Source organism: Thermobia domestica, chromosome 7 (genome assembly GCF_964235325.1).
Source record: "Thermobia domestica chromosome 7, izTheDome1.hap1.1, whole genome shotgun sequence".
Taxonomy (NCBI): domain Eukaryota; kingdom Metazoa; phylum Arthropoda; class Insecta; order Zygentoma; family Lepismatidae; genus Thermobia; species Thermobia domestica.
In genome coordinates, this window is record NC_137460.1 from 49,556,102 (window position 1) to 49,609,063 (window position 52,962).

At 36.2% G+C, this 52,962-nt stretch overlaps 2 protein-coding genes and 1 long non-coding RNA gene across 3 annotated transcripts; 2 read left to right on the plus strand and 1 right to left on the minus strand.

Annotated features, from left to right (window-relative positions):
* The first annotated feature begins 1,217 nt into the window (after window positions 1-1,217).
* Window positions 1,218-5,525, plus strand: LOC145690070 (uncharacterized). Its single transcript, XR_014132167.1, has 2 exons — window positions 1,218-4,622; window positions 4,701-5,525. It is a non-coding gene; the product is annotated as an uncharacterized LOC145690070 (long non-coding RNA).
* An 11,574-nt stretch (window positions 5,526-17,099) lies between these two features.
* Window positions 17,100-17,579, minus strand: LOC145689182 (hydroxyacyl-thioester dehydratase type 2, mitochondrial-like). The gene has a single exon (XM_081763314.1). It carries the CDS (start codon window positions 17,577-17,579, stop codon window positions 17,100-17,102), a length of 480 nt encoding a protein of 159 aa, XP_081619440.1.
* Window positions 17,580-18,113: 534 nt separating this feature from the next.
* On the plus strand, window positions 18,114-49,176 carry LOC145690071 (uncharacterized). Its single transcript, XM_081764588.1, has 7 exons — window positions 18,114-18,360; window positions 27,903-28,559; window positions 34,660-34,748; window positions 39,658-39,814; window positions 43,258-43,322; window positions 46,154-46,223; window positions 48,650-49,176. The coding sequence occupies exons 1-7, from the start codon at window positions 18,223-18,225 to the stop codon at window positions 48,839-48,841; spliced, it is 1,368 nt and encodes a 455-aa protein (XP_081620714.1). The 5' UTR covers window positions 18,114-18,222; the 3' UTR covers window positions 48,842-49,176.
* The last annotated feature ends 3,786 nt before the right edge of the window (window positions 49,177-52,962 follow it).

A 52,962-nucleotide genomic window follows, 5' to 3' on the forward strand; every position in this document is an offset into this window, starting at 1 on the left:
TATCATAATTCTCTACACAGCAAAAAAAAAAAAAAAAGTCCTAGTACAGGGTGTCTACTGGTCATGAAAAAGTCATATATTTTGCTTAGTGGTCATGAAAGTCATGAAAAAGTCCTTTATTTACCCAACTGGTCATGAAAATCTGAAATCTCAGAGTATATTTTTATACCTCATACTGCATGTACTGAAACAGTTGTATCAGGTCAGTAATTGTGAGAATTTCCCCCACCAGTTAGTGCTGGCTAACTGGTACTTTACTGTCTTCCTAGCTGCTCCCCATTTCATCTTCTAGTCTCTGTAATATAGTAACAACTTTTTACTGTCCAACTTTGTGATCTGCTATTTCTTTACTTCTAAGAAATGTAAATTGTGTAGTTTTGGGCCTTTAGACTTATGCAAATAATATTATTCGTTTGAGTTTGCAGATTTTAAATTTGATGATCTATTTTTTTAAAACGAATTTCTTTTATAATTTGTTTTGTCCTTGGGCAGTTCTCTGAGTGCTTAATTTTAGACAGATTTCTGCTAGATGGATAATTATACTCAGAATTAAAACTTCAAATACAGTATAGAGTGATTAACTGGTAAGAGCAGGCACGTATTTAGGTAAGTGCTATTCTGTGCTCGAGCACAAGACGGCAGAATTTTAGATTCTTTCTTTAAGATTCACAATAAGTGATATTTAAGACTAGCAACCCGCATAGTTCCGATGCACCACTGATGGTAGGGGTTTATTATTACTAATGGTAAATTTTTATCGCCGTGGTCATGAAAATTTGAACAAAAAGGTCATGAAAAGTCATGAAAAAGTCATGAATTTACTTTCTGGTATTCCAGTAGACACCCTGTAGTACACACAAAATCTATTGCTTGTAGTACTATAATATATATATATATATATACTCATTCAATAATATCAAGAACGATGTAATGCAGCAAATTTTCACTCCGTCATTGTGGTCGTATATGTAGGTACTTCTGAGAATAATAATTTGCGTTTTAAGCTATCTAGTAGGATCCAGTAAAGCAGTAAGTCTATTCTATTTATTACGAATATTTTTTTTTTTCTAGTTTATAAGTTTTTACGTAAGATTTTCTCATAGAAGATACACACTTCTAAGCATGTTCAGCGAATATATATATATATATATATATATATATATATATATATATATATATATATATATATATATATATATATAAATGAAAGTGACTATGATTGTGATTTAATAACTCTTGAACCACCCGACCGATCTCGATCAAATTTTCAATATAGATTAAGTTTGAGCCTGAGGTGGATATTATACTTTCACTTTGATGGTGCAACTTATGGGAGTGGGGAAAGGGATATATATATATATATATAGATAGATAGATAATATATAGATAGATAGATAGATAGATGAATGATGGAAAATGACCGATATTAGTGTGGAATCCGTAGTTTTCAGATTCGCTGAGATGAACAGTGACACTTCCGATGCCGTTTAAATCCAGATTCAGCCCCGCAACTTGGAGAAGGGGAAGATAACCTCGTGCTTCTCACACGGCCAGGCTTTGTGGCAGTGCCTTGAGTTGGAAATCCCGAAAATGTATATGTTCTGTTTGAAGAATCAAGACAAAAAACATTGTCTATCAGAAAACGCTGCAGTAATAAAAAGTGATTGAATAACGGAACATATTACTATTTTTTCTTATTTTAACCCAGCGAAGCGGGTAATTGACGCTTGGATAAATATATAATACAAATAGAAACACGTAAAATTCGTAATTTGTTGCTCTTAGAAGAACAAGATTGATTTGTCGTAGAAATATGCAGATGATTATATACAAATATATGTCTTCAGTGAACATGGAAGTGAGTTTTTAAAGTTTAAAAAATAAAAATAAATAAAATCTGACCGAAGCACACACTTATTATTACTATCAGCAATATATAGTTTGCACACAAACAAAGCCAACTTTTTTTTGCTTGAAGGTCAAGATCAATCTGAAGAACTGGATCAGTCTTCTTATACCTCCTGAGGACAATGGATTGATCATTTGAAGTGCCTGCAAAATTTGACAGTCTGCGCGTGGCTCTGATCATTTGACAGTTTCACCTATGATAAGAAAAGCTGGTTTAGTTTGTAATCGTACTATATCATCATCTTCAGTATGCACACCAGGGTGCGAATTGGCGGGGGGGATGCCAGGGATTTCTCCCCCTGACAAAAATCTTTCCCACTCTGGAGAAGAAAAATTTTATCACTGGCAGGGATAACTTTTTCCCCCTCTGGAGTATTTTTAAGTGGACATAAAGATAAGTAGGTCTATTTTGCGTAGCTAACCTAAATATTACTTGAGTGAAAATTTATGAAAGATCTCACATCTCAACTGTTTTGTACTTGTTAGTATATATATATATATATATATATATATATATATATATATATATATATATATATATATATATATATATATATGGGGGAAGGACTGGGTGCGCATATGGGTGAAATTCATCCCCCCCTGGGAAAATTTTTCAATTCGCACACTGATGCACACTATTGGATAATGTGTGGTAAAGGAAATAATATATTGTTGACAGATTAGTAGTAATGCAATAAGTGGGTGCTTTAGCCCGATTTTATTTTTATTTAAATTATGCCCAGTTCCAAACGTAAAATAAGCAACATGCAGAGCTTTAAAAATATAAGGAAGTGTTTCTTACGATCTTTAAGTACGTTTGTGCATATTTTCTGTGTTACTGTTTGACAAACTTTTCTCTCGCTTGGAAGAGCTGTTTTATCAAAGTATAAAACAGCTTTCCCAAGTGAGAAGAAAGTTTTAAAATTTCAATGTTGTCACCAACTTAGGTGAACAAGAAGAAGAATGTTTGAAGGAACATATTTGCAGAAATAGTAGTAAAGAATTACTTATGAAAGAAATAAAACAACGTGATGGCTATCGTATAAGAAAATAACCAGAAAAGGGTAACCAACTGATTTTCTTTACATAATATTCTCCCTAGGTGTGAATTCAATAAACAGCTTTGCATTTATATGTGATTGATAGTTGAAAGCTAAAGACGTGATTATCTAATCATCAATATAACTACTTGTAATTTTGGGTCTGTTTTTTGTAGCGATAATTTCGTCCACACCTATTAAAACTTGGCCTTTCACAACGATCTCAAGCCAAGTTTCTTAGGAAAAGGAATTAGATTAGTTTATAGATAATTATTTAAATGAAGTGGCTCCATACTGTACCCTAAGTATATTAGTAAAACCAAGTTTCGCGATCATGTATCGAAAAGTCCAGAAATCAATAGTTAGAAGATACACCCCAAAAAATCAGGTAAATAATACTTGGAATATGTGATAGATACTACATAAATATATGTTTGAATGCATAGATTCTTATGATTAGCTGGACATGTTGTATAGTTTCCAGTTAGTTTAGACAAGTATTGTTGACATTTTAAATTACTTGTTCTAGCCGAAATTTCAAGTGTAGTGTACCCAACCAACTGCGCCATTGTTAAGTCTCAGGTCATAGTCATCAATCATGAAAATAGAACTACATTAATAAACTGTGTACTGGATTTTAATTACAGAGATAAAATCAAATTAACGTCCCTTGGTTGTGTAGGTTCAAGAAGAATTATACAGCATGTTCCAAAACAACACCAAAAACGTTTGGGAGGTAATTCGTGACATCAACTTAAGACAAAAAGTATAGGCCAACCTGGGTGCAGAAATCCGTTATTTCGGAGTTATAGACTGTTGAAAACATGAAACAATGAAATTTAAAGGTCCATAGCTCCAATACTATGGGACCTACCGCTGTCAGGTCAAGACTTTACATAGGAACTTATACGTGTGCTATCCAAAAATATATGTTTCAGAATCATGCGGTGCTCACGCAACAATTTTTGTAGAGGGAGTTTGGGCACGGGTATATGAAGTGCTCACAAACTACCTCTATAAGAATTGTTGAAACATGGATATTTGGATAGGGCACATACTACTTCCTAAGTAAAGTCTTGACCCAACTATGGGAAGTCCCATAGTATTGGAGCTATGAACCTTCCAAGTTCATTTTTTCATGTTTTTAGCAGCCTATAACTCCGAATTGATGGATTTTTGCACCTAGCTTGGTCTATACTTTTTATCTTATGTTGGTATCAGGAATCACCTCTCAAACTTTGTCGGTCTTGTTTTGAAACACCCTTTATATGTAAATGAGTCGAATAATTAGCATAATGAGAAAGTGGAAAAACGGATTAGTGTTATCCGTTCACAAGGCAACATGACATGTGATCAAACCAGAGAGACCTTACGGACCAAAAGCAAATGCTGTACTAGTAAGCCATCATGTTCCTGATTTTACCTAATTGTTTATGAATTCTTTTAAATTATTTGTTTTATTTATACATTTAAGTTAGATTGCGAAGGTTTAGACATAGTTACTTAAGAAAAGTTCAAAGGAAATTGTGGAATGGTTAGCGACATGGACTATCAACACAACAAAGTGCGTACTAATACGTAACATATGTTATGTTTACAAAACAACCACGTTTTCTTGTACATTATTCATTCCAGCTATATATATTAATAGTATATATCTGTTTTACAGCTTCGGCTATGTAACATAGCCTTCCTCAGACACATTATCAATGATTATGATATGACACAATTATGATAATGTGTCTGAGGAAGGCTATGTTACATAGACGGCTTTGGTCAGTTGGAGTTTTATTAGCACTTTTTCTTCAAGAATTCAGATTAGACAAAAATTTACTGGAAAGCAAAAATGTAAGCTTAGCAAAATATTGAACTTATATATATAACAATTCAAATATATTAGTATATTAAAGGCAACGATTTTGTAAATCAATTAGTGGAAGTAATTATATTCTGTAAATAAGTGCGAAGGAAACTGAATGTACATTTGGTGTGCCAAACATGTAGCGGTAAAAAAAGAAAAGAAAGAGCGTTCAAAATCTTGTTTGTTTTATTCTGTACAATACGTTTTGATTTTACTTTGCATAAATTTAAGAAAAAGAAAAAAAAGATTAGACATAATCGATGTGTATGTATGTATGTATATATATACGTAACTTTTATTTAAGCAAGAATCTCAAATCTCAGATATTTTACATGTTGATTCAGTTGTGTTAATGTAATCTTTTGTCATCTTATTTGTGACTTATAAGTGATCTAATTTCAACTGGGATATAAAATACTTCGGACATTGCCGTATTCTATGTTCATTCAGATTTTCCAAATCAAGATGTGGTAAACAATACTCCAGAGTAATTTTTCTATAGTTTTTTTTTTTTCATTCTTTAATCTGTTCTAATGGTGCACGTTGATGAGTGGAACGTTACCGCGTTCTGAAACACTGTTGAATCAGAACTAAAGTTCAAAGTGCATCTTGTATTATTATTATTATTATTATTGTTATTGATGTGTGTACTTAAGGGTCTATTATACTATTTTTCTTGTACTAAAAATTAAATAAACTGTACAGTCCTATGCTTACGTTGTGAATTGATTCATCAAAATATCTAGTAAATCTTGAAACAAAACAAAACAAACAAACAAACAAAAAAAAAAAACTGTATAACGAAAGTGAAATTGGTAAGATATGCAGAAGTTAAAGGAATGAGGATGCTCGTAATTGTATGGCATTATAAATTTAACATTGGGCTGTCTAACTTAAGTTTGTGCAATAAAGATAAAAATCATTTAAACTTACATTCTTGCCAATTGAAGTCCTAGGGGTTTAATTATATATATAATTGTGTTGTAATACGAGGTGGTATCAAAAAGTTTCGAGACTAGTTCTGTAATACGCCAACAGAAGGCAGCGAAAGGCTGCTCGCACAGGCAAAGGAAGCAGCGACCTTGAGTCAGTGTGCCAAGACACAACGTCCTGTGTACATTGGGAACTGTGCAGCTAGTGCTATTCTGACCACTACGATTTCATCATGGACAGCAAGTTGGAACAATGAGCGAACGTACAGGAAACGACACACGGTTCCGATTCGCGCCCTAGTAGCTGCCTATTGTGGAACTTGATTAGCTAACACTCAATTACGTGTATATTTTCATTGCACTAAGGAAGAAGAGCCTTATATTTAGATCAATAGTCTTCAGGTCTGGTATATTTTGCCAAGATTAACAAGCATAGTTGTTAATTCGGGTGTAATTTTAATGGTAATAATAAAAATGTTTCAGTAGAATATCACCTTCGTACAATAAGGTTGCCGTCTTTCAAAAGCAAAATGTAGGGATATTTCATGCAGCTAATGGGGGCGAACGTACCACCAGTCCCACTTCCATTATAATATAATATAAATCTTTCTAGTGAAGAATGAGTTAATCTGTATATATGGGATAGACAAAAAAATCTAAAGCACTTCATACAGGATACGTAAGTTTGGCCCTCCACTGTACAACACGTGTTGCGGTTGCCGATCGTTTTTTGTTTTCAATGTGTCATGTGGACCTTCCTCTTCCGTCAGCAGTAACCAGTTCACCTGTGAGTGTTGTGGTGTGATAAAATGGGCGACCTGGCTGACTTCCAAAGAGGCATGATCGTTGGTACCCCTCTGGTTGGAGCTTCAGTGGCAACAGTGGCGACCATTGTGGGGGTATCGAAAGGCACTGTTTCCAATGTCACGAGGGCATACACACTTCATGGACAAACGACGTCTGCAAAGAACAACAGTGGTCGAAAGACAATCCTGTCAGATAGGGACCGGAGGGCATTAAAACGGATTGTAGCAACTAAAAAGACCACTGCAATGAAAATTACGTCTGAACTCAATTCCGGCCTACAGAACCCGGTTTCATCGAAAACAGTGCGACGGGAACTTCATAAAATGAAAATTCATGACAGAGCCGCTATCGCCAAACTCCTGGTCACAGCAGTAAATGCGAAGAGGCGTATCCAGTGGTGCAAGGACCACAAGGCGTGGACTCATAAGCAGTGGAAACACGTAATGTAGTCCGATGAATCGATCTTCACTTGTTTCCAACAACCGGTTGTGTTTACGTATGGAGAACACCGTCGCAGGCTTATGATACAGATTGTCTGCTCCCAACTGTAAAGCTTGGGCGTGGTTCTGTTACTGTATGGGCAGTGATATCGTGGTTTTCTACAGGTCCCATCATAGCCCTGCATGGAATGATGAATGCTAAGGCGTATGGGGCCATTTTGAGGACCAGGTTCTACCCATGACCCAAATATTGTTCCCTCATGTTGATGGTATCTACCAAGATGATTTGGCACCCTGTCACGCTGCAAAAATGGTGAAATCATGGTTTGAGGAGCATGGGTCCCACAACCACCAGATCTGAACATCATTGAGCCATTGTGGTCTGAGTTAGAAAGGCGTATTCGGTTTCACCCTCCACCAGCATCCCTTACAGAACTGGAGCATGTTTTGGAGGAACATTGGTACAAAATTCCACACACCACGGGGGGCGCGGTGGCTCAGTGGTAGAGCGTTCACCTCCGGTGCTTGGGGTCCCTGGTTCGATCCCAGCTCGCGCCGTGTGGACTTTGTGGTGGACAAACACCGTGCTCGTGGGTTTTCTCGGGGTTCTCCCGCTTTCTTCATTCCACCATTTCACTCATCTCTCATAATCACCGTCTCCTTTAGCCTAACCGGCATAGCCGTGGGACGTAAAACTTAAAGATTTCATTTAATTTTTTTCCACACACCACGATTCAAGAGCTGTATACGTCCATTCCACGTGGGATCCAAGCTGTTTTGGACGCAAAAGGAGGCCCCACACCATACTAGGTATGGTTTTTACACTTTTGCAAACGTTTTAATTTTTTTGCCCAACCCCTGTATATATATATATATATATATATATATATATATATATATATATATATATATATATATATATATATATATATATATATATATATATATATATATATACATGAAAGTGACTATGTGACTTCATAAATCTTCGACCACCCGATCGATCGCGATCAAATTTTCAACATAGATGATGTTCAGGCCTGGGATGGCTTTTATCTTTTCACTTTGACGATAAAACTTAGGGGAAGGGGAGGGGGAGATACTTAAAAATGATCGAAAATGACCGATATTAGTGTCGAATCCATAGTTTTCGGGGTTGTTGAGATGAACAGTGACACTTCCGATGCCGTTTAAATCTAAATTCAGCCCTGCAACTTGAAGCAAGGAGAGAACCCATTACTTTCACAAGGCTAACTTTATATGGCAATGTCTCGAGTTGAAATTCCGAATGTTCTAGTTGAAGAATGCAAGACAAAAATCATCGTCTATCACAGAGCACTTCAGTAATAGTAAAAAGTGACTAACGGAATATATTAGTATTTTATTTCTTTTAACCCAGCGAAGCGGCTAATTGACGCCAGTATTTATCTAATTGATAAAAGAAAAGTGAGCCAATTTAAATTATAAGCCATATATCATATCATCTAGACAGTATTTAACCTTTGGAGAGTCCAAATTGAGAATGCACTAATTGTAATTCGCAAAAAACATTATGAAACGACATGCATAATTTTGTTCAACCACCTGCCATTTTTCGGGCAACATTATCATCCCATTGTTACAGAACTGTGTTTTCTGGTCAGAAATGGTGACACACAGGTTTCTTTTGAAATTAACACCACTGGCGGAGTTCTGCAGAGACCGAAACAAATTATAGTCTGACGGTACCAAGTCCGGACTATATGATAATTACATTAAAATGTCCCAACCAAGTTTTCTCAATTTCTGTTGCCGTTAAAGATGTATGGTGTCTGGTGTTGTTAATGTGGTATATGATATCATTTTTGACCAGAAAGAAAACATATCCGGCTGTTTATTTTGAATTGCTAGGTGCACTTGCGCTCATTGTCAACAATACAAGTTTGGATCTATCGTTCTGCCCGTTGACAGCAGTTTGTGATGCATGATGCCCATCCAATCTTACCAAACGCACAGCATAACCTTCCTGGGCGTCAGTGTGGGCTTTGCCACACACACTGCGGAGCTTTCTTTTTTTAAAAAAAATAGAGATTCACATATAGAAATTCGACCGGGTGTATGTTGTAGTTTAGCTCATGTGGCACCCAAACGCCAAGCTTCTTTTTCTGGGCAAGTTTACGTCCAAATGGTTTAGCACTATTTGGTTATGGATGTTCAGATCGTTGATGTTATGACTGTTTTTATGCCGACCTTGCTTAACTTTTCTCAGAATACCATCCACTTTTGCTTTGGTCGCCCCTATGAAGAGCATCTTGAACATTGAATTTCCATAACTATCTTTTCGCTTTTGATAACGTATCTTTCTCACAGCGCAATACACTAATTTCTTCACGAGCCTGCGTAGCATTTGCGACTTTATCGAAATAAAATCATACAATGTAGCACAGTTCTGCGGAAAGTTCATTCATCTTCACGGCATAGCACCTCACGTCTGATGAGATTAAATTTAAACACCTTTTATACAGTCCGCAACTACTCCTAACAGCCCAGGGAATCAACGTAACGTCTAAGTGGCAAGAATCACGCCAGAGAAACCTCGACGTCCTCCCCTGCACACTTTTTTTTTTTTTTAGAACAAAAGACTTCGTCGTTTCACAATAAACTTACATGCATATGTTGCAGTTTTTTTCTGCGGACTGTACATCAGAGCCACGTCGGAACACTTACTCCGAAATCGGGACGGGTGTTAACCGTATCAATACAGGAACCACTAAAACTACACATCTCTCTACGCGTTGTCTTGCCAAGAACTTTAAAAGAACAACTCTCTAAATTCAACCGAAAATCTTATTCAAACTAGTTAATTCATGTCAAAGTTATTAATAAGTATTTATAGGTAGTATAGAGTATGTACGGTTCACATCATATAAAATAAAAACAACTATTCTATCAGGCCTTGTTTCCATTTTGTACTAATACACAATAACACACTGAGCAAGGCTATGTGATAATATGTAGAAAAACAGTATCACGTAACGGTTTCAACACAATAACTGTGTCTTCATCAGAGAAGGAGTGGAAGTCTGATGAAGACACAGTTATTGTGTTGAAACCGTTACGTGATACTGTTTTTTTTTTTTTTTTTTTTTTTTTTTTTTTTACATATTATCACATAGCTTTGCTCAGTGTGTTATTGTGTATTAGTACAAAATAAAAATGTGTTGATATTCCTCTTATATAACTTGTTTTTCTGTTCAAGAGCTTCAATAATAGAGTGCCCACTTCTGATGTATGGAGTCCCTAGACTATGTGAGTTTGTGGAGGACGTCGTCTATGTGCGGTTTTCGGGGTTCTCGCATTTTCATTCCACCAATAATCATGTAATCATTACTTTTCATTAATTATCAGTCTCCTTGAACCTTCACAGCACAACCGTGAAATGCTAAACTATTGGACGAGTAATTTGAAACCCAAGTTCTGTTTTATCTTCTTTTATTTTAATATTATTCATCAATTACAATTCTATTTGCTCATTTATTACAAGAAAAGTTCTTTTATCATTCATAAAACCAAATGCTTTGGAAAAGAAGTATCAGCTGGAGGGACGCAGGACTGCATGACGAAACACAGATCCATTTCGCTGATGGATGCCATAGGATACTTATCAAACGATTAAACAATATCGCAAAATCATGTGGGAAATATTTTGCACATTTTGAAAATTTTTATATCTCTTGAGATGGAATCAAGTTAACAACGCAGTTTCAAATGTAAGCAAGGTTGCCTTGGCTCACAACCAATCTAAATATATACTGATGGACCCATAGAATACATATCAAGTGAATAAAACCTCTGTATCCGGTGATGAATTTCCTGATTATACTGTTCAACAAATTTTGATCGAAAGAATGTAAATTCTTTGAAATTGCGATTTTTACATTAATTTAAGCATAATATGAAAGGAAATGATAATAATAAAAAAAATTCTTAGCTCAGGTTGTGAAAAAAACCGCCCTTGTACAACAGTAGCTGTATATATACAAATGTATTAATATTTATAGAACATTTAAGCAAAATCCTTGTAAAAACCTACATTTCACCTTTTTTTTATCTATTTCACTGTGATGTGATAAGCTGGGGAGTTAAGAAGTACCCTAACCTATAGCTTTCTATACCCTTGTACTTCCTTTTTCAAAATTGCACAAATACCAGCTTCACAGCGATACAGAAAATAAAGTAACCGTGGTCAAGTTAAACATTAACAATTCCGTAATAAAAATCAGTATTAACATCAAAACATGAAAAATATGTACAAATACCTTTTAGTGCAAGAACTACCCTGCAATGTAGACAAAAGTTTCTGTACAGGATTATGTTTATTTTATTTTAAGCGCCTTCGCTTGGCTTGCCTTTTGTAGGTTACATCTAGAACATCCCTTGCAATAGTCCAACAGTAGTCGGCCAATATGTTAGAACTCCACTTTCCCTCATATCTCTTCTCCATCGCTGCAATATGTTGATGGAAACGCTCACCATGTTCGTCACTCGAACGCTCCACAATCTTCGGGAAAGAAGTCTAGATGTGAATGAAGAAAGTGGAGTTTCAGAGACATATTGCAACCAAGATTTTCGTAGCACAATAACAACTTTGCTACCAGTTGTTTGTAATTTGTTGCTCGGTGTCTTCCCAAGAACTGTGAACAAACACTCTTCAAGCTTTCCCACACAGCTTTCTCCTCACCTTGGAGAATTTCGTCGAACTTGTGATCTTTGAATAGTTGCCTAATCTGTGGCCCTATGAAAACACCCTCTTTAACTTTGGGAATCACTTAATCGAGGGAATTATCCTCTTAGGTACTTATAGGCCTCATCCTCTTGGTTCATGCTCTTAACAAAACTTTTCATAAGACCTAATTTAATATGTAGAGGGGGAAGCAAAATTCGGTTACGATCTAGCAGTGGTTCATGCTGCACATTTTTCACTCCAGGCTGAAGAGTTTCTCTGGTACTCCAATCACTTTTGCGGTAATGAGATCCACGATCTCTACTGTCCCATTCACATATAAAGCAACAATACTTTGTATACCCTAACTGCATACCTACAAAAGTGCTATTACTTTAACTTCACCACAAATGAGCCACTGAAAATCGTAATATTTAATGGCTTGAAGTAAACGTTTCAAGTTTTCATAAGATTCCTTCATATGAACTGCACAACCTACAGGAATAGAAGGAAGTTCATTTCCAATATGTAAAAGCACTGCCTTTAAACTCACCTTGGACGAATCTATAAAGAGCCTCCACTCCGTAGGTTCGTAATTAATTTTAAGTGCCCTCATGAGACCATTTACATCTGTACATGCTACAAGTGTGTCTTCCATAGTAAAAAATGAAGTGAACATCTCCCTATTCCGATACACTGAAATATTTATTTTTCCTGTAATAAATTCCATTGCTTTAAGCGTGACGCTAAAATTTCGGCTTTGCTTTTCGAGAGGTCCAAGTCTCTGATTAGATCACTTAGTTCCTCTTGAGTAAGTCTATGTGGTTCACATGGAGGTTCTTCTACAACAAACGTAGGGTCCTTCGAAGTACTTGATTCAGGAGTTTCAACTTCTTGATCATCATCAGAAAAAAGACCATATTCTTTAGATGGGTCAGGAACAGGACGCATTGCAGAAGGAATGTTAGGATAGATCAAGGCCCGCTTCTTCTTCGTGGAAATTCCCTTAACGGAAGGAACCATACAAAAATAACAGTCTCTGATGTGGTCGCTTGGCTCCCTCCAAATCATGGGCACTGCAAAAGGCATTGAGCGCCCCTTCCCATTAATCCAATTAATCCAAATAGTTCCGACAAATATTTAAAAATATACATTCGAAATACCAGTATTTATGCGTACTTGTAGTTGTATGTCCTGCACTACACAAACGTCACACCCAAAACGCTGATAACTGCACTAAACCTGTCTTTTCTAACAATAGCAGAACACCACTGAGATAAGGAACACAATGAAACCAAGCGTTCATATAGTTTCTCCAGCGTTGCCAGATCAGTGTAACATTTTACCCCAAACGAAGCGAATATATTTATTTTTAAAGCGTTATTATTAGGCATGCCTTTAAAACGAAAAGTAGAGCTAATATTCGAAAATAACTTTCAAATTCGTGATCAGCACCACAAAATCAATATGAATTAGCTGATTTTGTTCAATTTACATTTTCGTTGTTGAACAGTGTTATTAGTGTTTATTTATTAATTTATTTTTCCAGAGGAACAACGTTTGACAATGATTATGTAAAAAATCAAGTTCCATAATCAGAATTAGTGTTGAAGGAAGATCTGTGTTGACCCATATTAGGCACAAATAATCAGGAAATTCGTAACCAGGTACAGAGGTAGTTATTGTTAATTCAAAACACAATACTCGTTTCCCTTACGAATTACATCGAGGTATGATACTAAACCATGATGGCGAGTAGTATTGAAAATAATAATAATAAAATTGAGTACTTCATTAAAATTTACAAAATTAATATTGTTAATTTTCATGTATAGGATGAATAGTCCCAAATCCATATTTCATCAGATCATTCATGTTGGACAGTCATTTTGCAATATCCTCTCTTCAGCTAAGTGAAGATCGCCCAGTGAGGTACGCTAGTTCTAAATCCAGAACAGGACTTTAGCAGGAATGAAGAGTATTTTCTAAACTTATGGAAGAGAGAAGAAATATGGAATGTAAATCTACGCAGCAGCATGTTTAGTAAGTTCTAAGTTAGTGTATACAGAAGACAGCATCAGGAATTAGTGATGCTGAAAATTATTGACCATATAGAATTACAAATAATACGCTGAGAAAGGTACAATAAACTTTATTTCTTATTAACTTAGTGCAAATACAGAATAGTTCGTCATATTAAAAAAAATTCATTTCTTGCTACCAAAGACTTCCTAAGTCGTTCTGGACTGTTATTACCGTGGCGCATGCTCAAATCATTGCGTACAGATATGCGTGTGAACTGATGTACTTCCCCTCACGGATACAAATACGGGTTCTGACGTCCGCCATAAAAACCACTGTGCAAAATGCACAAACCTACTTGGGCTAGGTGACCATCTAAAAGTGAGAATGGTATCCAACCAAGTCAGGGCAGAAGTGCAGCACGGGACCTCTGCGTGTACGCAAGGGTACATCCATGGGAAGCAGGCGCATCAGCGACAGAGGATGTGCGCATAAACAAGGATAGTGCAAACAATACTTAATACTGAATAAAATCCAATAGATTAGAGTGCTTGTAATAGTCTGACACTAAGTAACTCTAAACTCCTCTAAAATACAGGTTTCTTACACCGTATAGAAATACTCTGCTGGTGGAAATTCTTATGCTACATTACCGTCTTTTCACTATCATTTTATATTAGTTATAGCCCTTCTAATGGTTTGACATTAATACCATTACACTTATTAACAAAATAGCCTACCGGTTTCCCGGTACCTACAGAAATGCTCTGACAATGAAGTTAAATTATTCTAGACAATCCTCTTTCATTATGCACTCATTCATTTTAACTCTAAAAACACCATTTGGGTTAACTGCCGCAGATAAAGGCATTAAAATACAAAATTTACGGAGAAATGGAGAGAATCAGACGAACATCATCGTAGGGTAATTAATTAAGGAGAAAAACAGTTAAATTCTGGACTATATGAATTCGCGGATTGATATGATATTACGCAAACAAGCAATAGAGCACAATATGACAGTATTTCAAATCCGCTGTCTCATTAACTAACATAGGACGTATATGCTACTGTAATGGAGGAAAATACAGAAATGTACAGCGGAAACTAATAAGAGAGTAGTTCAATCTGAACTGAGTATATTAAAATGGGGCAACATTTTGGGTGCTGCTCCATTTAATGAGCGTGTGGAACTTGGAGAGGGGGGGGGGGGCGTAAATTAGTAAAATCCAAGGAAGAAGTACGGTACTTGATTTCACATTAGGATTGCACAAGTAATGAATGATTTCACAATAGGATTGCACAAGTAATGAATGATTTCACAATAGGATTGCACAAGTAATGAATGATTTCACATTAGGATTGCACAAGTAATGAATGATTTCACAATAGGATTGCACAAGTAATGAATGATTTCACAATAGGATTGCACAAGTAATGAATGATTTCACAATAAGATTGCACAAGTAATGAATGATTTCACAATAGGATTGCACAAGTAATGAATGATTTCACAATAGGATTGCACAAGTAATGAATGATTTCACAATAGGATTGCACAAGTAATGAATGATTTCACAATAGGATTGCACAAGTAATGAATGATTTCACAATAGGATTGCACAAGTAATGAATGATTTCACAATAGGATTGCACAAGTAATGAAAACACATCGGGATCTCATATGTAATATTGAGGCAGAAATACGAATGGAAAGCATGCTCTTCTCCATAGTACTCTTTAAGAAAGACATAAAGTGAAGTGCTAGGTCAAGATAGTGTATAGAGTGATCGTACAATTGTCGCGAAGCTGTGCAGCATATACTTTATACCATATAGTTGTTTCACTATCCTCGTTAATGTGCATAGCCACTATCGCTGACGCGCCTGCTCTCTATGAACGCACATCTTCGTTACCGTTCGTGCCCCCTTGCTGTGCAGTTGCGCTAATTCGGTTACATAGCATTCACGCTTTTTAGTGCCTACCTAGCACAAGTTGGTTCGTATTTTAAACATATTTTTATGCCATATTTCCATGCTGTATTTATACTCAATTTACAAAGTAGTAATGGAGCGCCTCATTTAGTTAGAGGAGAGAACTAGAAGAAATGCATTTTCATGAATATAACTATTACTTCACAGAACGGAACAGCACGCAGGAAAGAAATATTTTTGTATGAGTTTAATATGTCTTAATATCCTAGGACGTGTTTTATAGGGAGCACTATTCCGAAACTACCTCTAGAGGTTTATTTACGTAATACTGTAAAGTTGTTTTTAGTAATTTCTGAATAATACATAATTTGCAACACTTAACAGTTGGAGGGTACACATTTTGCGCTGTAATACTATATATAAATGCTCACGGACGTGGGAAAGAGCAAAGAAAGCATAGAAATAAGAAAGATTTATGATTAATAGTGAAAAATAAACACCGGAAACAAAACAAGCGTAATTGTAGGAGAGGTATGCTAAAATAACAACAGGAAAGTAGTAATACAACATTGAAAACAGGTTCATATGTGTCTTATCTGGGGCCGCCATCTGCTGAAGATTAACAATAATTTTTATCATAGTCTATTTTGCACCAGCATCGTTAATTTATATATATTATTTTAATGTGGACAAAAAAAAATTCTCAACAAATTTAGCATCATATCCATTTCGGATCAGTGCAAGGCGAAGTTGGAGCGCTTCATCGTCAGAGAGTTCGTACGTTAGGAAGAAGTATGTCAACCACAGTGGATAAGCGTGTAAAGGAAGAACAGTGTTTAGAAAATGCACCAACCTGTGCTCGGAGGTGAGTAGGGGCTAATTTAAAAATTCCATAATAATGAACTACACTTTGGTAAATGTTTTGCAAAAGGGATCCAGAAGTACGTAAAAAAAATGCAAAATTTACAAGAGAAACGGAAGATGCAAGTATTTAGACCTAACCTAACCTACGCAAATCAAACCTAATAATAATAGAAATAAGAGAAACTATTTTTTTTTTTTCGAAAATTATGCTGGACCTCTACACTAACATAAACAAACTATAACAAAACCTAAACTAACCTAATGTGAACAGAAACTACCGAAATTGTAGCTTTTGTAGAAAAAATTAGCTGGACCGCTCCTGCTAAACATTGTCCCATTACTCTTACTTTGTGAATTAACAGATTAGTCATTTAAGTTGAAAAAAAAAATCTTCCAAAACTGCACCGAGACCAATATTGAATGCCCTATGTAAGTGCTCACGGGAATGCCATTTTCTTCATTCACACGAAAAAAAAAAAAATAAAAATAAAAAAATAAAACTGTATTTTAGAATACAGAAGTTCTCTTCGTGCTTTAAATCGTATATTCTCTAACTTTTTATTTTGTCCCTCGATACACACGTTCTGTATCAAGTATCAGGTAGTAAGAGTTTCGCTGATCCCTCAAGAACTGTTTTATTTTCTGCCTCTACGCAACAACTAAAAGAACATGTAATAAACTTTCTGACAGATGTTATTTTAACTGTTGTCACAACCTCCTCTCCGACGAAACATGGTTTAGGAAATTTTAAATCTTGAGACACTACTATGGTTCCTGGGCCAGGCAGAATAGTTCCTATTACTCCGGATACAAGTCCATTAAGCAATGCACCATGAACGACAGCTTTTGCAAACATTGCTGATGACGAAGTAGTATTATTAAAGTGAATTGGATTGGTGTCACCTGTAATTTCAGCAAATAACTTAACGTCTCGCTCATGAATCACTTTCCGTGTTACTGTTTCCAAACCTGGTACAAGCGAAGTTCTTTTTGTACAGAAATTATACTCTTTCAGTTTTACAGAATGTTTCATTAGCAAATTACATTTCCTTATATTTCGTACTATCATAATGCACCTACTGAATATGTTGGTTTTTACGAACTTCTCTTCTAATAATCACACATGAATACACCACCCTTGCACTTACATAACACTAACAACTTGATTACAACTACAAATATTATGTTACTAGTTTGCAGCAATGAATACAATTTCGGTGATTTGTTTGCCTGTAAAGGTCAACTTACGAAAAGTAAAACAAAGTTAATGATTTTTGTTTCAAACACAGAACCACCGGTACCGTGTGACGCTAAGCGTTGTGTTTTTGTTTACAACGTGCGTAACCATCTCTTTTGGTTTGTCACTTTGAGCAAGAAAGAAATGAGCAATTTAATTAATTAAAGCCACTACAATTTTCTTTTTATTCGCTACAGGACGATATTATCTCCTAAACATTGAAAACATAAAATATAAAGTGCTAATAAATATGAGAGTGCACAAGATTCCTTGAATTGTTAGAATTAGTTTTCAATTGTCATACCTTTGAAGATGATTCTTCTAGTTCAAAAATGTGGTTTAATCTTTTTTGATTTATCGAACTTAGTTTCGACTTATTACATCGACTTTGATTCTGCAGTTGGGATATGGCGACGGGTGCAAGAAATTAGTGCGGTGTAGAAGAAAAATATTGAGTTGGTAGAAATAAAGTGGGATGGCGAGTTGTCTAAGGACAGTCTCCAGTAAGTTCAGCCCGAAAAATCCCTTTCTACCCTCTCGCCTGCATATAACACGTCATGAATGGAGAATATTGCTACAACTTAATATTGTTAAGTCTCGCTTTCTGGAAGAGGTAAGGCCCTTAGAAGTTATGCAAGTAATATACATTAAATTTTGATATAGTACTAATAGGTTGTTACATAATCATAGATGTTAAAAGTCATGATGTTGCTTTCCACTTATCTATATGTGCTAAAGTTCCTACTGTAGTTTCGATTAAAATTTTATACCTTGCGTATTATATAACTTCGTTTCAATGGAAATGCTTATATGCAGATGAAGAAAATTGTACTTTCTTTCAAAATGTAATTAGAGTAATAAAACGATTAGTAGCAATTCAACGTAAAAATAGTTCTTCCACACGTATAGGTCAAGTTTAGGCACACCACTCGAAATAATTATTGAAAAATTAGAATTATTTCGCTAATTTCCTTCCTGTCTAGGAGATCTACACTCGGTGACAACATTACCCCACAAACCACAGATAAAATTCAATGGGTCTGTCAGAAGTAATCGTCGAAAAATTACAATTATTTTACGATTTGCGTTCGTAGAAATACAAGGCATTAGTGCTGTATCGGCACACAACACGAAAAATCGGAAAAAAGTTCCAAAATGTACTAAATTAGATTCGGTTAGGCCTTCAAAACGAGGTGTGTGAACTTTTATCAGAAAATTGAAAGAAAGTATTAGTTTCTCCCCCAAATCACTTGGAAATGACTCTGGCTCAAGAATCAGTTCTGAAGCCTTCGGTAGGGTGTGGGCTTGCATTCCTTTGCATGCAAGTTTACTTTTGGCACACCAAAAGTAAACCAACACCAAACTATTTTCCACCGGTAGGTGTATTTCTGTACAGTGTTCTGATGCTTTAATTATTTTATTTTTACAAGTGGAGTGTTACTCGCATTAAACCGTGACTAGTGCTATTGAAACTCGTATCATCGTCAAAACATTAGTTTTTACTACACTCGCTTACGCGTACACGCACCATCCCTGACGTGCCTGCTGCCTTCGGACGCACGTTGCTTTGGTGATGTAGCATTCATTCTTTTTAGTGGCCACGTGGCCATATTGTTTTGTGTAGGTTTTATGCAAATCTCCAGATGACGTATGTATACGCAAATCGTGAAAGTATTGTGGTTTTTCAACAATTGCTTATGATGACTCCTTGAAGTTCATCTATTTAATGTGAGATATTTTCATGTCGCCCAGCACTAATCATTTAGGAAGCAATATGAAAGAATTGGTGAAAGAACTTTAATTTTTTAAATAATTATTTCGAGTGGTGAGCCAAAAGTAAATAGTTTCTAATACAGCCATCTTTCATATGTACTTACTTATTTTATTTGTCGTAAAGCACTTGTAATGATTTTATGCTAGTAACCCTACAATTGTAAACATAAAATACGGGTGTATTACTTTGTATTCTATCGCTTGCAGAAATTTGTTTTTTTTATAAGTACGGTACGTTTTTTTATGGAAAATGTTGAATTTAAGCTTTAAGTCTTCCAAAATGTGGTGCGCCAAAAGTAAACCAGAACCTTTCGTTTTGCACATCCACATTAGGAAAACTTAAGTGCACGTATGCGATAAGGAATATTGTGCAAAGACACTAACAAAATTGTGCTAGGTTCTCACTAAAAAGCACGAATGTTATGTAATCGAGTGAGGGAGGAGCACAGGAGGAAGCCCGAGCGGAAGCGACGGGGTGCGTTCATAGGGAGCAGGCGTGTCATTGACGATGGGTACACACAAACGAGGATAGCGCAATACATAGTATATGGCATAAAGTACGTTATGTGTGGATTTGAAGGAGATGCTAAATACCATTCAGAAAAGAACCAAATCAGGTTATATTAGCTTATGTTAGGACAGGGATGCAAATAAGCAACAAAATTACTACCCCACATTCCGCAATAGAAATCATTTACCTTTGAAAGAAATAATAGTGATATCAAAAACGGCCGCACCAATGAACCACTTGCCGCCCGCATCCCTGTGTTAGGCCTTCAAAACAGAGGTGTGTAAAATTTTCCGTTTTCGAGTAGAAAATTTGTACAATCCTGTAGAAATATACACACCGTTACTACACTCTCTTTTCCATCGACTAAATCATAACAAGTGTACCTCTCCACCAAATAATCCCTTCCGCCTCCACATACAGTGCAGCTTCCATCATCGAAAGCGACCAACAACAACTACCACTTTCTTAACTACAATTCCCCTCACCTGACTTTCACTGACTCTTCCTCACAAACCAAAATAAATTCTCCATTTGACCCATAAATTTCCTAAAATTGGTGACTAGAATAATGTTAGGTAAATAGTGACACAGTGATAAATTAATTATATTTCTAATATTAAATCACCAAAATTAAAAGCCGAAAATAAAGAAAGGTAAGTAAAAACTGACTAATTTCAAGTCGCGACGTATAAAAACCAATGTACAAAAATATTAAACGGTAGTGAGTGACGTAATTTTTCCTGGTTTAATTTTCATAGTTATTTTTCCAAAAGTATATAATTGAAACAGCACATTCTCAATATTCAAATATGCACGTTTAAACAATTCGTAAAAAATCAAAATAAAATATTCCACAACATCCGGAAAGCTTCCGTCTCCGACCCAGTCACAACAAAGACAGGTGTTCTGAACACTATTTGTGAGAACCGAGAACCTGATAATATTTGCGAACAGTGAAAACACACGAGCATCGTACACCAATATTACTTCACCAACCAATCACAATACAAAAAACTATGAATCATTAAGGAAGCATGGAAATATCTCAACGTATGAATTAACTGTGATCAAAACAATCTTCCCCTCGTCGGAATGTGGTTCTCTGATCGTCCAGTTCTTCGGAACTGCAGTCAGCCACTGGTCCTCTAGGTTGGAAGTTGTGCCGGGCCGATCACCCGGCATTTAAAACCTGCGGTCGAGCAAAGTACAAGGATAAGCTTCGGGTATGGACTGCTTTCTCTAGACGCCAACCTCGCTATATGATTTGGAAGACGGATGGGGGCCGTAGGGCGGAGGTGTGTAGCATATGCGCACCCAGCAGGACCGAATAGGGTGGTGCCCTAAATGGTTGGTGGGAATCTTGGGAAGTGGACGTGTCCCTCCATCTAGGTGGACGTGCACGCATCCCGCCCGGCTGTTATGTGCGCCCGATGTTCGTGTTGTCCGGTGTTCGTCTTTAAAAAAAAAAATTGAAGCACAAAATGTCATAAAAAAATATCTTTTTACTCGACAGGTTGTTGTTTCTTTTAGTTTTTTTTTTTTTTTTTTTTTCGTTCTTCGTTTTGCTTTTTCGAGTACATTCGATTCTGTCCATGGAGATGGTTTTCTTGCATCCCCGTTTTCCTTGACCGCGTCGGTTCGTCACTATGCTTATGGTATAGCTAGGGGAGAAGCGTAAGTTCTCACAATCGCCCCGGTGTGAAGCTGCAGTATTCACTTTTTTTTTTTTTTTTTTTTTTTTTTTTTTTTTTTTTTTTTTTTTTTTAATGTATGTTTAATACTAACTTTTTATGGGTACTGAAACTTAAAATCGGATCTGGGCTTACCCTGTCGCATAAGCCCAAACCAAATGAGAGCGAGACAAACTCTCAAGGTATAGATAGTGTAGAAAACACAAGTATTGTGATGCCTTAGTCCAATATCTTATAATCAAAGGTAAAGATGCTGATAGTGCCAATGCTGAAAGCTAACCGTCCAAGTGCTATTAAAGGCTTATCCCCTTTCCTCATTAATAAAGTTATTACTTATAACCAGGGTTGGCAAAAACCATGGTTTTTATTAAAAAAAAAAACAAAAAAACCGGTTTTTTGGTTTAAACCAGGTTTTTATGGTTTAAATAATTTGCTCTATATATTCATATCATATATGGACAGAAATAAGTTTGTTTAGCCTTGATGTTATTATGCAATAACCGGGTTATGCTGGAAGGGGTCACATAAGCTTAAAGCAGAATAAAAACCGCTTCTCGAGTTACATCCGAGAGAAATTGTCCTCCATTTGAACTCGGAACCAGGAGTAATTGGCCACAAATGCGATACGTCTGCCGACTCACTCAGGAAGGAATCCTGATAAAAAAAAAAAAAATAAAAAATACGTTATACTGATCTTTACATGCTTCTTAATATAACTGTCAAGAGTCATTTCAGAAGGACAAAAAGATAAACAGTTGCACATATGAAACCATTACACAGAATTACATATGAACAATTTTAAAGTACTACGGAGTACAGAAGAACTAATTTAGATCAAGTTAGTTAACAACGACTTTTATTGGTCCAAATTAAAGAAATACACCGACTTAATCTGCATATCAATAAGAAAAGTAAATAAAGATACGAATTATTTGAGTCCACTTTGGCTCAGACTCATTTATACATAAATAGATACCAAAGATACTTATTTCACTAAATGCCTCTCGTGGGGTCTGTATGACCCCCCCCCCCCCCACACACACACACAAAAACGAAACAATATTTAGAATTTTTCTTCGATTGCAATTACATAACAATAATAACTACAAAAAAATCACAAAATAAACATTTATAAACGCATAAAAAAGTTGCTTTTGTATTATAATCTTTTTGAGTAATGAATGGGGAATTTAGGTCTGAATATAATACGAATAATACACGAGAGTGAAACGTGATAACCCACAAATGTGTGTTCATCAAGATTTTACAAACACTTACACTTTTACGAACATTTTTTTTGTTTTTTGGTTTAAACCAGTTGGGTTTTTTGAAAAAACCAGCTGGTTTAAACCACCTTGGTTTAAACCAGCCAACCCTGCTTATAACACCGGACAGGTTAGCAATATCAAGGAATTACGGAATGGCACTGTATTGACGAAAACGGTCGACAGGAAGCAAACAGCTAAGCTACTCAAATTGACTAACATTGGACCAGTGAACGTGTTTGTAGGATCCCATCGTCTACTGAACGTCTCTCGCGGTGTGATAACCATGCTGGGAATTCCTAAACGTCAACGAGGAAGAAATTAAATGACAGCTGGCTGACCAACATGTTGTAGAGGTAGTTCGCATCAAAAGTAGGAAGTCAGGTGAACTCGTTGCTACTTTAATCACTAATTCTTACTTTCAGTTTGCCTACAATTCCGAACTACGTGAAGGCTGGTTATTATCAACGTAAGGTCCGTTCCTATATCCCCAGTCCCCGTTGTTTCAAATGTCAATGATTCAGGGACACCAACACGTTGTTTAATGCGAGAGCTGCTCTTTGTGCGAATTGTGACAAGGGTAGTCATGGTGTGGAGCCCTGTACAGCGACTAAGCCCTTTTGTGCCATTGTCCTTGGTCTCGGGACTGTCTAGCCTTTCAACGTGAGGAACTTAATTCGAGAGCTAATGAGTGTTGAGAAGATCTGTGCTGCCCATACTAATCGTCGCTTCCTCGCTATTTGTGCCCTTTGCTACTGTTGCAGTAGTTTCTTGTAATTCTTTGATAACCTAGACGTCCGACGTTTTCATCCAAACCGGTCTTATTCCCGATCAAAGTCCAGAAATTGTGACCCCAGTTGCATCTAGGAGTAAATCTCCCAAAATCCCGTGTGTTTCTATTAGCGGTGTCGAAACTGGTCTTGTTCCCGACAAAAGTTCAAAAAATTCAGACACCAATCGCATCTACTAGTGAACCGCCTACAACCACACGTGTTTCTTTTAGTTGTGGTTTTTGCCGGACTCCAGCTCATCGCTATTCACCTTATATGGCCGACCAAAAATTCAGCCAACTCAGTGATACAGTTGTTTCCCCGAAAACGACAAAATCCACATCTGTTGGTAAGGCACCTGCAGTTTCTTTGAAATCTAACATGGTGAGAAACGACCTAAAGAATACTGAGTGCATGATGGTGGGCCCACGTGGTAAGGTTCGCCTCAAATTCGAATCTTTGAATTCTATTGTTACCATTATATACAGGGGATGGACAATATGAAAACACCTGAAAAATTGCACATTACCTGTATTAATAGCGAGTTAGACCACCGTTGGCTCACACGACGGAAAATGGGGAAAAATAAGTCGCATATGGTTGTCAAAGGGATGTTGTGCCATTCTTCCGCCAAAGCAGCTGCAAGTTGTTGTAGAGACGACGGTGATGGGCAGTAGTCTCGGACCTTGGTCTCCGAAACTGACCGTAAGGCCTCAATGATATTGAGATGTGGCGATTGTGGAGGCCATGACATATATGACACTTCATCTTCGTGTTCATTAAACCAGTCGTGGACGATGTGAGGTGTGTGAACAGGGGTTCTGTCATCTTGAAACACGGCATTACCATCTGGGAGCAAAGTTTACACCACGGGATGCAGCTGTCACTCAAAGTGGTTACGTAGTCCTTGACAGTGATATGTTTATGCAGAGCGATGATGGGTCCGGTAGAATACCAGGATATGGCTTCCAAAATCACCACTGAACTACCGTTATGCTTCACTCTTGGTAACATACAGTCTGTATCATACATTTGTGCTGGCATTCTCCACACGTAAACTCGGCTAGCAGTTGGAAACAATGTAAAGGAAGACTCCAAGGACTCGGACGTAAAGGAAGAATCCATATAGCAATCAGGATGGTCAACAGTCACGAATGGTTTGGGAATTGCAGCTCTGCCCTACATATCCTGCTTGTGTAGTTCTCTTCTGACTGTTTTGACGCTAATAGGTTTTGTAAGCACTGTATTCAGCTCAGCTGTGACTTTTGGCGCCATGGCCCAATGTGCGTCTGTCTCTGTCACGCAGCACACGCTAGCATCCACGCTGGTGCTTCATTGTTGCGTTTTTTCCGGAACACTCATAGGCGCTCATGATCTTCGAGACTGTGCCTCTTGATACATGCATTTCCTCTACGTTGGTCATGGAAGCTCCCACCATACGCGCACCAACGATTTGTTCTTTCTGAAACTATCAGCTCAGACATGATTCACGATAACCTGCACAGACCGGTCGCTGAATTGTAACTGGCCCATCTGTTCGATTGGCCAGGTTATATATTTCACAGAATGTGCCGGTCACCCACCATTCAGACGCAAATCGTGTATGAAATGGTATTCTTGTCCATCCCCTGTATATTTTATCAGTCATTATTATTATTAAGTTTATATATTTTCTCTATTATTACGATTACTATTTATTGTGATATTTGTTATTAACTAAAACTAACTAACTCTATGGCCTATGGAACCCGGAGGTTCAGTGCCGCGTTCACAAAAGCTCTCCACTGACTTCTATCCTTAGCTAATTGCATCCAGTTTCTACTTTGTATTCCTATCTCTGCGAGATCCATCTTAATATTATCCTCCCATCTGCGCCTAGGTCTTCCTAATGGTCGTTTTCCTATGGGTCTACCAGTCAAGACTTTGAAAGCGTTTCTACTTTCTTCCATTCTAGCTACATGACCTGCCCACCTAAGCCTCCTAGACTTTACGACCCTAACAATGTTGGGTAAACCGTATAAACCATGTAGTTCCTCGTTATGAAGCTTCCGCCATTCCCCATTCTCGTTCCTCTTGGGTCCGAATATTCTTCTCAGGATCCTTTCTCAAATACTTTCAGTCTATGTTCTTCCCTCAGAGTAAGCGACCATGTTTCGCAACCATACAGAACAACAGGCATGATTATCGTTTTATATATTTTAAGCTTCAAATTCCTCGACAGAATTCGCGACGACAAGAGATTTTGAACCGAGTAGTAACACGAATTCCCTGCTTTTAGTCGACATTTAATTTCTTCGTGAATATGATTTTCGTCTGTTAATATTGATCGTAAATATTTGAAAGTATCCACTTTATCAAAAGCATTATTTAATATTTTAACGCCTCCACAATTTGCCGTATTACGGTCCCGACGCACTTCCATGTATTTAGTTTTCTCTGCATTTACTTCTAAACCCATGTCCCTGCAAGCGTTTAATAAGATCTCTGCATTTATTTCTACTGTTTTCCTATCATCCCATATATTTATTGTTATATATTTGTTATTCTTATATATTTATTATTTTATCTGCAGCAGTATTTTTGTTATATTTTGATATGTTTGTTCTTTATATTTTATTTACGGTGGTCGTGCTGATCATGACGGGGACAAATAACCTCGGTGCTGATGCCTACACTAAACCTCGACCAATCAACCAAAACATTCTTATTAGAATGGGAGAAGTAATACAGATGGATCAAGTAACAGTCGTATAATACGTTTCCATTCAGAGTATTGACTAGTCTTTGCCGCAGACTAGGCCCACTATTTTCAAGCTTAAAAAACGTTAAAATTTTGTCATTTATCAGGAAATTCACTATCACTACCTTAAAAAGTGAGTCAAGAATTCCTCTATGCACATTTACTTTAAGAGGACTTCACAGTTTTGCGTGTAAATACTGCGTCCGGAAATACACCATAATAACTACGATGTAAAAAACACGAACTAACCTGTTCTGTGTGGTCACTACAAAGCACGAATGCTATCTAACCAAGACAAGGCAGAAGTGGAGTAAGGGGGCCTGAGCAGTAGCGAGGGATGCGTCCGTAGTGTACCGTAGCAATCGATTTGTCTCAACACATTATGTTTACCATAAATGGAAGAAAAATTATTTGAGTACATAGGATCGAACCGACTAGTTTCATTGAAAAATTCCTTTTGAAGAGAACAGTGATATTTAGGCTGTTGAAATTATCTAGCAAAGTAGTGAGACCTTGCAGACTTCCAAGAAGAAATATTAAAAGACAATATATTTCGGTCAGTTATCAATGTCCACCTTTAGGTCCGGAAGACAAAGAATACGAAAAAATATTATAAACTTATGCAAATCTAAAATATAGTAAGAAAGCACTATTGATTAGTGGGAAAGCGCCCATGCAATGGGTCCCTGATTCGTGTCCAAACCATGTGAATTTGTGGTGGACAGCATCGTCTTTTTTTTTTTTTTTTTTTTTTTTTTTTTTTTTTTTTTTTAACATTTTTATTCCATCAATTCCTTAATAATCATTGTTTCTCGTTAAAGGGAAAAGGCATGTCCTGTGCATAAAATAGGCTTGATAGTTGTACGAAATATATGGACTTGTATGTAGTACAAAGTGCGAAATTTCCGGTCAGTGCCAACCAAATATTTTAGTTTGGCAGTAGGTATTTGGTATATATTCAATTTTTTGGCTACCAATCTCTGATCTGCCTTTCTCTGATGCCTGGTTCGATCCCAGCTCGCACCAAGTGGACTTTGTGGTAGGCAAACACAGTGTGCATGGGTTTTCTCTGGGTTCTCCCATTTCCTCTCACTTTATTCATTCTACCATTTCATTCATTATTTATCATTACCGTCTTCTTTAGTCTAGCCGGCATAATCGTGGGACGTAAAACGGAAGGATTTGATTTATTTCTGATCTGGCTTCTGGATTCAGACCTAAAATTTGGTGACCTGATGTAGTTACCTGTTAGAAAGTTGGTAAAGTTGGATCGTGTTTTATTTTGACTGTCAGCGTCCCTGCAAATGACTCATTTAGTGTGTATTGTATGTATTTCATTTTACCGTAGCTATGTTTTCTGGTCAAATTTTCACTTCTTATATGTTACTCTATTTTCACATTTCAGTTCCTGTCGGCACGATGTATGACAAGCGTTCCAGCCAGTCCAAAGAAACAGGCCCTCGTAGACTTAAACTCCGAAAGCTCATCGCAAGGAAGATGGGTCACCATAGGAATAGTAGACTGGAATCGAGATACACTGAAATTGCACGATGTGAGTCGTATGCTTGAGGGTCAGCAGTTGGATGCACAGGGCAGAAGAACAAAGACTGTTATGTTAGGCCCTTTTGACCCATCATTGTTGTGTAGTTTGTTAGCGCGCACGTCAGCCTTTAAGGACACAACAGCTTTCCATAATTTTACCCCATTATTGACGTGCGCAAAGCCCACGTCAGTTAGTCCAGATGATATCGTCATACGGAATGGCAGCTGCAACAATAGCGTTAAAGAATTTGAAGTCTGTGATAGGAGTGAACAGGACGAGGTGCGTACTTGTTACAGTGTTAGAAAGGACAATCCAAACGAATGCGAGACTCTCTACTTAAGTTATATGTCGGATGTCAACATCGGAGAGAATCAAAGGTTATTGTTTTCAGATTTTGAGAAGCAGATGATTTTTCTCGCTGAAGGATACGGAGGCCAGAAAATGGAGCCAAAACCAAATGTAGATGAAAGACCTACTCAAGAACAGTTATTCAAAGTGTATACTGTTCTTAATAACACCGTAAGTATCACACAATACTTTAAATAATTTTGTATTCCTTGTATTTATATAATTATTTGGCATATCGAAGGGGAGTAAATCTATATCAAATCAACCAATAATATTTACTGACAAAATTGATTATTTTTATTTTTATTTTTTATACACAAAGTATTACCATATTTAGAGAATTGAAAAGAATATTCATTCATTTTTTTAAATGTTCATTTTTTCTGCGGACAGGCATTTTATTTTACAGGCGCATAAACCTATTATGAGCTGTACAAAGGTTTGCGGTAAACGTTGTAGCTACGTTATTTCTTCGAATATTGATTTTAAATAAAAAACACTTGAGAGTTAAAAGTAACAACATTATATGTCCTGTTACATTTAAGCTTGCTACACTACAAATACCTTTAAAAATGTTGAATGTTGAAGTTTGAAAGCGCAAATGTCATTTTAATGAAAACAGTAATAATACTCATTGTTGTTATTTTTTTTCTAGAAGTTTCGTGGTGTACTTTTTCCTTAAAATAAATAAATTTTAAAAGTTTGATACCTGAGATTCGCCTCCTTTCTTTGTTACGGGTTTTCAAACATTGTGATTGTTCGAAAATCGACTATATTCAACGTGAAATATCTCAAAAGGGACACATTTGAAAAATCTCAAATTTTCACAAAACAATTGTTATTTGCGTAGTAACAAGTGGTTAAAATTCAATTACTGAGACATGACTAGTTTTTGAGTTACTTATATGGCGAAATCCAGTTTATTAGCAACTAAAGTACAGGTAAACTAACGGTTCATTCTACAACTAAACTATATATTTTAGATATTAAAACATATAGTTCAGTTCAGTTCAGTTATGCATATTTAAGCGTACTCTTAAACTTTGAAGGAAAGATCTGGCCACCTATCCGTGCTTTATAAAACTTGTGGCCTGCATCTAGTCTTACTAAGAAAAGGAACTAAAATATCTGCATATTTTCATATATACATCCAGTTATAATTGGTAAAATATCCAAAATTTTAAAAGCCCGATATATGATATGTGATGACAACAACGTGACACCAAACATTACTTACATACCGATTATAGTTTGTTGGGAGAGTTGCTGTCAAAGGAAGATGTCTTAGCGTCACTAAAAGGCAAGCAACTGGCTGGGGACCGTTTGTGCGAGCCGACTGAATAAAATATGTTTTTTGTTTGTATTCTGTATTTTGTTTAAATAGTAAGCCAAATAGGACCTTCTTTTAATAAAGTAAGTGGTTTCAATTATTTCGTGAATTCAATATACTCAAAAACTGTACAAGACAAAACAGGAATACACAAAGAGTGAAAAAAATGGATGACTGGATTGGAACTCAAACCCAGGATCTTCGGCGTACCGTGCCGGATGCGTTAATCACTACGCTACCTGGTTCGCCCCCAGAACAGTCATGCACTGTCTCACTCTTCGGTGTTTTTTTCACTCAGACCGCGGCTTGTATCACATTCTAGCTATGTTGTACTTGGACAATCCAGTGCCCATGTTCAGAACATCGCTAACGGTTGTATTATATTGTAAATTCGCACGTACAGAGGATTTAGTGTGTAAAAAATAAGTTTAAAATGGTTGTTTTCTGCTTTCATTTAATATCAAGACAAAACAGCCTTTATAAAAAATAATTATTTCTTACAAAACATGATTAACACTTACTTGTTTGTTTTTTCCAGTAAAATATTATTGCAATAAAACAACATGTGCGCTGTTAATCTGAATTATATTGTTTAACACCTAACAAATTTAGTTTAGTTGTAAGATGAGCCATCAATTTAGTTGTAGTTATTTGCTAATAAACCGAATTTGGCACATAAAAAGGAAAAAGAAACTTAAAAACTAGTCAAGTTTCAGTGATCAAATTTTCAAGTTTCAGTGACCAATTGTTACTACGCAAATAACCAATGTTTTGAGAAAATTCAAGATTTTTCAAATGTGCCCGTTTTCCAATATTTGAGGTTGAATAGGATCAAAAAGTCACAATGTTCGAAAACGCATAACAAAAGAAGAGAGCCTTAGGTGGTATTTTTTTAAAGGTCGTTGTATGCCACGTATCTTATATTTAAAAAAAAAAAAAAAAACTAAGATTTTTAATTTCTAAAATGACTATTTTGTAGAGTAGAAGGCTTAAATGTACATAGGACATAAAATTAAGTGTGTTTAATTCATAACTCATTTTTACGCAACAGAATTATGGATAGAAGAATTCAGACCAACTTAAACACATGCTGTTTATGCGGTAAAGTAAATGTTTTTGTGTCTATTCACCTACAAGCGAATGATTAACACATGTGGTTCCGGGTTCGAGTTTTAATATAAGCACAGAACTCTTTTTGGCTCTACTTCATTAAGCTGGGGAACGAGCTAAATAAATAAGTAGAGAACTGCTGTGTAGAAACCCAGAAATATGGCAATGAGACTCGAAGTAAAAGTTGTCGAGACTCGAATTGTTGTAGCACTGTGAAGCCAGAGTTTTCTGTTGCTTAATGTAAGCCGGTTTAAGGTAATTGTAAAGGTGCACCTATCGCTAATAGATGGCAGCACATTTTTCTTATCTCCCCAATGTATTTCTAACGAAATAATAAATACTCACAATAATCCTGTTCAATTCAAGGGATGGACGTTGACATGTTTCTAATAATAAACCTCTCTTAACAATAAATGGAATAAAATGTCAAAGGAATGCACAGATTAACATTTAATTATTGATTTACTTTGCCTTTGTACGAGGTTTCAGTGTTCATCTCTTGAATTTGATTGAATTATTGTGAATATTTGTTATTCCGTTAGAAATACGTTGGAAAAATATGAGAAACTTGCTGTCATCTATTGACGATAGACATACCTTTTCACTTAATTTAAAGAGCTGTCATGTAAATAAATTTAAAAGTTGCTCACCTTGCTCTTCTGTATCCTGTTAATAGATTTATTCCGAAATATCACACTAAACCTCAATTTCCACTGAATGCTCTCAATATTAGCTAAGAAAGTAGGGTTTATTGGGGTATAAAATGGATGAAGGTGATAGCTATTTACACGTGTGAAATCTAATCTCATGAGAACTCCCTCGTAGTTACATGGTTATCACGAGCCACAGGAGACCTAGGTTCGATTTACGCTGTGATCTCGTGTGTAATTCGAAACTCACGTTGAGCTATAAGTCCATGTCTCTTATAGTCTTGGTGCTAAACGGGACGCTAAACTTTAAATTAATCAACTTCATGAGGCTTTTAGAGCGGGTTTTCCTAAAGAAGTTAAGGTTTAAATGTATATACGTCTATACATGAAGACCACAGGGGTAAAAGGAGATAAGTCAAGAAATAGTCGAAAATGAGTTAACAACAGAATAATGTAGTCTGAAAGGTGTAGTTCGTATGGACTAAATCCCATAGTAAGAAGAAGGTTAGTCACTAAGAAGTTTAATGCTAAAGAGTTTGCCTGCAGGGAAGAAGTAGGTAAATCACTGGGCAGGGAAGAAGTAGGTAAATCACTGGACAACAAAGCAATTGTGTAAAATTGTAAAAAACTGACTTGCCTCCTTTCCCCCTGTAGTCTTCATATATTTACAAAGAGAGAGAAAGAGGAAAAGAGCATCTCCCTCGTGGCTGAGCAATTGGCGTAGGAGACCCAGGTTCGATTCCCGGCCGGAGCTCATGTGATTCGGATCCCACGTTAAGCTGTAGGTCCACATCTCATAGCCTTGCTGCTAAAAGAAACAATAAACTCAAAATCAAAAATGAAATGAAATCTTTGCGTTTTACGTCCCATGTTTATGCCGGTTAGGCTAAAGGAGAAGGTGATGATGAGTAATGAATGAAATGCTGGAATGAAGAAAGTGGGAGGAAACGGGAGAACCCCGAGAAAACCCACGCACACGTTGTTTGTCCACCACAAAGTTTACTTGACGGGGGCTGGGATCGAACCCGGGACCCCAAGCACCAGAGGTGAACGCTCTATCACTGAGCCACCGCGGCTCCTAAACTCAAAATCAAAGCAGGTCTCTCTCGCTCTCTCTCTCTCTCTCTTATTAATATACTTAGTCCAGCGATCCACATGGTTACGTACTACTTCCAAGAAGAAGGTTTTCGGTTGGTTACGAAGCCCCTGTTGCTTCGCTTCCTGTAGAATGGATTTTAAACTAAGACTGGGCAGAACCATGACTTAGTTTAAAGCAGACATTACCTCATCGGTGGTCATTCATCCGTTCGTCAGAACAATCTGTCGAGCTTGCTGAATCGTGTCGTTCGTGGTGAAAGTTAACGAGAGCCCTGCTCCTTTGTGCATCATGCTAGTCCGGCCACTTTTTAAACTTTTCGATAAAAAAAAAAAAAAATGTACGTGATAAAGTACTGTCTTCGTAATTAACCAACCAACCAACCCTGTGGCCTGTAGACCTCGAAGGTTCAATACCACATCACAAAAGCTCTCCATTGACTTCTGTCCTTAGCCAACTGGATCCAATTTTTACTATGTATTCCTATTTCTGCGAGATCTGTCTTAATATTGTCCTCCCATCCGCGCCTAGGTCTTCCTAATAGTCGTTTTCCGATTGGTTTGATAAAAGACTTCGATAAATTCAGCTATTTTCACACCTTCCGACCAGAGAAATCGGATCTTTGCTCGTTTTTCCTCCTTGATACAAGCTGCTAACGGAACGGACGTGTTGGCATTGTTAAGAGCCGGAAGGCAGATGACGATCGTGATCAAGTTTCACACACGTGACTGCAGTTGTTGTAACTCGAAGCACGCATATACAGAAAATAATGACAATTGGAAGAGTGTGTTATGGGCTAAAATGTAGATAATTTTTGACTTACTTTCGTAATTAATTCCTATTCATTCTATCCCCTCTAAACCTATTATTTTTATTTGCAACTTGATATTGCTGATAGCACTTCGACATTTATGGGTGTTGAATACTTTCGACATTTTTTTAGCCCATTGATTTATGTGAAAAATGATTTTTGTGTCTTCTTTTAACTGAACTTGATTGGATTGGATTTTGAGTTAAGCGTCCCGTTGAGCAGTGAGGATATATGAGACGTGGACTTACAGCTTAATCTTGGGTCCGAACAACATGAGCTCCCGCCGGAAATCGAACCCGAGTCTATTTAAGTGGACTGTAAATTTTAATTTTCTGATTTCATTGATTTCCTCTTCGAGTCAAGTTAACTCAGTTTGTTTTCGGTCGCCCCCCCCCCCAAAAAAAACTTCAACTTTTCTGTAAATTCTCTATATGCTAGCGACATCTCTTGGTATCAGGTAGAAGGCAACCCAACTAGCGACATCTATTAGCCTGACTGTCAACTATTGGGAATTAGCGTGACTGACAGGTTGAGGCGTCTTGCGTCATAACAAGGATTAAAAATATCTGTTTTCGCCTAGATTCGTATGCGACCTGCAGCTCTTTTTTGTGAAGTATTCATGTTAGCGTTGCTCATAGACTGATACTTTCGCTTCATAAATAAGAACTGTATTTGTTTATTAAATAATAAAATTATAAATCACTAAACTTAACTTTCACGAAATAAGAAACATTTAAATAGATCTAAGAAGAAACCAGTAAAATCAAACCCATTAAAATTCTAGTTAGTTTCAAGGAAAACAGAAAAGCGATTTCCTATATAAATCAATGGGCCAAAAAAAAAAAAACTGTTAATACGATTTTGAAAATATCCATACCAGAATACAGAAGATAAAGTTTAAGAATCTTTGAGATCAGTCCAGAGAGTTTTTAATTTCAGAAAATTCCTATTTCTTGAAAACCAACTTGTTCTTTAGTAAGTAAGCTTTGTTTGGCTTCTGCCCAGTATTGATAGTGGATTATAAAATATACTCACGAGCTCCTTCGTAACTAAGCGGTTAGCGTACGCGCCTTTGGCGTGCGAGACCCGGGGTTCGATTCCCGGCGGGAGCTTATGTGGTTCGGATACCACGTTAAGCAGAAAGTCTGCGCTCTCATATAACCATGCAGCTGAAAGGGATGCTAAACTTAAAATCTACTCAGTAGTTTTGGGACATTCTCTGTATTTGCTTGCGTTGGATAAATGTTAAGATACCTATGTTCTTTTTTTTTCAGTTGCCGGGCCTCTTCACGGGACCTTTAGACTACACGATCTATTCGCAAGATATCATTTTCGAAAACAACATACGGGGAACTAGAACGGTGTAAGTGTATCTGTTCCATTGTTGATAGATTTTGTACTTTTTTTTTCTCTCTCTCTTTCTTCTTTTATTATTCAGTTTACCTTTAAATCAGTTAAGCAGTCAGGAATTTAAAAGAAAATTTCTGTTATCTATGGATTATGCAACAGGAAAATTTTCTTATTATAAAGATTATTCTTCTTGCCTTCATTGAGCAAATTTTGTTTATTCTGTACATCCAGCTGTTGAAAACTTAATCCCGGCGGATGTAAAACAAGCACATACTCTCTGTTTAGTCATTTCTTAACTTTTTACGAGTTAAGGGGGGAAAAAAGACAACTAGCTGCCACCTTATTCGTACAAGGAGTTCTGAAAAGGAGGTAATCAGGTAGTCCATGGTATTTCACGTTACTAACTAACTCTATGGCTTATGGAACCCGGAGGTTCAATGCCGCGTTCACAAAAGCTCTCCACTGACTTCTATCCGTAGCCAACTAGATCCAGTTTCTACTTTGTATTCCTATCTCTGCGATATCCATCTTAATATTACCGTCCCATCTGTGTCTAGGTCTTCCTAATGGTCGTTTTCCGATTGGTCTTCCAGTCAAGATTTTGAAAGCGTTTTTACTTTCTTCCATCCTAGCTACATGACCTGCCCACCTAAGCCTCCTAGACTTGATGACCCTAACAATGTTTCGTAAACCGTATAAATTATGAAGTTTCCGCCATTCCCCATTTCCGTTCCTCTTGGATTCGAATATTCGTCTCAGGATCTTCTCAAATTCTGTCTTCTTCTTTCAGAATAAGCGACCATGTTTCGCAACCATATAGAATAACAGGCATGATTATCGTTTTATATATTTTAAGCTTCAAATTCCTCGACAAAATTCGTGACGACAAGGGATTTTGAACTCAATAATAACATGAATTCCCTGCTTTTAGTCGACATTTAATTTCTTCGTGAATATGATTTTCGTCTGTTAATATTGACCCTAGATATTTGAAAGTATCCACTTTATCAAAAGTATTATTTAATATTTTAACGCATCTATAATTTGCTGTATTGCGGTCCCGACGCACTCCATGTATTTAGTTTTCTCTGCATTTACTTTTAACCTATGCCCCTGTGAAAGTGTTTAATAAGATCTCTATATTTCTTTCTATTGTTCTCCTTTCATCCCCTATTAAATTTACGTCATCAGCATATGCCATATCCTGGTGAATACCGTTCAACTCTGGGCCCTGGTTGCTATCTTTGATTTTCGTTATAGCGTATTCCAGGACAAAGTTGAATAATAATGGCGACAACGCATCTCCTTGTTTTAGGCCAATTTCGATGTGAAAGCCGTAAGCCTTTCTAAAATCAATAAATAGTCGATGTACCGGGAAATTGTATTCCGAATTCTTTTCGAGTATTTGTCGAATGGGAAATATTTGGTCAATAGTTGATCGTTTTCGTCTAAATCCGCACTGATAATCTCCAATAGTTTCATCTGTGTATGGGGTCAATCTTGCTAGTAGAATATTTGAAAGGATTTTATAGGATGTTGACAGAAGAGAAATGCCTCGATAATTATTACAGTCAGTTTTGTCGCCTTTCTTGTGAATTGGAACAATGATTGATTCTTTCCACTGTTGTAGTAATTCTTCCTTGTTCCAGATAAGAAGAATGAGTTTGTGTATCTTGTTCGACAATTTTTCGCCTCCAGCTAAAATTAACTCAGCCGGAATTTCGTCTACACCCGGAGATTTGTGTTTCTTTAATTTCTTTATAGCGGTTTCTATTTCTATTCGGTTAGGTTCTGGAATATACGGTTCTGCGGTGTGTATCTCCTTTTCTCCACACTCATTAGTTTTTGGCTGCGTTGTTCAGCAAATCGTCAAAGAAATTTTTCCATTTATTTAAAATGCTATCCGTATCAGTGAGAACTCTTCCGTCAGCTTTCTTTAATATATAAGCACGAGGTTGATAGCCTTTCTTAAATTCGTTGATGCCCGTATACATGTCCCGAATGCTTTTATTTGTACTACTATCTTCAAGTTCCTTTCAAAAAATCGCGTTTCTTTGTTCTAAAATTTTGGAAGTTTCCCGCCTGATGTCGACGAAATTTTGTGTAGTAATTTCATTCGGATTTTGTTGCCAACGTAATTTTGCCTGTTTTCTCTTCTCTGCTAGTTCAATGCATTCCTGGTCGAACCATGGTTTGTTCCTATGTATTTCCGCGTGTCCCAATTTTTCTTTTGTTGAAATTTTAATACTATCTCTAATTTCAATCCAAGTATCCTCAACACTAGTGCACTCCGAATCTTCTAAAGCCGTGAATCTATTCGGAACTTCAATCTTGTATTCCTCTCTTATCTGGCTCTCATCTAATTTCTTTAAATTAAATCTCTCCGTTTTCGGACATTGAATAAATTTCTTGTATTCAACGATAATCTCTCTTTTATTATCGCTGCTACCAGGTAGTGATCAGTGTCACAATCAGCCCCTCTAAACGACCGGACATCAATTATGCTAGATTGTCTTCTTCTATCTACTAAATCGTGATCAATTTGATTGTGTGTGTTCCGTCTGGTGAGGTCCATGTGTATTTATGAACGTCGCGATATGGAAATTTTGTACTCTTCACGATTAGGTTTTTGGGTGTTGCAAAGTTCACGAGTCTAATACCGTTGTCATTACTTTCCTTATGTAGACTTTCGTTCCCTATAATCGGTTTGAAAATATCCTCTCGTCCTACCTTCGCATTGAAATCCCCTAATAGAATTTTCATATGGTATCCCGGAATTGATCAAATATCCGTTCCACTTCTACATAAAAACTGTATTTTATATCGTCATCCTTATCTTCTGTCGGGGCATGTACATTTAAAACAATAATATCACACCACCGACCCTTGAGAGTAATAAAAGAAAGTATGTCAGTAACAAATTTAACCCGCTTAATTGTTGGTAATATTCGTTTGTGAACGATAAACCCTGCTCCTAATTGGTGTTTTTTATTACCTTCCCCGTAAAAGAACGTAAAATTTCCTGAATTAGCAGATCCGTTTCCTTCCCACCTAACTTCCTGAACTCCTACTAGGTCCATCCTGTATTTCCCTAACTCACTCGTTACGGATTTTAACGCGCCTGCCCTATAAAGACTTCTAATATTCCATGTGCCAAATCTCATGTCTATTTTCTTTTGCTGAGGTCGTGCCAAATTACCAGTCCTTGTCCGCGGCTTTTGTAATTGTTTCTGAACTTTTTTAGTATGAGGTTGTTAGCCTTATCCAAACCCCCAAGTTGGAGGACCACTCCTAGTCGTCTTTCCGCGACTGCTTATTCAGTATATTCGCAGCTAACCTCTATATCTAGAGGCCTTCTCCTCGATCCGCAACCTGAGGACGCGCCATGCCGTGGTGACAGGAACCCACGTTACTATACTTGTTAAACTGCCCGTAACCTCTAAATGGCTTAGATATTCAATTCAGTTGTGTCGAGTTAAAATGAAACTAAAAATATAATCAAGGAATATACTATCTGAAGCAATACAAGGCTCATCGATTTAAATCGATTTTTTTAATCTGTGATATAAATCAAATTTATTTTGCTTAAAATAGAAATAAAATGCGATATTTCTGACAAATTGAAAGTCCAACGCCGCGGAAAATTGAAAAAAGAATTCTGTTCCTTCAGGACAGTTCCATTGCCCATCGAAATCATATAACTATTGGCTTCCGGTTTTGGCACAAAAGATTCCAAGTGCTAGTAAAGTTTACTATTTTGGTGTTAAAACTGTAATTTCAAAAAGAATGAAAGAAAAAAGTGGGTTTGCTATAGGATTGTATTGTATTATTTGTATACTCGCATGCAGTGAACTTTAGACCTATATACAGGGTGTTAGAGTAAGTATATATAGGCCTGTTGTAAAAAAAAAAAACCCGCATAGTTTCATAGCTAGGGCTGTGAAAAGCTATCTTTCAGCACGCGCTAATTCGAATTCGAGAAATCATGGACGGCGGCCCATATCAGCGTTTAAAGAAAACGTACATATGCAGTCTAAAAATGTATATTTTATCAATGAGTAATGGACATGCAGGGGATTTTCTACAGGATATAATTCCCAGATATGATCTCAACAGAATTCTCAAGATTTCTGATGTTCTGATTTCAAGGTGCGTCCAAAGTGGGCAAAAGGCAAGCCTTGACAAGTATGGACAAGGAATGCTTCAGTGGCAGGTCGGAAGTGTCGGTTCCTCGTGTTCAGAATAACACTGCTATGATGTATTTTGCCACAGTGTATTTTCCATGTATGAATGTGAAACAAAACATTGCAGCACGATTTATTCTGAACTCGAGAAACCGTGTCAGCTACCCTTTGGTAGTACTTGGCGTTATTTATTGCCTCGGTACTTCTGTTGTTAATTCAAGTATATAGCCATCAATAAAAGAAAATATCGTATGTCATATTCAAGTTGTATACAGTGTTGTTTTTATATACAGTGAATAACTGTGTATATATAGTGCTATTTTATTTTTTGTTCTGTCTGCTATGTTTTTACTAATCGCAAATCGAATTGTTTTTGCTATAGCTTAATTTAAGGTTGCTACTCTTCCTTGTATTATTCACCTTGAATTATATTTATATTAGATATGACTTTTATAGTTTTTATTGATACACTAGTAACAAGTTACAGTTAATTAATTGCGTCAAAAAACATAAAAAATAAAACAGTAATTTTGTTTTTTAATTATAGTATATAAGGTAATAAAAAAAAGTGTGGAAACACCTAAATAAAATTCTGACGATGTAGAAAATATGAAATTAACCCACAGACTGACTTTTTCATCATTGTTACAATTTTATTTTAATGTTTCTATACTTTCGGATTACTCTGTGTAGTATTTCCAATTGTCATTGTTCTCAAAATAATTAATTTAATTTCAGAGGCTTGTATAATTATGTAAAACAAATTGCGGTTCTTCGAACGCTAGGACATCTGAAATTTGCGTATGTAAGATTAGAAATTATTAAAATAACAATGCACCCCGAGGATGGCACTGTGAAGGTTCGCTGGCGAATCAAAGGCTTATCTGGTTTGAAGGTAAGAAAGAAATCATGTTATAGAGAGATAATTTTATATTAAATACATTTTAAGTGTCTAATATACTTTAATAGAATTAAAAATACTACTAACAAGACTTCATAATGTATTTCAAACTGCCGAAATAATTTCAGTTTATTATTATATCATATATAACAAATTCCTGATACAGCGTTTAGCTAATTTACACTGAAATGTATTGAGTTAGTGTGATTAAAATGTATAGTTTTAAGTCTTATTGAAAAAGTACTGACTGTAACACAACCAATGGGCAGACCAAGGTCACGCGTATGGTGTCGTAATTTCCGGTTAGGTTCAGAATAAAGGCTGGGGTGTCCAGTCTGTCACGTCGTAGTGTGAAAGTACACCATAGAGAACACAAAATTATGATTTTCCTTTACGAGCTCAAAGTAGAACATTCTGCACATCTAAAATAGCCTCGAAAAACAGCAGTGCATTTGGGTCAAGGGTGGTAAATGAACCTACCATACGCTGTTGGTTTGCGGAATTTCGAGCCCATGACACAACATTAAAAAATGAGCGCACTGGCCTCCGACCAACAGCATGTTTCGAAAGCCTCTCAGGAACTTCCTGGAATTAGACCCTCGGAAAAGTATTGGTGCAATCTGGTGTGTGTAGACACACACACCATACCATTGTCGTTGTGCGACCCCGCGCAATCACAGGTGCCACAAGGGTTGTCATCAGCCAACAAGGATTCCCATTTGGAGGAGTACAGTTGTCTGAATGTACGGAATAATCGGTAGAATTCCGTGTAGCGGATTATCATTTCTGATCAAAAACGAATCTTATACGACAATCATAAATGATTGAGGTCGGGATCAATATCCAGGATAGTTTCGAAAACCATCCTTTCATCCGCAAAAGGTGGTAGTGAGGTATAATGGTCTATGATGAAGGCGAACTGTTATAAATATCTTTCTCCGTAAACCGAAACCACCAGTATGGGTCGTTATGTCCGTAAACAGCCAGTAGTGGTGAATAGATATAGTGTTCTCATGTTACATGATATTGCACGCCAAAGCGTTTCTTAAACTGTCCATGAGCGGCAGTATGAAATCCTTCTTCCCCACTGATAGTCTGCTATCTTTTGCACCGACTACTACCTTTCCCGGCATCTTGATAATTTTTTGTCAGTTTCTACTGGTTTAATTGGCTAGCGCGCGAGCCCTGTGCACGTTATCCCGGCTTCGATTCCCGGTGGGTGATTATTGATATTTGAACGTATTTATAGCGGTTTGGATTAATCTCAAACTTTTTTTTGCTCAGACGCACCTCTTCAGTTTCAGCACTTGAAGAATTTAACCAAAACGGGCTGTCATCATCGCATTTTTTTCTTCAACTTTTTTTCATCGTAAGCTGTAGATCCGTGTATTATATACCCTCAATGCTAAAAAGAGACGCTGTGCTTCAGCAAACAAACATTTTTGACAGTGAAGAACTTCCCTGATGAGCTGGCTTGTGCACCGTGCAATTGAGGACGACTTCTCATTGCAATTCCAGGCTTTTTGTCATGGAATGTAATTGGTGGCTGAGCGATGACAAAAGTATGTGCGTGCAACCGGAGGCAACTTTGACCAGCAGAGTAAGAAGCAAAGGCTGATCAAGTAGAAATATTAAATTACAGATATACACAAAGGAGGAAGCATGTCGTAATTCATTGTGTCGTTTCGTATGATTAAGAGCGTGAGTCACTGTGTGTAGAATCAATAAACTTAATACGGGTATCTGAAATTTCAATATCGAGGACTAGGAGTGGTCATATTGTTTATCTTGTAGCATGCTATTGCAAGAAACAAGTTCAAAAGTACGTTGAGCCTAGAAACGTGTATGATTACAGCCATATCCCAGGTTGAAAAACAAATGTATTTCCTTATACTAGAGAAGCAATTGAAATACATGAAGACGAGACTGAATCTGTACTTAAATACTACACTAAATTAAATAAATAGGTAAATTAAATAAAAAAAATATTCAAGTTTTTCATGAGAGGCTTTGATCTCTGTAGTGGTGGAGCTCTTAATCTCTGGTGCTTATGATTTATTTTGTGGCCTTCCATATCCATGCAACTAACACTTGTCGTATTTTCATCGGTTTCCTGGAACTTTTATTTAATTTCATTCCCTTCTTTAGATCTTGTGCCCTAAACTGTATATAATATGTTCTTGGTAATTTTTGTCTCGTAATGTGTTCACCGACATCTTTGAAGTCGAGGATTTAAATATAGGAATCTCAAGATCACATTTATAGTTACTATGAGTGTGATAGATTGAAACATTACTAAGTGTATATTAAGATGTGTACATACATTGTAGACATTTTTAATTTAATACGAAATGTGATATTTTTGTAACTTTAAAATAGAGGAGAAAAAAAAAACTAGCTTTTGAAATTACAAAGTCAGCGAAATGTAACCTATCAGATTGGATCATACATAATACCATTGAAAAGTGAGAACGTATTTTACCTTAAAACTGTCGTATTTGTTGAAGGAACTAAATTGACACATGATTGTAACTATTAAATTCAGGAATCTTGTTAATTCCGAAATTTTCAATGAAAACTCTTACCTTCGTCAGTGACTTACATATTATATCTGTTATCAGTGGGTATAATTTATACAGACCAACATGTGGAATGGTTTATGATGTGAGATATAAGCTTAACCATAGCTGAAATTATTTTTTCATTAAAATGGAAACCATAAGATATGATTGAAACAGCGAAAAAACACTTTCAGTTTCACAGCCACGATAATGCCGTGTAGGCTAAGATACAGTAATGATGAGAAGGAATGAAATGATGGAATGAAGAGAGTCGGAGAAGATGGAAAACCCCGAGAAAGTCGATGCACACAGGTTTGTCCACTATGGGATCGAATTAGGAACCCTACGTACCCAGGGTTCTACCACTGAGCCACTGCAGGCCTTGATGGAAACATTAATTTCTATTTATGTAAATGAATAAGTCATTAATGAAAGTAGGATTTTCAGTTAAAATTTTGGCAGTAATAAATATTTAGGTGCATTCCTGGATTTAAACTTGTATTTGTTATTAAATAAAAAATATGGGAAATCGGATCATGTGTGTGCAAATCTCATGCTAGATTAATTTTAGACAATGCTTACTGGTTCTCAGGACAAATAATGTCAGACGAATCTCAAAAATATATTTCAGTATGTTGTATTAAATTTTCGTAATAATCTTAGAAATGAGGAAATTACAGTTCTTGCATTCTGAGAATATGTATATAAATATAATAAAAGTTTCATTTGCATAGATAGAAAAAGTAATTAAATGATTATTTTAAATTGTTATAAATATTCTACGAAAGAAAATAGCGCAATTTTGACTTTAGTAGAAGAGAAAATAGTAATTTTCTATACGATCTGAAAACTTAATCATACTATTTTATACTTCAGGTGCTAGCAATGTTTTGGAAAATCAAGCTGTGGAAACTAAAAGAAAGCATGAAGGATCAAGAATCGTAAGTTTTGATTTTATTAACGTAATTTAGCAGTTAATTTAACTAATCATAAAATACAGCTGGAAAACACATTTAGGTTTTAATTTATACAATGTCCCAATTTAAATCACATTACTGAAAACAGCCCGTAGTGTTCTATGCAGTCTCACGAAGCACCTCTCGAGTGAACTCAAGAGATTAGAGTTGTGTCTTGATATAGACATAGGCTCATTCACCAAATAAGTTCCCATGGAGAGTAAAACTTTGAGACCCAGGTGTTAATTCAGTACTCGGGTCTGGAAACCCAAGTGCTTTAGGCATATTTTAAATCATTTTTGATATGAACGTAATTTCTGCAGGTAAATTTATTTAATATATTCTGAAAGTAGGTTTTCCAAACATATCGTAACAAAAAAGGGTCAATCCATTTGAAGTCACCCAATTTCAGATTAAAAGGTTGCTAACAAAATTTTATTTTATTTTTATTTTTATTTTTTGTATACGAGTTATACTGTATTTAGCGAGTTGAAAACAAGCAATCAGAACACTTAAACACTTTTTAGATGTTTTATTTTGAGCACCCATTTTGTATAGGTGTATAAGCGTATTTTGCACTTCAGTCCCTATTTTAGGAGATATTTATTTCAATCAAAAACTGTTTGAAAGAGAATTAAGTGTGTAACATTTTATGTCCAGTGCTTATTTAAACGTCCTATACTACAAATACATTTTTTTTTTTTTTTTTAAATCGAAAACTAAAGCTTGCAAAGTAGCAGTCCCAGGTTCGATTCTCGGTGGGAACATTCAGTCGAAGAAGTGTAACAGCTTTTTCAAGCCTGCCATCCTGAGTTAGGTTTTGCTGGATTTCCTCAGTCACACCAGGCGAATGCTGGGATCGTACCTAACATACAAGTCCAATTCCTCTTCCTCTGTTCCCTCTTCCCCGGATATTGTGCTCACCGAGGATCATCCCTCTTATGTGATGGGCTTAAGAGCTTGCCTTACTAAAAATAATACAAAATTTACCATTTTTCTTTTGCTTGTTTATTCATAAATGAAAAGAGGTAAATGAAATGCAACTTAACCACAATCATAGATAATGTTATTCTAGAACAGAATATATGAACCTGAAGAATGTTCAGTGTTGCCATCCATAGAAATTATAGTATTGCCAGAATAACAATTCCCCCAAAATCTTAGTTAAGGTAGCGACTAGAGGAACGAACTCAACTGCATTTGATTACGTATCATGTTATTTTGGTTTGCTGTGAACTACTTTTTAAATAATAGTTGTATTTAGTCTGTAATAAACAAAATAGTTCTAAAACACAGTTATTTAAATTAAATAATAATGTTGTTTACTTTAATAATAATAATAATAATAATATAAATAAACTATGTTCTAGTAGTGGTCAAGGAGTGACTAGGGCTAACAGGGATTTACTTTCGGGGATACGAAAATCTTGAGGATCGATGTAAGAAGTGATTTGCACAAAGTATAAATCATATTGGGATATATAGAAAATATTTTGTGGCTGTGCGACTTCTTATTTTGGATCGACTAGAAAATTGTCAATCACCTCCGTGTTTAAAAGTTTACGGCAAGAATATTTTTTTTTCAGAATAACTTGCAAAATAAAAATAAATAAAAGCATCAAGTGGGATTCGAACCAGGTTCAAAAGTATTGAATTTCCATAAAAAGAAACAACTCGACACGATGATTATCGAAACAAATACAAAGTTCTCCTCTTGTATGAATAGAGAACGAACATTTTAACAACTCTTCTTGTTTTTTAAACGACTTTTGTGGTCGAAGAGCATGTGTATTTTATCTACAATTAAGGTGTTTTTTGCATTTACCAAAGTATTATTTTGTTCTAACAGTGTCACTGCATTAAATAATGAAGGTGAAACTGAGTATTTCAAGCCGTGAACTGTGAGCTCTATTTGGAGATTTCGTTGTTTTTTCTTACGACTTCCCCTCCTAGTACTTCAAATCCGTTGTTGCCAAGCCAACAATTGTAAGACAGAGAAATTCAGGGATAGATCGGTGTTCAATTCCCTACCAGTCTAACAATATATATAGTTAGACTGGTAGGGAATTGAACACCGGTCTATCGGATTGCCAAAAGCTGTAGTCGGTTGAGGTTTTTCTAACACTTATTTTATTTGGTAAAGCCGTATGGAACGAAATATCCTTAGATCTTAGTTCATTGCTTATTATTATTATATCCTTGTGATGTATTTTGTGTTTTATCATTATGCTTTATTAAGACTTCATCATTTTAAAATGAAAGTGAACTATTATTCACATACTTGTGAGTATTGAAATAATTATTGAGCTTTAGAATGTCTTCCTAACAAAAGAGAAGACTTGATAAAGTTTACATGCAAAAGATATGGATAATATTAGTTAATGCTATTTAGGAAACATTGGTTTGAAAGTGACAAATCACAATATAAGAGATCGTACGATTTTAGTACTTGTATGTTGAAAATGTAAATTTAAAAAACGTTGCAGAATCTTTAAATAAATCTAGATTAAATGTATTAGCCAGGTAAAATTTTGTGAGATCCAGCTGATTGTTTTAAATGATAACTGTAGTACATTCAACTGAAATGTAATTTTAAGATGGTCTTATCCTGTTATTTATTTGTTTTAGATTGAAAGCTTGAATATTTTAATAGCGCAACAAAGGGATTCCTCTGTTTAATTAAATTTTATCCACATTGTTTTATATTAGTTCCTCTCCGTTGTTTAATTTTTGGTATATTAAATTATCGTTATAATCTACTCTGATACCATAAAACTGCTTGCAACACTGAAATAAAAATTATTTATTATTTACAGCTGGTACGACGGTTTCTCCGTGTTCCATGTGTATGGTGATGGTCTTGTACATAAACACGTGGCTGATAAGGTATGTTTTTAAAAAGTCTTTACATTAATAAATACTATATATGTTAATATATATCATATAAATTTTAAATATGCGACTAGAATCCTAGCAGAAATGTAGATTTTTAAAGTCACCGATACCAAATGATACTTCCTTTTAACAGCAAAATAATATTCCAGTTTCATATGTAGATACATATCAATTTAACGAAAACACATCAGGTGTCTAGGCTGGCAGTGGTCAGGTGGTGACTTCATCGTCGGGCTGTTGATGGCGGTGTGTTAGGGCAAACTCCATGCTATGTGAGGAGCAGTAAAACGGCAGTGCAGTGAACTGAACAGACGAGGGTAAATTGTTAACAATTGGTTTGTGGTGTGAATATGGCGAAAGTGGCAAATGTGTTTGGTACGTCGCGAGGGGCTTGCCCAAGGTGATGACAAAACTTAAGCAAAACCGCATCGGCAAAGAGGAACACTGGTCAGAAGAAAACACGTGGTGACAGATCCGCCGAGCATTAAAGCGGGTTATTACTTAACCGTCGTGCAATTATGGTGTAAGTGACAGAAAGCAGCAGCGTCCAGAGCTTGTGTCGATAACCATAGTCGGCCGCGAGTTACATGACATGAATATAGGGGGAATATATAAGATCGAGTTGCTCGGGCAAAACCGCTGATAAGGAACCTTAACGCTTTACCACGACGCCAGTGGTCCCGCGAAAATGCAACATGGATCGCCGATTACTGGAAACGTGTCACATGCTCGGATGAGTGATCGTTCATCATACTTCAAACCACGTACCGTGTTTGTGTGTGGCCCATCAGCTATGAAATGTAGTGGCGGCTCTGTGATTCTGTGGATCGCAATATCCTGGTTTTCAGTGGGTCTTGTGCTGACGCTTACCGGTTGCGTCACTGCTTGTGATTATGTCGCCATTGTGGGTGACCGTGTATATCCGATGGACCAGATATTGTTTCCAGGATGATAATGTGACCATTCATACAGCTGGAGATGTTACAGCGTGGGATGAAGTTGAACACATCCCTGGCCCACCCAATCCCAGGACTTGAACATATTTGAACATCTGTAGTCCGTTTTGGAGACGAATCCGGTGCAGAATTCGGCCTCCATTTTCTCTCATATAATTGGTTGAATACTGCACACGGAATGAAGCAATATTCATTTGCTGCAATTCACTATCTTTGATTCCACCCCATATCAGAGCTGTTCTGAAGGCGAAATTTGGTCTAACGCCATATTAACCTAGTAAATTGCACCTTTTCAGGTGTTTCCATATATATATATATATATATATATATATATATATATATATATATATATATATATATATATATATATATATATATATATATATATATATATATATAAACAAGATGTTTCCGTGATCTGGGAACAAACTCAGAGTGATGATAGACAATGACGAAGAAATTTCAGAATTGGATCAAGTGTCCGGAAATACGTCGTTTCTGAGATTCATAACTACAAATGGATTGGAAGCAGAGACAGCGCAAGGGTAACCATAAAAGAAGAGTAGGGTATTTCGTACATTAAAAAAAAAAATTTAAAAAAAAAAAAGTTAATTGTACGCAATAAAGTTGTTTCAGGTATAAAAAAAAAGTCTAATACGTAAATCGATGACAAACTATGGGTCTGCAAAAGCTGAGGTACGGATTAATATTGGTTTCCGTGAAGAAATGGAGCAAATTGTATGAATGCAAGGAATATCGTATAGGAAACTTGGTGTTTTTTTTAATCTTATGTTTTGAACACACCTACTTTAGGTCAGTAATTTCCAACTGAATGCTCTGTGACGTCATAAATATGGAGCTCCCTTCTCAGTAAATCACACGAAAAGAACAAGGAGCAGGAAGGGAGGAAACTTTTGCGTTCAGAAAGTGTGTTGATGACAGACGAAGAACAATATCGTTGATGTAGTCGTCGTTTTGCAGGCATATTTCCCTTGAATGCTAAAGACTTCTCTGCATCTCCCTTGCTGTCATTTGCGCTAATGTTTCTGTCATTTTTGTGATAGTAGGGGGCGCAGTGGCACACCACTCACTTCTAGTGCAAGGGATTCCTGTTTCGATTCCAAGTCAATGTAAGTGTGTGTTGGATAGTATCGTGTCCGGAGGTTTTCACTGTATCCTCTCACATCCTTAATCCACCGATTCTTTCATAGTCGTTCACTTTCATAAATCATACGTCTCCATTACCCTAAAGAGCTTAGCCGTAGGACATTGAATTAAGTGTTTCATTTTATTCTGATTCCAAAAGCATTCTCTATCTCATCCATCGTCCAGTTGGACATGACTGCTTTAAAAGTTTAAAGCTTCGTCGTTAAAATCCCCCCCCCCCCAAAAAAAAAATCTGATATCATCATGTTGAGCTTTTCGTATTGAATTACTAAAACTAATGTAATGCTTTTCCAGATGATGCCAGATCGTGAAAACGCACCTGAAGAGAAACGAGCAACGCTAGCAGTGAAGTTGGCTTTGTTATTAGGTCTTGTTCCTCGCCCTGGCTTAGAAGACCTGCACAGTGTGATGTTGAGCTTTAATCGACTGGAGAAAGGATCGGCGTGTCTCAGCGACACGATGCTGCCTCTAGAGAAGATCGAGTGAAAAGGCTGTGATTTGTAGCGTCGTGGAAAACAGTGTAAATTATTATTTAAAAAGAAAAAGAAAGAAAAAAAAAAAAAAAAGCAGCGATCTGGATTCTAGAAAACAAACCTGTAGATTTCATTACAATTTGTTTAGCGAGCGTAGATCAGTGTGCTGCTTTGTATGTGAAGGGTTCATATGTTGACCCTCCCCTCCCAATCCGTCGTGTGCTTCTTGCAACATTTTGTCTCATGGTTTTGTGAACTTAATTTGTGTAAAGTTTCACGTTGTTATGTACAAGTTGTTAATTGTAATATGACAAATCTAGTTGCATAAAGCACAATGATGAAAAGATACTTTGTTGTTTTATTAATTTTAAAAATTGAGGAGCTTGTATCGTTATCATAATTAGAGATCGAATGTTTAAGCACTAAAAGCTTGGAAAATAGACACACGCAATTCAAGAAATAGACAGTAAAATAGATACCAATATCTAACTCGAAGAAATGAGCATCCAATAGCATAGAAAAAACTCAAACTATGTGATGAAAAGTACCCAAAAAATTTAGAAGCATCTTCATGTATGAAAAGGACGTCTTTTAAACAAAACAAAAAAATAAATAAATAAAATAAAATTAGAAAAATACTTACGTAATTGTATTCCTAGAACCAGCAAAAAACTTCCGATATTTCGAATATGTATAAAAGTATCCTTTTACGAGAAATAAAGAAGCTCAGTACATGTTACGCAAAAAGTTCTTCACATGCTTGTACTAACAATATCAGTGGAGCATCTTAAAATCTGTATTTTTCAAAGTAACGTCTGTTTTAATACACTAAATTGTTATGTGGGGGCTAACAAAATTGTATTCTTTTCCCGTTAAAATGAATTATCTGTAAGTACATCTCCCTTAACGTATCTTTAGCTTTTAAAAAAAAAAATGAAAAGAAAAAAAGAGCAGTATACAGCCTGTGCGAGGATCATTGTTGCCAGATCGTATTACCAAACTTATAGTCTCAATACTTTGCGAAAAATATACAAGGAAATTTCGGAGTAATATAGAAAGTAATATTGTATATGTTATTAATGTATATGCAGGAAAGTAATCCCTAGTGCTTAGTGTGGCCAGGAAATTTTATTTCTTACAGATACTTCCGGAAACCACAAAGGTGTCCCTTTCATGTAAGCGCAATTTTCCTGCTTTCTAGTTTCGGCTTTACTAAATGTTAGCCCAAGATTTTCTGGCCAATACTTGGAATATAAAAATCTTCGCAGTTGGCAATTAAGGCAAATCAGTATCATCGTCAAACAGCCCTTTAAATTGCATATATAACCTTGTGAGAAATCGCATTTTTAAAGTATAGGGAAAAGGTATGGTACGCAGGACCGTTCCGTACCGCCAGAAACAAGCACTAGGTTTACTTAACAGCATGTGTTGAAAAAATTTTATCGTCACATACAATATGATAGAAGTTTTCAAATATGCAATAAGGAGAGTCGAAACTGCTGTTTTTACATGAGCATCTGGAATTGCCAGAAATTACGTTTTCCTCTTAAATTTTGCGTTTTTATTTTTTTCTGTAAAACTATTTCTTCCGTTTTTTTTTTAAAATATAAAATAAAAGAAATCATAGTACTGGACATATATATTTTTTTAAAGGAACTGATTTTTCGTGATGCAGCTTCGTATACAGAAAAAATGCAGTTTGCTGTTTTAGCATCTTAACCTTCGCCTTTCAATATCGTCTCGATCATATCGCAGTTTTGATCGATCATGGTATACTATGAACTAGTAAAATTAGAACTCCAAGTACTTGTGAATTTCAATTTGTCCTGCAAAGAGTTTTGATTTTATACCGGGTGTCTCAAAAGTCTTTAACATAGAGTTACTCTGTTGTTATCAGACTTACAACAAAATGTGTGAGGGAAAACTGTCTCCGAATATGGTGTTTTCAATATAAAGGGAAGAAATTCTTTAAATCGGACGAGCCGTTTGGGTTGCACACTCTTTATGCGCCCAATGTTAAATGAAAATGCAACGTTGCCCACAACATAAAATGAATGGTGGCTGGCCCATCGACACGTTAGCGTAAAAGACAGTAACTTCATTCACTTACGTTTCAGGTCCAGGTAAATGGCAACGTTGCATTTTCATTTAATATTGGGTGCTTAAAGAGTGTACAGCCGAAACGGCTCGTCCGCTTTGAAAAATTCATTCCCTTTAGATTAAAAACATCATATTTGGACATTGCTTCTCCTCTTACATTTTGTTGTAACTCTGATAACAGAGTTACCCATGTCAGGGGACTTCGAGACACCCTATATATAATATAACACAGAGGTTGTATAAGATAAGGACCTACGGCTTAACGTGGAATCAAGCCAAATGACCTCCCACTGGGAATTGTAATATACTTTTTATATGTTGCAATTGCTTTCAGTGATGATGACCTAGTTTCCAATGAAAATATTCTGGTTACTATATTTGTTATACGTAAATTCTCAATATCTCATATTTTCCATTTTTTTTTTTCTAAACCGTAAGATTTTTTTTTTCTATCAAAAAATTTTTCAACCCTATGATCATCCATTTCTATATTCTTCTTGCATTTAATTCATGACGTAATAAAATAAACGACTCCTTAACTGACGATTTTAAAAATGCTTTTATTCGCAATATGTCATTGATTGGTGACAACATATACAATAATACACATACAATAAATATATTGACTGTTTCATGCAATAGGAACCTATTTGAAATACTATGAAATTAAAGAGACCAACATAGCACCAATAATTTTACATCTAAAAAACTCTGGTGTTGTATTTCAGTGTTTCTAACGTGTCGGGTAAGTACATACATTCTCTATACAGTAAGTCATCTTAAGACAGAAAAAAATCTCCTCAATGGTTATAGAGATTTAAATAAACTATTTATACAGGGTGGCCCAAAAGTAGGTATACAATCCCGTACTGATCAGCTCACTGTATTTCATATCATTTCTTATTGTTATCCATTAGTTTCATTATTATTTGTTCTTAAAGCCTTTTTACTTATAGCTTAAGTTTGGAAAGCCGAAGCAAATAAACTCATAAGCTAGAATGTTATACTTGATCAATGCAGTGTTGTACACCTACTTTTGGGCCACCCTATTCAAATTTACAAGTCTTCTTAAGCCTGAAGGGCATAACCATGAGACATTAAAAATTTCAGTTCAGTTTACAATTGTTTCAGCATAGTATTACCATTTACTAATCGTCATAATTGAGATTCTTTACTTAACTATTACAAAGTGAAATTTCAACGGGGATGCATAATGGAAATAACACACACGTATGTAAGCATACGCTCCGTCATGGATACTGTACTTCATACTCTCGATTTTTCGTGTGTGACCCTTTACTGACTCTGACAAGTGGTTAACACGTATGATGGGAGATTCAGATTAAGTAGGAGTTCTGACTTTACATAGTACGACCCGTCCCGTATAGCCTCTGTGCTGAAAAAGGGACTAAATTCCATATAGTCAATTATTCATGTCGGGCAGTAACTGTTTCCGAAAAGACAGATTCAATCTTTAAACTGCTAAGAGTCGGAAAGAAAGTTCATAGGGTTTAATGTAGTCATATGATCAACATTTCCCTCCCCATAATTCAATTCAGTCGAACTCCCTCATGACTTTATATGGTTAATGTGCACGGGAAACCCACGGGGTTCAGATCCCACGTTAAGTTGTAGACCCACGTCTCATAGTTTCCATGCTGAAAGGGACGCGAAACTCAAATTCAATCAAATGAAATACACCATCCCGAACATGTAAATTCCCATTAGAATGAAGCACTCGCAAGAATATTGTGATCTTTATGAATGAAAGTAACAAGTGTCTGCAACATGTAACCGCGGACAATACCGTATTTACTCGAATATAACCACCCCTTTATTTTTTAAAAGGTAGTGACTAAAATTTTTGAAGCACTGTTTTTTTTGACAAATGGTAGAAACTTTTTCTTCAAGTGGTTTTGTGTAAGGTTAAGGTTCATATTATAAGTGTACAGGGCTATAGCAAGTCACTTCTTTAACTAAAAGTTACTTTTTTTTTCAAGTTGGTCACTAAAAGTTACTTTTTTTAAATTTGTC

Bases quoted from the DNA above. Each gene is read 5' to 3' on its own strand.
- LOC145689182 (XM_081763314.1), bottom strand. From the start codon at position 17,579: ATGATAGTACGAAATATAAGGAAATGTAATTTGCTAATGAAACATTCT.
- LOC145690071 (XM_081764588.1), top strand. From the start codon at position 18,223: ATGGCGAGTTGTCTAAGGACAGTCTCCAGTAAGTTCAGCCCGAAAAAT. The intron at 39,815-43,257 runs GTAAGAAAGAAA...TTTATACTTCAG, and splicing joins AAGGCTTATCTGGTTTGAAG to GTGCTAGCAATGTTTTGGAA. The intron at 46,224-48,649 runs GTATGTTTTTAA...ATGCTTTTCCAG, and splicing joins ATAAACACGTGGCTGATAAG to ATGATGCCAGATCGTGAAAA.